The sequence below is a fragment of the Lampris incognitus genome, chromosome 1, assembly GCF_029633865.1.
Source record: "Lampris incognitus isolate fLamInc1 chromosome 1, fLamInc1.hap2, whole genome shotgun sequence".
In the NCBI taxonomy this organism is placed as follows: domain Eukaryota; kingdom Metazoa; phylum Chordata; class Actinopteri; order Lampriformes; family Lampridae; genus Lampris; species Lampris incognitus.
This window is the reverse complement of record NC_079211.1, coordinates 11,655,147-11,724,468: the sequence shown is the minus strand read 5'-3', so window position 1 is coordinate 11,724,468 and position 69,322 is coordinate 11,655,147. Positions and strand designations below refer to the sequence as shown.

Below are 69,322 nucleotides of genomic sequence, written 5' to 3'. Positions count from 1 at the left end.
TAACACGGGGATTCAAACCGGCGAGCCCCGTGTTGGTGGGCAACGGAATAGACCGCCACGCCACCTGGATGCCCGAATTCAAGCTATTTCTGTCCGCATTTCCTGTTGATCAAGCTGCCCGCGTTGCGCCCCCTGCTGGTTGAACTCCGCCATAGACGTGCAGTCCCCACGGGTAATATTGTGGTGAGCTGGCATGAAAGGAGGCAAGAGGCAGAGATCTCGTTTGAATGGCAGCTCCTGTGTCCCATTCACCACACGACCCCGGAAGTCAAAAAAGGTTGAATCAGTTCATCTGGATACAACGTTTATTGACAGATAGGTTTCATCACTCAACTAAGTGACATCTGAAGTAGATCAACCGCGCTACCTAGTGGTGGTTAAGCTAGGCTCTCATATACCCCGGATGTTGACTGCTGCGACAGTCGGAGAGCTACAATAAAGAGGACAAGACGTTGGGAATTGGTCTTCGGCTCAAATCACTGTTATGGATATATTAGCAGTGTAAGATACATCCAGATAATATAGCGAATATATTACAGTGGCGACGACGGATGGGATACCTTTAATGTGAGAAGGTAATCCCGGTAGTTAATAAAAGCGGACGAAGCAACGTGACGCTACAAGCTAGCTTCCAGCCAGCTAGCAAGAAAAGACTAGCTAGCCAAGCCAAGCACAAGCATGGCGCATTTCATCGGCAATATTGCTGAATACAAGGAAGGTAAAGAGGACTTCGAGTCGTACCTTGAAAGATTGGAGCAATGGATGATCGTTAATGAAGTGGAGGACGGTAAGAAGGCCAATGTTTTCCTGTATGTGATAGGCGCAGAAGCCTATGGCCTACTAAAGAACCTCTGCATACCAGAAAAACCGAGTAGCCTCACGTATGCAGTACTGAGCGGGAAACTAGCATCCCATTATAAACCCAAGCAACTAATCATAGCTGAACGTTTTAGATTTCAGAAAAGAAACCAACTAGAAAATGAATCAGTGTGTGATTATGTGGTTACTTTAAAGCACTTGTCCACACATTGTGAATTCGGTCAGCATTTAAATGAAGCACTGAGAGACCGATTTGTTAGTGGTTTAAAGGTGGAGGCTATTCAGAGAAAGTTGCTCGCAGAACACAATCTGACTTTTGCAAAAGCATGTGAGCTGGCCTTATCTATGGAAATGGCGTCAAAGAATACGCTGGAGTTTGCCAGCAAACCAAGCGGAGCTGCAACTGTGAATAAGATAGACAAGAAGAGAACAAGCAAGGGTGTGTGGAGAAGCAAGTCGTCCACCAGCGAGTGGAAAAGCAAGCAACCTACCAGTGACAACTCTAGACCACAGAGAACAGAAACGCACCAACCCCGTTACCGATGTGGAGGTAACAACCATGCAGCTCAAGTATGTAGGTATAAAACCGAGACATGCCACAAGTGTTCCAAGGTAGGGCACATAGCAAGAATGTGTAAAACAAAACATAGACAGGGACATACACAGTATGTGGCTGAAGACCACAGTCCAAGTGAGAGAGGAGATGGAAATGAGGATGAACTGTTTGGTGCGTATCCGATGAATACAGTGTACTCCACGAATACAGTTGGTAATGGAAAAAAGGACATTAAGGTCAATATTAAGTTAGAAGGAAACCCTGTAGACATGCAGCTTGACACGGGAGCTGCCGTAACCCTGGTATCTGAGATAGTGTACAAGGAACATCTCTCACACCTGCCACTGAAAGAAAGTAAAGTGCGTCTGTCAACCTTTTCCGGTGAGAACATTCCCTTGATGGGCCAAGTGACTGTCAATGCGAAATATGACAACCAGAGTGGAGATTTACCTCTTGTGATTGTGAAAGGTGACAGACCAGCCCTCTGGCCGTAACTGGCTGGCCAATTTTAAACTAGACTGGGCAAGCATATTCTCAGTTACACCAGCAGGGGGGCAGTGATAACACAGATGTAGAGGCAGTGTTACAGAGACACAAAGCAGTATTTGCTGAGGAGCCTGGCACTATTCGTGAATTTAAGGCAAATATCAAAGTGAAGCCAGATACAAAACCTGTCTTCAGAAAGGCAAGACCAGTGTTGACTACTAAACTTGTTCTGAATAAACACGACGTTTATCTTCAGTGAAACCGACTTTATTCACTCCATTTCTTCACGATACCAAGCGACCAGCAACTTAATCTCGGCATCCGCACCACCACAACTGCGCATGACAAGAGACTCCCACCTAGAAGGGGCAATACCCTGCACATGCATAACCTGACCAGAAGGGGAGCTGTCCTCCATTCCATTAACTAAATAGGGACGCATAGAGATAACATGTTAACAATCTCATTCTCTTTTTTTTAAAGAAATAAACAGAAAACAAAAAATGAAATTCACAGCGTGAATTATGGAACATGCATTTCCAGAGAAATCAACATGTCATGGAAACATTTGAGAACAAAATCAATTGTCCATCCAACACCCTTTTAACCCAGGTCCCATTGTCCTTCACAGAGTGCCTTTAAGAGCACAAGAGCCGATGCTCCTTTCTTTGTGAGACAGTCAGCGAGTTGAGTTTTCGTGTCTGACCAACGCACCTCCTTGATCTTCTTGCTTTGTATGAGTTCTTTAATGCTACTGATTTCCAGCCTAAGTCTTTTCTCTGTGACTTGCTTTGTAGACTTGAGAGCATCATACAGAGAGTGGTTATCAGTCACACAGCACGGAGGGAGCATTCAGTTCAGCATTGCCAGTAGTTAGTTCAGAAAATAGTGTGGCCAGAAACATTGCATTGTCTACTCCATCTGACGTAGCAAGAGTTTCCCCTGCGAGTGTACTGCGAACCACACGTCTGATTTTCTTAGAGTGCCAGCTGAGTGGGGAAAACTTCCCTCTTTCTCCCATAAGTGTTATCAAAGTACCTCCCTGTGTACCTCCATCAGGGAGGTTCCCAAACGAAGCATCACTGAATACTATCAAGTTCAAAGCATCAGTGTTTCCCAGATGTTGGAATCTGAGTGTTACCTTTTCAGATTTAAGCTTACGGATAACCTTATTAGCCTCATGAATAGATTGTACTGTTGCCCCTTTTATATTAGAAGCCAAACAACACGAGTCAAACATAACATCAGGTCTTGTTTGTTTAGCAACCCATAGGATTTGTCCTATTTTTGACCGTAGCTGCTCTCTTTCAGTGTCATTAAGGGGCTCACTTCTCTGTGTGGCCCGACCTGCTTGAATGGGTATAGGCTGCAGATTGTCAATGTAACTTTGTTGGTGTACCTGTACCTCACCGTTTACCGTTACAAAATCCATTCCTACATAAGAAAACTTTTCATGCTCCTCACGACCAACCTTAAACACAGATTTTAGTTGCGGGATTACGTTTGATGAAAAGTTTGATGTGCCTGCCCAGAGAAAATCATCTACATGACATGCAAGCACCCCAGTGACCTTACATTGCTCATCCAACCAATAAAATATTGCTGGATCCACCTGAGACACTCTACCACCAGTAGTCTGCATGATTTCCTTCACTTTGTTGTACCAATATAGTGATGCGTCTGCAAGTCCATAAACACATTTCTTAAGTTTCCATACAACATGTTCACAGCCTGCTTCTGTAGGGGGGCGGATATAAATATCCCTGGATAGCTCCATACCCTGTAAAAATGCCGATTTGATGTCCATAGAATGCACTTCCCACTGGTTTTGACATATCACTGATAACATAAGTCTAAGTGAATCAGTAGCACATGTAGGGGAATCCTTTTGTAGCTCTTGAATATTTATCTCTTCAAAACCTCTGGCAACCAGTCGTGCTTTAGGCACAATACCCTTAGGTGTTTCTTTAAGACTACAAACCCATCTAGTAGAGATACATTTCTGACCTGCATCTTTAACTACCTCGAAGACATTATTATTGTGCCAGTTCTTTATTTCTTCCTGTTTAGCTGCATCAAATGAGATGTCTTTCGTTATAAGTACATCAGCTTCTCTGTCTGTTTCTATGTGAAGATTATCAACTTCTGAGATATCAACTGATACCTTTTGCCCATCACTTCCATTATTCTCTAGATGTTGCATGTTATACCATGTTTTATATTTCCCTGTAGCTTTGCCTGCTCTCCCCAAGACTCTTGCTCTAAGTAGAGTATTGTCACCTCTGTTCATATATGTTACAGTCTGTCCTGTTTTTAAACTCATACCTGCAGAGGGGACAGGATTATCATGTGCATTAGGCTTATGGGCCATTTCAGTTTGTGCAACATTACTTTCAGGTAACTCATTCTCTCTATTTTGTTCACTGGCTAAATCATCAGCTACATTGTTTATACCTTGTTCATCATTTCCTGTTTCTGTGTCTTGTTCATCATTTACCGTTTCAGCATCATTTTCATTTTGTACCATTTGTTCTTCGTTAACCCTTGTGTTCACCTTGGAAAGTCTAGAGTGATGTACTCGCACTAAGATTCCACCATGCCTTACAAAAACAACAGCTCCATCCTGACCAATAACAATTCCTGGTCCTTTCCACTCATTACATTCAGCTCGTTTGTAATACACTTTGTCACCCATGTCATATTTTTCATCTGTAGCTCTGAGCTGTTTACGTAGTGCTCGTCTTATCCTTTCTGAGCACTCTGCTTCAGTGAATGCTTTTCTAGCAGCATGTAGGGCCGAAATGTGCTCTCCTACTCTAGCACTCATAGTAGTACCCTCTAGTGCGGGTGGTTTATCAACCAGTACAGAAGGAAGGTTAGGATTCAAACCATACACAAGTTGACGTGGACTGTAGCCGTGCACATTATGCATACTGTTCTTAGCCATAAGAGCCCAGTCCAGGGCCGTTTCCCAGTCACAGCCACTTTCTCGCCTGACCTTCAGAATGATGTCGGTGAGGGTCTGATTATGCCTCTCCAGTAGTCCGTTGCTCCAGGGACTGTATCCCGCTGTTGTTTTCGTCTCAATGTTAAAGTTCTCAGCCATATCACGGAACTCTGCATTATTGAATTCTCCTCCGTTATCGCTGTAGAGCCTCTGGGGGGCGCTGTGGATTCCTATCCATGTATGAAGAAATGACTTGACGATCTCTGAGGACTTCTTGGTTTTTACAATGCTTCCTGCGCTGAACCTTGTGAATTGATCAATGATGTGGAGGTACCATACCCCTGGTTCCAACTCATGCAAATCTACTGCCACCGTTTCATTAAATGTTGAAGCAAGAGGCAAGCCCACAGCAGGCTTTGGCTTCGTCTTGCTGTATCTCTGGCAAATGTCACAGTCCTGTACTATGTGCTGCAAAATCGTGTCACACTCTGTGTCTTTATTTCCAGAGCTATGGATGAGCCGCTGTAGCCTCTCGGCGGAGGCGTGACCGAACTGTTTATGCAATTTCAGAAGAACTTTGTGTTTCTCATTTGCGGTCATATTTTCTGTGACTGTGAGGACCTCATCTTCATTCAGGCTGTTCTCTGGAGCCGTCAGTGCTTCAGTTTCTATTGGCTTTGTTTCTGTGCTCTTGTCTCTGATATCTATACAATAGTGTCCCGAGCTGGTTAATTCAAGAGGGATATTTTGATTAAACATCACAGCACTATCATTCTCCATATCCAAAATGGTCCCTGCCCTTTTCAGTGAAGTCTTACTCAGAAGCAGTGGGATATCAGTTTTAACTACTTCAGTTTCCACTTGACATTTTGTATGTCCTATTTTTGCAGGCAGTTTCAGTATTTTGGAGGAATGTACTATATTCCCATCTCCAAAGCGAAATGGTCTGCTGCTTGGAATTTCACTCTGCGCTATCTGGTTCACTTGGCTTTGACTGAGGTCTGCGACAAAATTTTCCAACCACTTTTCTCCGCATACTGTGCGGGTACATGCAGTATCAATGATAGCTGTCCCTAACGACTCAGTCAGAAAGATCTCTGATGCTGATTCAGACAGCGAGGCTTTGGTAAGCAATGTGTCCTCTACTTTTGCTGGCTCTTCAGTTAGCTTTACTTGCTCGCTATTCTTGTGGGGACAGTCCTTGGCCCAATGGAACGTGCTCTGACATACAGCACATTTTGATCGCCTACCGAACCTATCCAGTGGGTTAGTACCTTGTAACGGTGGCTTTTGTTGTCCAACCTGTGTTGTCTGTGACTCTTGTCCAGCTTGCTGCACAACGTTACTTGTTCGTTTAAATCTTCCTCGCGAGCGCTGCTCTGTGTAGAACACTTCATCTTTTACTTGTATGCCATTAGTCGCGTCGACTTGTATTTTCCCTCCAAAAATCCTCCTGAGCGCGGACTTCATTGCCGCAAACGTTAGATCCGTACACGCTGTCAGCGCCATTTGCCTACTCCTCTCGTCTAGACAAGCCGTATCCAAAAGTTTAAAAGCCAATACGGCATCGGGAAGAGTCATATCATACTTTTTCATTCTATTGTATCGCTGCTCAAAGTCAATCACATAGTCCGCCATGGACACAGAACTGTCCTTCTTGATACAGTCAAAATACGAATAAGCATCGTAAGCGCGGTCCCTCTCTTCTTTGAGAAACATTCCATCTAGTTTTGCAATTAAAACGTCCATACCCCCATCTGTATTCAAGTCTGCAGCGGGTATTTCCATGGCGATATCCCTTGCCCTTCCTTCAAGCCCCAGGACGACAGCAAGGGCCTGTTTCTTCTTATCCAGCTCAGTAACGAGCTTCCACACAGCAACTTCATTTTTCCAACTCTCGTACGGTCGGGACTCATCGAACTTCGGTGGAACTTTGTAGCTAGCAGAAGCCATTTTCTGCTAACCATCCTCTGCTACCAATGTTGACTACTAAACTTGTTCTGAATAAACACGACGTTTATCTTCAGTGAAACCGACTTTATTCACTCCATTTCTTCACGATACCAAGCGACCAGCAACTTGCTCTCGGCATCCGCACCACCACAACTGCGCATGACAAGAGACTCCCACCTAGAAGGGGCAATACCCTGCACATGCATAACCTGACCAGAAGGGGAGCTGTCCTCCATTCCATTAACTAAATAGGGATGCATAGAGATAACATGTTAACAACCAGTGCCATACGCACTAAAAGACACAGTTGAAAAAGAGCTAGATAGGCTGGAAAAAGCTGGTATTATCTCAAAGATAGACCATAGTCAGTGGGCTGCCCCGATAGTAGTTGTACCCAAATCAGACAAGTCAATTCGTATCTGTGGAGACTATAAAGTCACGGTTAATCAGAGTGTGGAAGAGGAGACCTATCCACTACCGAACGCCGAGGATCTCTTCGCCACACTGGCCGGGGGCACTCTCTTTAGCAAATTAGATCTCTCACATGCCTACCAACAGCTTGAGTTAGAGAAGGACTCAGAGAAGTATTTAACAATAAATACCCACAAAGGACTGTATGTTTATCACAGACTTTCATATGGAGTGTCGAGTGCACCTTCTATGTTCCAGAATGTGATGGACCAGATACTACAAGGCTTAGAGCATGTGACCTGCTTCCTCGATGACATACTAGTCACAGGCAGAACAAGAGAGGAGCACCTGAGGAACCTAGATGAGGTTTTGAGCCGACTGGAGAGCTACGGGGTAAGAGTGAAAAGAGCAAAATGTGACTTCATGCAGGAGAAAGTAGAGTACCTGGGGCATCTGATAGATAAAGAGGGACTTCACCCCACTGAGACAAAGGTTGCCGCCATCGTAAATGCACCCCAGTCCACTATCGTCACAGAGCTACGGTCATTCCTAGGACTGTTAAACTATTATGGCCGTTTCATGAAAGATCTGTCGACCGTATTGCAGCCACTACACCAACTCCTGAAGAAGGAAGTCGAATGGAAATGGACACCAGAGTGTGCAGCAGCATTCAAGGCTGCCAAAGAACAGTTAGTGAAAAGCTCAGTAGTAGTACACTACGACACGCAGAAACCACTGAGATTAGCTTGTGACGCATCCCCTTATGGGATAGGTGCGGTAATGTCACACATAATGGAAAATGGGGACGAGAAACCAATCGCCTTTGCGTCACGTACGTTGACAGAGGCAGAGAGTAAATATAGTCAGATAGAGAAGGAGGCGTTGGCCATAATATTTGGCGTGACCAAATTTCATAAATATCTCTATGGCCGCAAATTCAGTTTAATAACTGACCACAAACCCCTCCTTGCCATCTTAGGACCCAAGTCAGAAATCCCTACACTAGCCGCTTTGCGTATGCAGAGATGGGCACTGAGGCTTATGGCTTATGACTACAGTATAGAGTACAGAACGTCAGCGGACAATGCAAATGCGGATGCGTTATCTAGACTGCCGGGGAAAGAAAAGGACAACACAGCAGAGGAGAACAGCATTTTTTATTTCTCATTAGTAGATGAGCTACCTGTGCAGGCTACAGAGATTGCACAGAGCACTCTCAAGGACCCAGTCCTATGCAAGGTACTGGAACTGACCTGGTCTGGATGGCCGAGTTACATCAACGATGACACACTGAAACCGTACTTCAACCGAAGGAATGAACTGTCTGTGGAACAAGGATGCATTCTGTGGGGAATTCGAATTATCATCCCACCAGCACACAGAGAACGACTACTGTACGACCTACACCAAGGGCACCCCGGAGGGTGCAGGATGAAAAGTTTGGCGAGGGGCTATTTATGGTGGCCTCAGTTGGACAGTGATATCGAACGTGCAGTGCAGCAATGTGATGCTTGTCAGAGTGTGAGGAAACTACCAGCAGTAGCACCACTACACTGCTGGCAGTGGCCTACGAGAGTGTGGCAGAGGCTATATATTGACTTTGCAGAGAAGGATCAGCAACATTTCCTAGTGTTAGTAGACAGTCATTCAAAATGGCTTGAGGTGATCCCCATGGCAACAACTACCGTCGCCAAAACGATCGAAGTGCTGCGGAGCATCTTTTCGTCCTATGGTCTTCCTGAGGAGATCGTCTCGGACAATGGTCCACAATTCACCTCGCTGGAGTACAAAACATTCTTGAAAAGCAACGGCATTAAGCAGACCTTGGTGCCAGCTTACCATCCTGCTTCTAATGGTGCCGCAGAGAGAGCAGTCCAGACGGTGAAAGCTTCACTTCTGAAACAGCTGCTCGATGAGAAGAAACAAAACGTCACTATTACAGTGAAACACAGGCTCGCCAACTTCCTGTTGTCATACAGGACCACACCACACAGCGTTACAGGTTGCACACCAGCAGAACTGTTCCTCAAAACGTCAGCCTAGGACCAGGTTCAGCCTGCTGAAGCCAGACCTCGCTCGAGTGGTGGGGGCCAAACAACAAAAGCAGAAGGACTGTCATGACCGACCCGCCTCGAAGCTGAGACATCTGTCAGAGGGGGACTCAGTACTGATCCGAAACTTCCGTGGAGGAAAGGAGAGGTGGACGAAAGGGACAGTGGAAAAGAGACTCGGACCAGTCACCTACCTGGTGTGGAATGGAGTGAACCGACGTTCAGTCCACATTGACCATCTGCTGTTCGACCGACCCTCCAGTCCTCTTGAGGCATTCCAGTTTCAGGATGACCAGATGGGTATCAGCAACACCTACCCTGCAGTTGCGGATTTGGGGGGGAAAGGCACACCTGGAGCCATAGGTGCTAGCCCGTACTCACCTGAAGATACACCCGTTCCAAGGATGCAGGCTCCGGAGAAGCTTGCAACACCCTTACGAGGTTCGGTGGGCAAGGCCGTGTCGCCTCCTCACCGAGCATCCACTTCCCCTGAGGTGGTTGAGCGCCGATATCCTCAGAGAGAGAGGGCACCTCCAAAACGACTGTCTCTGTAAGATCAGCGAGTTCGTGAATAAAAGAGTTCCTGAGAGACTAAATTGTTCAACTCCTGTTCAGAAACAAATGTGAAAAGGAGTTCCTGATACTGATATGTAAATGGGCAAATGTGGGTCGAAGTGGGTTGTGTAACCAGTAATGACCAAGTAAAAGATGTTGAAAGTAATTTGCCATATCAGCATGTTTTAGAGTGATAATAATTTATAAGGGGAACATCATCGTTTAAGGGGGAGGAGTGTACTAGATCAACCGCGCTACCTAGTGGTGGTTAAGCTAGGCTCTCATATACCCCGGATGTTGACTGCTGCGACAGTCGGAGAGCTACAATAAAGAGGACAAGACGTTGGGAATTGGTCTTCGGCTCAAATCACTGTTATGGATATATTAGCAGTATAAGATACATCCAGATAATACAGAGAATATCTTACAACATCTTCAGTCTAAACTAGTTGGCAACTAACTAAATTAGTTGCATATTAGTTGAGTGCTTCACAACTTGTACTGCATGGCGGGTCGGTTTCTGTCTCAATGAATTTACCAACCACTGTTCTGCCGACGAGATTATGGCGTAAAGATTATGACTAATTGATGACTTAATTGATTATGACTAATGACTATTGCAAACTGTTCTCTTCTCTCACACGTCTTTTCTCTCTCTCTGAATGATGTCTTCTCCTTTCTCTCTTCTGTGTGTAAATGGTGTCATGTGAGTCTCCCTGGTGTGCACGTTTAGTCGGTCCTCCTCCTCCCAGGTCTCCATGGTGACGACGTGGACGCTGCTTGGCATTCCCCTCGTCACATTTTCTTTTTATACATCTTATAAATCCATATAATTTTGGTTATCCTGTTTTTTGTTTTGTTTTTTAACATGGTGATGCTGGTCGCGTGGCTTGGGGTCCTGGGCTGTTCCGGTGGCGTCTGGACACTGCTTGGCATCCTGCGCATCATATTCTTCATACGTTTTCTAATTCCATTATAATTCTGTAATCTTCTTTCAATGTTGTGTTCTGTAAATTGTGTAAACGCAACATCCATTGCACGTTGTCCATCCTGGGAGAGAGCTCCCTCCTCTGTCGCTGTCCCCGAGGTTTCTTCCTGAAAAGTTCCTAAAAAGAAAAAGTTTAGCTGTTGGCATTTGAATAAAATGTCAGGCTAGCAGTATTGATCGCCTTGAATAAAAGTTATTAATATTGTGAACGGTTATTTTCTTGCCCGGTACGGGATTCGATACGGGGTGTACTGCACCACAAGGCGACGTCACTAACCGCTCAGCTAAAGGGTTAAACCCGTTAGCTAGGGACTAACGTGTCTTATTAGTAGTTTACAGTATTATTTTATTTCCTCCCCCTTTTTCTCCCCAATTCTATTCGGCCAATTGCCCCACTCTTCCGAGCCGTCCCGGTTGCTGCTCCACCCTTTCTGCCGATCCGGGGAGGGTTGCAGACTACCACACGCCTCCTACAATACATGTGGAGTCGCCAGCCGCTTTTCACCTGACAGTGACGAGTTTCGCCAGGGGAACGTAGCGCGTGGGAGGATCACGCTATTCCCCCAGTTCCCCCTGCTCCCTGAACAGGCGCCCCGACCGACCAGAGGAGGCGCTAGTGTAGCGACCAGGACAGCGCCGGCTTCCCACCCGCAGAAACGTAATGTACGACGTCGCGAGGGGGTATTCCAGAAAGCGGGTTATGTACATACTGTCGCGGTTTTTCTATAGCCCGGATAACTATGGATGGAGGCGGGGACTTTTAGGTGCGACAAACCGGGCTTCACCACCGTTAGCTAGATAGCTGCGCCAATGCTAGGGCTAGCCTGCTAGTTAGCTAGTTAGCCGTGTGCTAATGGGTTAGCAAGCTCACCTCGGGACCAGGGCTGGTGATGGAACAGGGCGGCTGAGCTCTAGGCGGGGCGGGAGATGGATGGCTGCTCTCCGGGGTGCGTGTCTCTCTCTCTCTCTGTACTCTGGCTCCGGTGTGACCGGGTGAATGTCTCTCTCAGTCTCTCTGGGGAAGCTCTCGGGGGTAGTCAGCTAGCTACAGGTACCGAGGCAGTCTGCTGCTAACACTACCACTGCTAGCCACCGTATCTACTGTCTAGCCCAGGATACGCTAGGTTTCCCTGCTCTATCCCACGCTAAGGTGACAGTCTACGATATGGTTACTAAACAGTTCTGGCGCTTTGTCTCTCCCGCGGTGTCTAATATAGTTGCGTCTGTGACAGCGCGAGCTAACCTGCGATTGGTCCTCTAGCTGCACGAGCCCAGTGCAACATTCCAAATACATCCCCAGGCATTTCCCACTACACTGCCCCCCTCCAGCACTGTTGAGTCCCTTCAACATAAATGAACAACAGACTACAAAGATCAGTCTGATTAATCTAACACGATAAACGGGACAGAACACCCGCGAAATGAACTAGGCCCGGAACAAAGGGCGTCAAACAAATGTGGGTGGTCGCTATCCATACTGGACTCTTGTGACTAGCCTAGTAACCCCCAAGTCAACTAGTCACGTCCGTCAAAGTTAGTCTAGGAGCCAGGCGGGCCTCCGGACTGGCCGGCCCCGTCTGGTGGTGTACGGGAGATGGGACTCAGCGGCGTCGGCTTCGTCTCCTTCTGGGTCAGGGGCGTTGGACTGCCCGCCCGGAGCACAGGCTGCTGTCCCACGACGTTGGGTGATTGTCGACTCGCCTGAAGAGTAGCTGGCAGCAGTGTGTTGGAGCGGCTGGAACCGAGCCGGGGAGCCTGGTGTGCTGGGTCCTCCATCGTCGTTTGCGTGGAACAGGTCCTCCAGCCGGAGATCAAGGTCTTCATCGATCTCCTCCTGCTCTGTCACTCCTTCGTACTCCTCTGTTCTCTGCGCCCCCGGCTCCTCCATGTCAGCAGCGGGAGGACCTCCTTCAGGTGTTTCCTGCGGCCCTATGGCTGGTGCTGGAGCAGACAACAGAGCATGGCGCCTGTCATCTGTGCCCCAGATCTTCACCAGGCAGTCATCTGAGCCCGTGAAAATGCGTCGCCCGGTGCGGTCGAAGGTGACACAGTAGACAGAGGAGAGATGTCCCAGAATCCTCTTGTGCATCTTCATGTGCTGGTAGACAGCTGTAGGCAGTAGCTGGCGTAGACGGTAGGAGCCATTGAGCCGACGCCCATTGCTCGTCTCCACGATATTGGGTGGACTCCCATAGATAATAGGAGGCTCTGGGGGTCGTCCACAGTGCAGAGCAGCCAGCGCTGAGCCCTTCCACACAACATGCTTGCAGCTCTTGTTGGTACGCAGGAGGTTCTGCCTGCCGGCTCCCAGGATGCTGTGGAGACCAGGCACGCTGGCAGGAACCTCTTTCTCCAGCAGTGGACATACTCTAGAACACACTTGGAGTAGGTGGTCTGGGCTGATGTGCCTGTGCAACTTCACCTTGTTAATGTTGTCGATGCCACTGGCCAGGGTCTTGAGCTCGGGGGTGCTCATGCTGTCTCCTACCGGCGGAGGACTTGGAGAGCTATCGCGACGCCGCTCGTCTTCCCATGCTACTCGCCGGATTCTCCCTTTTCCTTCAACCTCTCGCCCCAGCGTCGCTTTAAAGTCATACTCGCGTGCCTCAACCTTCCTGATTGCTTCAGCTAGTGTTTTGGGTTCTGCCCCCAGGACTTCATACGCGATGTTTTGGTTCTTCAGCCCGCGCAGAAAGGCTTCTGCAGCGTAGGCCTCCTGCAGTGTAACACCAACCTGCGGGTATGCCAGTGTGACAAGTCTCCTCACTTCCTCGCCAAACTCATAGAGGGTCATCTCTCTGGCCTGCTTAACCTCGCTGAGTTTACGGCGCGCAGTTCCCTCAGGCAGCTCTTTACCGTAGCAGCGGCGTGACTGGGTGATGAGCGCGTGGTAGTCATCTTTTATCGGAGCCGGCTGCGCGATGACAAAAGACATGGCGTTGTCCCTCAGTCGGAGATACAAGGCGTCCAAACAGGTCTCGTCGGTCCAGCCCCTCTTTCTCGCCATCCGTTCGAATGGTCCAACGAAACTATCCCGGTCGCCCTTACCATCAAAAGTGGCGAGGAGCTTGATGTCATTTTCGTGTCCTCGGTCGGGACCTTGTGAGCTTCGGTTGCCGCTCCGACTTTGAAGGTCTCCTGTCTGGCTCTGTTGACCTCTAGAGGAACCTGCCTGCCCTCCAACGCTGTCATCCAGCAGGTTTCGGCCGCCGTTGCTGTCCAGGGACATTTGGCCACCCTGCATCCCGTCGGGGGGTGGTACTGCAGTCGCTCCATTTTTTCCACCATGACCGATCGGAGTGCTGGTAAGTGGTGCGGGCTCACTGGGTCCATTTCCTGTATAGCGCAGGGCTGCTGGGGCCGCTTTGCTGCTCGGCCTGGCTGGCGTCTCCTCGTTGCGCCGCTCGCTCAAGTTAGCCACTGCGGCCATAGCTGCTGGCAACAGGTGATCAGCGCCGTCTCGCTGTCTGGCCCCTGGGTTCTCCCGGGCCGGGGTGAACTGCGAGAGTAGGCTCATGTCTTGCACCGTTCTGCTAGTTCGTTCTCCGAGCACAGCCCCTGCCGACCCTACACCACTATCGCTTTGAGGGCTACTAGGAGAAACCCCTTGCTTCACTACTTGAGCGATGGGCGACAAACCGGGAGGCTCACCTTGGATATCTGAACGATGACGGGCCCAATCGGTGCGCTGAATGGGAGGTGTGATACGCGCTGTGAGGGCCTCCATCTGCATCTCTATCTGGCGTTGCATCTTAACCTGGGTCTGGCGTTCCATGTTTTCCATCTGGCGTTGCATCTGAACCTGGGTCTGGTTCATGGTTTCCATCTGCGCCAGGAGGAGCTTCATCCAGGCGTGCTCTCCGGGGTCTTCTGTCCCCACACCAGCACCATCCAGACTCAACTCAGACTGTTCTTTTACGTTTTCTTTGTCCTGTGACATTTTTATTTTTCCACTGATTTACGTGACTACTGAAGAAATTACAGTGCTTCACAAAATGGCTGACTCACTCAGTTGCTAGCTGGGTTAGCTCACAGTGTGCAGGCTGAATTATGCCGCCATGTGACCGGGGCAGGATCCTCCGGTGTTGAGATTATGGCGAATCCCAACCTTTTATCCCACTTCTGACACCACTCGTCGCGGTTTTTCTATAGCCCGGATAACTATGGATGGAGGCGGGGACTTTTAGGTGCGACAAACCGGGCTTCACCACCGTTAGCTAGATAGCTGCGCCAATGCTAGGGCTAGCCTGCTAGTTAGCTAGTTAGCCGTGTGCTAATGGGTTAGCAAGCTCACCTCGGGACCAGGGCTGGTGATGGAACAGGGCGGCTGAGCTCTAGGCGGGGCGGGAGATGGATGGCTGCTCTCCGGGGTGCGTGTCTCTCTCTCTCTCTGTACTCTGGCTCCGGTGTGACCGGGTGAATGTCTCTCTCAGTCTCTCTGGGGAAGCTCTCGGGGGTAGTCAGCTAGCTACAGGTACCGAGGCAGTCTGCTGCTAACACTACCACTGCTAGCCACCGTATCTACTGTCTAGCCCAGGATACGCTAGGTTTCCCTGCTCTATCCCACGCTAAGGTGACAGTCTACGATATGGTTACTAAACAGTTCTGGCGCTTTGTCTCTCCCGCGGTGTCTAATATAGTTGCGTCTGTGACAGCGCGAGCTAACCTGTGATTGGTCCTCTAGCTGCACGAGCCCAGTGCAACATTCCAAGTACATCCCCAGGCATTTCCCACTACAATACTCTGAGTTTATGTACATGCTCTAGGTTGAGTACATACTCTGAGTTTATGTACATGCTCTAGGTTGAGTACATACTCTGAGTTTATGTACATGTTCTAGGTTGAGTACATACTCTGAGTTTTCACATAACCCGCTTTCTGGAACCGCCTCGGAGGTAACGCGGGGATTCGAACCGCCGATCCCTGTGTTGGTAGGCAACGGACTAAACCGCTAAACTACCCGAACGCCCAGAAAACTGAATTTCTGTTGAATACGTTGTTTCAGGTGAACTTTTATCCATAAATGTAAATGTATTAAGACACAGGCTTTATTTGTGGGTTTTATGAGAAAATAGCACTGTTCTGCAAATCCCTGAAGCATATGAAAAAGAAAAAAGTTTTAAAAAATCCACTGGACATTACTGATGCCTTATTAGAAGAGACCCCCCTCTATGCTATTTTATATTTTGTCTTTTATTAGGTTATAGTTTTGTTTACATCGTGTGCTCCGTTTTCTAAAGAGCGTATCACTTGCCATGTATTGCTATATCATTTGTTATACAATTATACAATTAAAAAAAATCTATCTGTATGTTTTCATTAGGAAATTGACGCTTACGGGTGTCCTGACCGTAGATCAGCCAGTTGCTCACGACACAACGTTCTCGGGGTTTGGACCGGAAAGCAAGACTGATTCAAAATCAGACGTAGAAGGACGATTGCATGACGTCATCCAAGCGCGACTGTCGCGCTTGGTTGGCGTAATTCAATCATTTTCAACCATGGCGGCGGAGGGCTCTGAGGATATGAGCAGCAGCAGCGGGGAGCTTGAAGAAGAGTCTTCAGGTTGTTATAAATTATATGAATTGCATTTAAGGAATTATTTTATTTAAATTTTAAAAATATGATTTTTCCTATATGCTAGCTTTGGAATTAACACAGTCAAATGCAGATTATTATCGGCAAGCTAGGCTAGGCTATGTCAAATACACAGCATCGTATCGTAATTTGAAGTTACGCACTTAACAGAACTTTAAATCTTGAAATACGCCACCGTCCCAGATGGCTAACGTAAGATACTCACCCGAAGCCTTTCTCCAGCTTGAACAGCTTCGAGATGAAGATGATCAATTGGGTGCCGATAGATACATGCATACATAACTACATACATATATAGACAGACACATAGAAACGTTATTGACCCCAGGGTGAAACGGTTTTGCACCGAACAGTACACAGTAACAGAACAAGAGCACGAAACATAGTAATAATGGCTTGAGATTTAACATTCCCATGGTTAATTACATAGCTATGCTCTAGTAAGTATGGTTTCAGGAGGTTCCATTGCACTTTCATAAACAAGCCACTGTGGGTTGCCTGTGACATTTGGGGGTCTTCTCAGCTGGACTAGCCAACACAAATGCTGTATATTAATCCATAGTGAAAAAAAATAGGCGGAAATATCAGCAAAAACATCACTTGTATGCATGTGCTGCGGCACAATTTCCTTGAGGATGTAGGTGACATTGTTGACAGTTCGCCATAAAAGATCATTATGAAGTAATTAGAAAAACACTTGGTGGTATTTGCAGCTTTCATTTGCTTTATTTTAGGTTTGGTTACTGGGCAGTAACTGTTGAAAAGAGCTACTACAAAAGATGGTGGAGTACAAGTACATATTGATAAAATGTACTTAAAGACATTGCAGTCAATTCCAGTTATTCAGTATAAGCACTTTGGTTGTGGTTTTGTCACACACCCAATATATCCATTAGCGGTCAGAGAAATCACACAGATTACCTTGGTCACAGCAGTCACATCGCCATGTCTGACTCTAACGTTCAGAAGAACCCATGTTAACTATGCTCATCTGGCCTATTTCCCTTCCCACCTGCTTCTAACTCAATAGCCATGGAGGCCATTGCGTTAGAAGCAGTACCTCCTCCGACAGCAATACCTCCTCCGACAGAACCGACTGAGTTGTTGGAAGAGAACGGTGGTGGCGCCGTGATTTTTGAAGCCCCTGAAGTCCCAGCAGAGGCTAATGCTGCCTCGTTCTCGATGCCCACAAGGGCAGAGGACGAGGAGGGGGATCTACCAGCAGACTTTGAACGTTTGTGGAAAGCCGCCAATGACAATCCCCAGGACTTTACAAGCTGGACCGATCTGCTGCAGTACTGTGAACAAGAGGTGTGTGCATGTGTGAGAGAGGGTTCAATCAGTCAAGTTACATTTTATATCACGCTTTTCTAGCTGCAACAGCCACTCAAAGCACTTTGTGTGAATATGTGTGTGTTTTCACTTGGTGGTTGTATCTATTTTCATGTACATCTGTTTGGCAGAGAGTTAATTGAGAAACAGTCAAGAGCAGGGAGACACAGTAGTGCCAAAGCTGTGTGGATTGTTGTTGGCCCAGGTTGCTTGAAGTAGCCACAGTTGACAGCAGACTGAGCCTTGGAGTTATTTTTTCCTTAATCTCTCCGCAGAGTCATATCATAGCTTCCCGCAGAGCACTGGAGGCCTTCCTGGCTCGCTATCCTCTGTGTTACGGTTACTGGAAGAAGTTTGCTGACTTGGAGAGGCGAGCCGGGAACAACGACAAGGCAGAGGAGGTAAAGGCCACGGGGAAGTGGTGCTCAGTTCATTTTACAAATGTTCTGTTGTCTCTTGGAAAACATACAGCATGAATTCATGTGCTTTTAACACCAGAACGACCGGGATTTCACCCCTACCTAAAACGACCATGGGCCGTCAAAATGACAGCCGGTTTTTGAATTCTATATTCTGTCAAGATAAATACCCAATTGAGATATTACTGCATTGCAAATGTTAATATGTCTGTTAGGAAACAACTGACACCAAAATTAACATTTTAACAACTGTAATACTATTTTTAAAAAATTTAAACTTCAGAGAGACATGGTCAAACTTGAATAGCAAAATAGAAAAAGTGAAAATATTACCTGAAAAACAAAACGGAAAACACCTATTGCTAATCTGACAAACGTAACAAGGCTTATAATGTAAAATGTTAAAAAAGAACTGAAAATAAATATTGAAACAGTCCCAAACAACGACCAGAGCTTAAAAACTACTAGAATGACCACAGCCCACGATTTTTAAACTCTATATTCTGTCAAGATAAATACCCAATTGAGATATTAATGCATTGCATATGTTAGTATAGTATGTCTGTTAAGAAACGACTGACACCAAAATTAACATTTTAACAACGTTAATACTATTTTTCAAACAATTTAAAATGGCTGCTGTCCAATGCCTGTAAATACTGCAACGCTTCGGTGGTAGTCATGGTGTGTCTTAAACTGCTTCTGTAACCAGACATGTTGGCAATAATCAAAAATCAAGTTTAGGCTATTACTCTGTACTGGAGAACGCTAGTGTGTTGAGCAATGAACTTCACAAAGGAAATGATGTGACCAACACACATCATAAATAGTGATGTGACGTGCATGATCATGCACAAATTACGAGCCGTCTTCTTGATGGCTCATGGTTGTTTTAGGTAGATCTTATCGCAGCTTTTTTTATGCATATACACTACCGTTCAAAAGTTTGGGATCACCCAAACAATTTTGTGTTTTCCATGAAAAGTCACACTTATTCACCACCATATGTTGTGAAATGAATAGAAAATAGAGTCAAGACATTGACAAGGTTAGAAATAATGATTTGTATTTGAAATAAGATTTTTTTTACATCAAACTTTGCTTTCGTCAAAGAATCCTCCATTTGCAGCAATTACAGCATTGCAGACCTTTGGCATTCTAGCTGTTAATTTGTTGAGGTAATCTGGAGAAATTGCACCCCACGCTTCCAGAAGCAGCTCCCACAAGTTGGATTGGTTGGATGGGTACTTCTTGCGTACCATACGGTCAAGCTGCTCCCACAACAGCTCAATGGGGTTCAGATCTGGTGACTGCGCTGGCCACTCCATTACCGATAGAATACCAGCTGCCTGCTTCTGCTCTAAATAGTTCTTGCACAATTTGGAGGTGTGTTTAGGGTCATTGTCCTGTTGTAGGATGAAATTGGCTCCAATCAAGCGCTGTCCACTGGGTATGGCATGGCGTTGCAAAATGGAGTGATAGCCTTCCTTATTCAGAATCCCTTTTACCCTGTACAAATCTCCCACCTTACCAGCACCAAAGCAACCCCAGACCATCACATTACCTCCACCATGCTTAACAGATGGCGTCAGGCATTCTTCCAGCATCTTTTCATTTGTTCTGCGTCTCACAAACGTTCTTCTTTGTGATCCAAACACCTCAAACTTGGATTCATCCGTCCACAACACTTTTTTCCAGTCTTCCTCTGTCCAATGTCTGTGTTCTTTTGCCCATCTTAATCTTTTTCTTTTATTGGTCAGTCTCAGATATGGCTTTTTCTTTGCCACTCTGCCCTGAAGCCCAGAATCCCGCAGCCGCCTCTTCACTGTAGATGTTGACACTGGTGTTTTGCGGGTACTATTTAATGAAGATGCCAGTTGGGGACCTGTGAGGCGTCTGTTTCTCAAACTAGAGACTCTAAAGTACTTATCTTCTTGCTCAGTTGTGCAACGCGACCTCCCACTTCTTTTTCTACTCTGGTTAGAGCCTGTTTGTGCTGTCCTCTGAAGGGAGTAGTACACACCGGTGTAGGAAATCTTCAATTTCTTAGCAATTTCTCGCATGGAATAGCCTTCATTTCTAAGAACAACAATAGACTGTCGAGTTTCAGATGAAAGTTCTCTTTTTCTGGCCATTTTGAGCGTTTAATTGACCCCACAAATGTGATGCTCCAGAAACTCAATCTGCTCAAAGGAAGGTCAGTTTTGTAGCTTCTGTAACGAGCTAAACTGTTTTCAGATGTGTGAACATGATTGCATAAGGGTTTTCTAATCATCAATTAGCCTTCTGAGCCAATGAGCAAACACATTGTACCATTAGAACACTGGAGTGATAGTTGCTTGAAATGGGCCTCTATACACCTATGTAGATATTGCACCAAAAACCAGACATTTGCAGCTAGAATAGTCATTTACCACATTAGCAATGTATAGAGTGTATTTCTTTAAAGTTAAGACTAGTTTAAAGTTATCTTCATTGAAAAGTACAGTGCTTTTCCTTCAAAAATATGGACATTTCAATGTGATCCCAAACTTTTGAACGGTAGTGTATATGCGATTTTAGGAGCACTCATGGAGTGGCAGGGCTGTACCTTTTTTTTTCCCCACAAAGTTATTAAACTTTGAAAATCCAAAACTGTCAAAATGATGGCCTTGGTTGTTCTAATGTTAAAGGTCTGACCCATTGCTAATACTGTTTTTCTTTATACATTAAGATCAATTAAGCAAATGGCCATTAAGTGTAGAATCATTAAAACAAATGATATAATCAACAAGCCATATATGTATTTTCTGGAAACATGGGCTCTAATTGTTTTTTGTTTGTTTTTACAAGCCCAGCATTCAGGGATGTGGTGTTTTTGTGCTGTTGCAGGTGTGTGTGCAGGGCCTTCAGGTTATCCCTCTGAGTGTAGATCTATGGATCCACTACATCAACCTGTTACTGGGAACACTGGACATGAACCTGCCGGAATCACCCAAGCGCATCCGCAGGTATACAAACACTCACTGATATATACACATGTGCACATGCACACAGACAGATGTTCAGCAACACAAGGTTTGAACTTTTTCGGTGCCACATTGACCAATATGTCATTACAGAAGTCAGTAGCAGTAATTTTAGAGACACAGTGACTCCAGAATCAGTCTTCAACTTAAACAGTATGCCCCACTTCTTGTTTATTTATTTATTTAACTTAAGTTAATTTGTCTTTTTTATGCATACTTTATAATCCAGGTAAGGAAATCACAGAAATTTGAATCAGTTCATCTGGACACAACGTTTATTGAGAGAAACGTTTCATCACTCATCTAAGTGACCACTTCAGTCTCAACTGACTGCAGGTACCCCCACCCTTATAAACAATACAGTGGCATAACAACCAAAAACAACCATCAGTTTCATATGCAAATTGCCATGACCATTAACTAAAGTTAAAATGGCAATGTGTACAATTCAGAGAATTGGGGAATAGTTGCGTTCACAGAATCGCTATGATCGATAAGGGTGGGGATACCTGCCGTCAGTTGAGACTGGAGGTCACTTAGATGAGTGATGAAATGTTTCTCTCAATAAACGTTGTGTTCAGGTGAACCAATTAAACTTTCTATGATTTAGTTTATGTAGTTAACTCCTTCAGAGATCTAGGTCCTCTCTTCCACTCTCTTCCATTGCAGTTCTAAGACAAAAGCAGCATAAGAGGTTGAGGAAAAACAAAATCTGTCAACCTCTAATGTGTTTGTCCACTGGTTACAAGTTAGGCCTTTCTGCAGATTACTCCATATCTGTTATCTATTAATTATGTGGTAACCTCTGTGATTGTTAAGCTGTTCATCCCTTAAACTCTAGTAAGTCATTCGATTAGAAACTCTTCATGCAAGTTATCCCCTGACAATCTGTCTTGATAGGCTATTATTTGATTAACCAGTGAGCTTTATGAAAACACATGACATGAACAACGAAGTTATCTGGTAATTGTGTTTATTCTCCAGTGTGTTTGAGGATGCGATGGCTGCAGCTGGACTGGACTTCCACTCAGACCGGTTGTGGGACCTTTACGTAGAGTGGGAGAAGGAGCAGGGGGACATGGGGGCCGCCACAGCCGTCCTGGACAGAGTCCTCCAGATCCCCACCCAGCTCTACAGTAGCCACTATGACAAGTAAGGCTGTTCTCTCTCTCTTACACACACACACACACACACACACACACACAGACACACACACACAGACACACACACACACACACACACACACAAGGGGGTGGTTCTCAACTCGTATATTGTAAAGAAGCTTTCCTATATATTTACAAAACTCTCCTCTCACCCATGTGGATGGTATTTGTGCCTTCCTCATTCTTGGGTCCTCTACCTTAGGCCTGGGAGTTTGAGGGTTCAGTATCTTACCTGTTCCTAGAATTGTACTGTTCTGGACAGAGATCTCAGATGTTACTCCTGGAATATGTAGGAGCCACTCTTGAGTGCTCCCGTCACCACTGGGACAACTTTTGCCTTCACATTCCACACACTGTCTAGTTCCTCTCAGCCCTTGGTATATCTCCAGCTTCTCATATTCCTTCTTCTTGATTGCTACATCTACCACCATCTTCTGTTCTTTGTCCATCACCACTATGTCCAGGTAGTTGGCCAGTACTAGCTTATCTGTCGGGATCCAGAAGTCTCACAGGAGCTTAGCCCGTTTGTTCTCAGCTACCCCTTGCAGTGTCTCCCATCTGGACTTAGGCACCTCCAGCCTGTATTCGGCGCAGATTTTTCATGATGAACTGGCTAAGGGGATTCAGGCCCATGCAGAAAAGGAAGGTCACTTGTGTGATTGCTTTGAAGTTGGCTTCTAGGCCTTGTTCAGACTGCAGGCAAATTGGATTTGTTACTCAAATCAGATCTTTAAGACAGACGGTCTGCACTGTTATTTGCAAGTGATGAGATTGGATTTGTGTGTCCAGACATCACCAACATATCAGCATGGGTTGCTGTGGTAACAGTGTAGGCGTGAGTAACTACATATGCCAGAAATGTGCCAGAAATTGGTCCACCCTAAGGATCGGGTCCCCCGACACAAACAGCGCAATATAGTTGTTAAGTGCTAGGAGGATTGCCGTGACTTGTACATCAGGGAAACCAAAAAAGAGATGCTGGCCAAGCACAACACAGAAGCGCTAATACGTCAGGCCAGGACTCTGCAGTCTATATCCATCTACAGGCCAGTGGCCAATTTTTCAAGTATAAGGATGTGCACATCCTTGATAGGGAGGAACACTGGTTTGAATGAGGGGTCAAAGAGGCCATCTATTGTGAGGAGGGAACGACCATCTCTGAACCGGGCGGGGGGGGGGGGGGGGGGAGGGGCTAAGAGTATATCTGTTCCTCAATCTGTGAATAGTACACATTGCCATTGAAACTCTAGTTAATGGTCACAGCAATTTAGATATGAAACTGATCGTTGTTTTCGGTCGTTATGCCACTGTATTGTTTATAAGAATGGGATACCTGCAGTCAGTTGAGGCTGAGGAGGTCACTTAGAAGAGTGATGAAACGTTTCTCTCTCAATAAACATTGTGTCCATATGAACTGATTCAACTTTCTTTGACTCTGCAGTGATGGTTACATTTTTTTATTTTTTATTTTGTAAATGCTAAAAATGCCTTGAGATGGTGTAGTCGTTCAAATTCTTGCCCCTGGAACCACACATAGGCCCACACAAGGGCCATTAATCATACTGAGAAAATCTAAATGGAAAAAAAAAACTTTTATGAACAGGTCAGCTTTAGAGTGTTCTAGACTCCTCTTCCTCTCTCTCGCCATCTAACCTGACTTTATTTTCCCCACTCCCCACCCCCAAAATGCATCATTCACCCACGGCCGGCAGGTTTAAGACCCACCTGAACAGCTACGAGCCAAAGGAGGTCCTGTCGCCGGGGGAGTACGAGGAGCTGAGGGCAGTGTGCCGTCAGAGCCAGAAGGCAGAACGTGCTGAGCAGGCCCAGGAGGAAGAGGAGGAAAGACCACCAGGGGAGGAAGAACCCGCCACCCCCGAGGGAAAAGACTCTGTTAGTGCACCCTACCAACATACACACACAGACACCATTAGTAGTAGTAGTATTGTTATTATTGTTGTTGTATACAGACACCATTAGGAGTAGTAGTATTGTTATTATTGTTTTATGTTATATTAGGAGCTATTTTATATCCTTTTTTAAATGTAGATGGTTATAGGGGATTAAAAAAGAATATCACAGTTCCTCGAAATATTAATTGTTATGATGATTGTAATTATTGTAGAAATATAGATCCAAAAAGGAACTGAGGATTTAAAAGGTAAAATTTTTATAAACAGTAAAAATACATGCAATAAGTAACTAATACATTTGTTGTGTAATATATTTAAAATTCTTTGTTTTTGGTGTTTGGCTCTGTGTTCAGGAGGAACTGATACAGAAAATCAGGGAGCAGGTGTTGGTTTGCAGGGACAAGGTCTACCAGCAGAATGAGGGCGAAGTCCGCAAGAGGTGGCACTTTGAAGACGCCGTGAGTCCGGATTTCTCTTCCTCTTTCAACTGAGTCATCCCTGCATGTGTCTGCGCCCCCTCTTTTCTTTTTATCCATAATCTTACCGAGGCCATAATGAGGCCACTGCATGCCGCTCCATGCTGCTAAGGAGTCATGAGCATGGTAATCGTTTGTGTTTCCGTTGACATTTGAGTAGAAATCAGGGCTAGGACATCCCGCAGAAAAACTGCGATGACTACAGCAAATGACACCATGTAACAGCATCTGTCTATGTAATACACATTTGACATGTGTCTTCCACTGACCGCGACATGGATTCAGACATTTTTGTATCGTTTTGTTTTCTAATCAAAAAAGACAAACGCCTGCTTGCTGCAATTTCAGTACACGCTGTAGGATCAGTTCAGGATGTAGTGATGGCGATTTAAGATATCAACACTGTCAGATCACGAGATGTGACATAAATTTAAAACTGATCATTGAATACAGAGGTCATTAAGTTCTCCCACCAGCATGATCTGGCTGTGTTGAGCAGTTATTAAATAACGCCCGAAACGAGCACGGTTTTTAACCATTCCACGCCAAACCATGCGCTGATGGAAATGCCATCTTTGTCTCATCTTTACTTTCTCTCCTATGAGCTTTACTCTTATACAAAAAGAATGGTGAAAAGTTCTTATCAAGGCCTTCACCTGCGGGTCCTAATTGGCATCAAGAATTTTGGTGAATTTGTTGTTTTAGGTGTTTACATTTTTCTGCACTGAAGAAAACGGCATTCATATTCCACGACAAATCATTTTTATGTTCATTTTGGTTGTTATAATCTTACCTTTTATTTCTTCGAACAGATGAAAAGCTCTAATCAAAAGAATCTCATCCACCCTCTCTTCTACCTGCTCACCATTGAATCTCAGTTGTGCTTTATGTGTCCCCCCTCCTATTTCCTCTCTCATACTCGCTCTGTCTCTGTCTACTCACCATCTTGCAGATCAAGCGGCCCTACTTTCATGTTAAGCCCCTTGACCGTGTTCAGCTGAGGGCCTGGCACTCTTACCTGGACTGGGAGATAGCCCAGCTAAACAAGGACACCAAAGACTCAAGTGAAGGTAATTCAGTGACAGACATTTGTCAAATTTTGGCACTGTCCCACAGTTCTTTGTGTTTAATGTTAAGGGCATTAACATTACATCCTATCATGCGTGGGCATCAGTATATCAATTTACAAAGTGTCTAATTTCTTTCTTTCATAAAACACTTATGGAGGGTCCCGATTTTAAAAAGGCTTTAGGCCTAATTTTAATCCACCGTATCCAACAGCCTTTATAGTTCTGTGAATTTGACTTCATCTGAAAGCACATACTATTATGACATTGTTTTCTGTACCTAGATCCCACCCAAGAAGCCCAGCAAGGATCAGAGGCCGCGCCCCAGCCCGAGGAGGGGTCAGAGGGTAGCAGTGGGGTTGCTGTCGACGACCGCAGGGTCCACATCCTGTTTGAACGCTGTCTTATCGCCTGCGCTCTCTACGAGGAGTTCTGGTCCAGGGTGAGGTTTAAAAAGTGTGTGCGTGTGTGTGTGTGTGTGTGTGTGTGTGTGTCTGTCTGTCTGTCTGTCTGACTGTCTGTCTGTCCCCAGATGTACACGATGTATATGTTCAGAGGCAGGTTTATGTCTTGAGTCTTGCATTTATTTTTATCCAGCCTCTGTTTCTCTCTGAAAGCTTCTTGCTTGGTGCAAAAGAGGAAGTGTGTGGGTGTATTTCTGATTTACCATACTTGTTTTCAGAGTGGTGTGTGCCACATCTGAGTAATGTGTGCTTGTGTGCGCTCTTCAGTATGTGCAGTACCTGGAACCAAAGAGTGTGGAAGAGGCTCGTGCTTTGTACAGGCGAGCCTGCCAAATCCATCTGACTCACAAACACACCATCCACATGCAGTGGGCCACTTTTGAGGAGAGGCATGGTAAGAGAAAATAAGTGCTCTCCACACAGTACAAAAAAGCTCACACACACACACACAAGAACATACTACATAATGTAAGCAAAACAAAGATTTACAAAGGGGGGGAGGGGATTTGATTAATTAAACATGAACAGCATCAACAAATCGATTCTCAAAAACAGGAGTTGAACTCATCTCTAATTGCAGGGACCTCTGGATAAAAGCAGCCTTCAAATAGAAAATAATGTGTATTTTTTAAGATATTTTTTTAAGATAGATTTTTCTTTCCAAGAATCTTCAATTTCTGAAAAAAAATCAGTTTGCTGTGAGAGATCAATCTTTTAGTAGCTGCCACGTACTTGGAAATCTGTTCTTTCCCTCCGTCAGGTGACCTGGATGAGGCGCGGCGTGTGCTGGTGGATCTGGAGAAAACCCTGCCGGGGTTGGCTGTGGTCCGTCTCCGCAGGGCCGGCTTGGAGAGAAGGGCAGGTCGGCTGGACGAGTCAGAGGCCCTGCTGCGGGAAGCGGTGGCCCAGTCCATAGAGAAGCCCTCGCTCCACGCCTTCTATTCCATCAAGCTGGCACGGCTGCTGCTGAAGCTGGGCCGGAGCCCTGGGAAGGCCCGCATAGTTCTCCAGGAGGCCCTGCAAATAAGTCCGGTGAGCGACCAACAGAAGATAGTCTGGACCCAGGCTGTGGCCACGTTTATCTCGTACAACTCATTCAAGCTGTTTTTAGCAAACTGATAGTTTTTCAGAAATAGATCAGTTCTTTAATTCAAGTCCTCGTTATCTGCTATCAAGTTAGTAGATATTCTTCCTGGGGTCTTTATGGAAGAGACATTACAAACAATCCCCCCCTCCCAATCTAGCAAAAAAATTAAAAACAACTTAGGACATAGTAGCACACGTCAGACTGGAGTATTCAGAGGAAGGAGCAACAATTTAAGACTTTTTAAAGATATCAAAACATTTTTTTGTATCCTCAGTCAGTAGCTGGTTTGTGATTGTACTTGTCCACTTAATTGTCCTCTCCAGTCATTAAGGCGTTCCTCTTTTGTGCTGTTTGGACAACGTGTAAAATGTTTGCTTTGGTAAACGTGCTACTCCCCACCTCTTTGTGAAAAGAGTGAAGCGTTTTCTAAAGATGAGAAATGGATCAGTTTTTCAAAACGATGTGGACAGAGCTTATTTCATGTGAGCTGACAAGCAACAACAAGAAAGGCAGGCTTTAAAGGATACATGGTGTGGTTTGACTTCCTTTTTGACTCCTTCCTCTGCCTCCATAGACATTAGTTTTTGGTTGAACAATGTACGCCTAACCCAAAGTAGTAAACAAAACTCTACATTTCCTTGCTGAATTAGATATTTGATGTTGGCATGAAAACATATTGCTGACTTGTGCGGCTCATGTTTTGGTCTTCCGTTCAAAATGACATTAACATAGAAAAGTGGAGCCGTCTGAACATGCTTCTGATCAGTCATTTTAAATGTTACTCACTGCCTTGCTTAACTGAACTAAGCCTGCCAAAGATCGTCTTCTCTTTGTTAGGGTGCATAGCTCACAGTTTGCTGAGGCCGATGTCTCTCTTCTCTCAGGCGGTACTATTTCCTTCTTGTCTACCATTGTCAAGGCTCAGCGTTTTGGGGTTTTACCGATTTTCACCAAAAAATACCCAGATTTTTTAAAAGGAGCAGATCGGTTTAAACTGATTTTCACCTGGATTTTATGTTTCCACGGATTCAAAAGTTGTTCCTGTTTGTGTGAGGTTATGTAACCGTGTCTTCTTGTGGCGAAATTCAGCATACTGGATGGCTTTGAAAAATAAAAACCGAAAACGCTGAGCCTTGACCATGTCTATCTCTTTCTCGCCCTCCTTCCATCTGTCCCTCCTGCAGGATAATGGTAAGCTGCACCTAAACCTATTGGAGCTGGAGGTGTCAGGGGACCCGCGCGGCTCAGCAGAGGGGGTGCAGGAGTGTGTGACGCGAGCCCTGGCTGCACCTCTCTCCCCACGCGTCAAGATCCTCTTCTCCCAGAGGGGCCTGCAGTACGCTGAGGACTATGGGAACTCCATCCAGAGGTCAGACTTCACAGCAGCAGTTTGGACTGTTTTGTGCCATGTGTTGTACCCCCATTTGCGACTTGGTTTGTGATTTAAACTTACAATCCTGAACGCTTGTACATAAACTTGTGTCATTAGCTAATCCATGACAATAGCTAATCCATGAATACCAAATCATGACCCTTTTGTAGTTTTTCGTTTTAATGATTACTGTTGGGTTGGACTTTCCTTGTGTATGGTGTTTAACATCTTCACCATAACAGACAAATGCAAATGAAAGTGGGGGGTAGCAGTGAGTTTTAAAAAGGAACCAACCTTTTAAATAACTAGCTAATACTTTGGTTCAGCCATTCTTTTCCATTCAGTGGTGGAGAAGGTACTGACACAACAGCACTGGCGATCCTGTTTCATTTTGAATGGATCTCTTGGATTAAGTGTTTAAACACTACTGCAGTTACCACATATCACCATACGTGTCAGTATGTCCAACAAAAACAACATTCCTCAGGATTGTAACTTTCTGTTTGTATCCACCTAGTCAAGTAAAATATTAAGTGGCATAGAAGACTATTCACCGCCTTATAGAATTTGAGCTTGAAGAGGAGCTGAATATATCCTGTGTGTATGTCGTCTTCAGTGTGCTGTCCATCTACGAGGAACATCAGAAACTACTGAAGGAGCTAGGAGGCAAAAAGAGAGGAGCAGAAAATGGGTAAGAGACAAATGGATGGACTGACTCCAACTTAATCATGTTAATCCTTAGATGCACAGATCATTTGAAACTACTGTCCTCCATGACTGGGTCAAAAATGACCTGAATTACAATCGGTAGTATTTGCTGATTAAAAAAAGGCATGCAATCTTAATAATTTTGCAAAGGTAATCATATGAATTCCACACCAGAGTGGTCTCATGTTTGATATGTTTTTGGTCATTGTTATTATGATTATTAGTATAAACTGTATTTATATAGCAAGTTTCAGCACGGTGGCTCAGTGGTTAGCACTGTTGCCTCACAGCAAGAAGGTTCTGGGTTCAAACCCCAGGCCGTCCCAGGTCCTTTCTGTGTGGAGTTTGCATGTTCTCCCCGTGTCTGCGTGGGTTTTCTCCGGGTGCTCCGGTTTCCCCCACCATCAAAAGAAACATGCACGTTAGGGTTGATCCTCCTGTCTGTGCCCCTGACCAAGGCAATGGAAAGAAGAACTGGAGTTGGTCCGTGGGCGCTGCAGTTGCCCACTGCTCCTATACAATAGGATAGGTTAAATGCAGAGAACACATTCATTGTAAAAATACAATTCGTTGTAAGAATACAATGTTGAATAAAGTGGCTTTCACCTTTCATATGTAAATACAGCTCTAAGTGTTTTACATTAGAAAGTGGTACACAAGCCTAAAAAATACAATGAAAAGTCACTTTAAAAGTCTATTACAAGATAGAATGAATGTTAAAAGCAATTTAAGTGCATATAAGATGGAAAAACTAATAAGAGATTATAAGAGATTAAGCCTAAAGGAAATTAAAAGATAAAACCATAAAGGAATGAAAAAGCCAGAACTTGTTAACTGGAGCTATTTAAACCAGGGAAAACTCTTTGAAACACTACTTGTAGAATAAAATTAAGTAAGCCTTAATTTCTCACAGATTTTGGGTCTACGTGACAGTTGGTTGCTACTCAAATGACAAACAACAAATTACAAAATTTTAACACAATTTCATAGCATAGAGTTGAGCTATTATGAAAAAACTGAACTACAACAGAAAAATTTCGACATTTTATTTATCTATTTATTTTTCCTCCAATCTTCCAACATCAAATATTTGTTTCTCTAAGCCATATATTTCTTTAATCGGTGGATTGTTGATTGACTGCTGGTTGATTGACAGTGACATTGAGGACCCAGAAAAGCTGAGCAAAGCAGACGACGGCACGGCAGTGGCCATGACTCCTCAAGTCCCGCCCACCATGCCACATGTTCCCATAACCACGCCGCCTCCTCCTGTGATGGGCAGTGACATGAGCGCCCAGGGAGCCTACGCAGGCTACAGTAACTGGTACCAGGTGCGTGAGAGAGCAGGAAACACATTGGCTGTGTCCAAATTTGCACACTACACATTACGTACATATGTGTTTACATATCTTCCAGTGTACTATTGGTATATGAGTAAAAAGTACTATGGCTTTTTGGACATACTCTGTGTCAAAGAGCCATGCTACTTCTTTTCATACATTTGCGGGTTGATGATGACACTATAATTTTCTACCGGTGTAGTTGACTGACATCATTTTTTTAAATGTAAAAATAACCATTCATTTTAAAGAGGTCATATCATGCTTTTTTAGGGTTTTCCCTTTCCTTTAGTGTGTTATAATAATAACAATAACTATTTATATAGCACTTTTCTAAAACAATGTTACAAAATGCTTTACAAAAAAATAAAACCAGACAAGGCAAAAATAAGAGTAAGACCAAATGCGCAAGAGTAAAAATAAAAATAGTATAAATAAATAAAAACAAATATCAAACATTTGTAAAAGATTTCATAAAAAGAAAAGTTTTAAGGCCAGATTTAAAAGAAGCTAGAGATGATTTGACATGACGAGTTCCATAGTGTGGGGGCTCTAACAGCAAAGGCCCAATCACCCTTTGTAACAAACTGAGACCTGGGAATAACCAGCAGGGCTCCCTCTGCCGATCTTAATGGTCAAGAGGGCTTATACCAGGTCAATAAATCAGAAATGTATGTAGGAGCAAGACCATTTAAAGCCTTAAAAAAATGAGGAATAACATTTTAAAATCAATTCGAAATATAACGGAGCCAGTGTAGGGAGGCAAGCACAGGAGTTATATGGTCATGCCCCGTTGTCCCAGTAATGAGCCAAGCGTTTTGTACCTACTGCGTTTTGTACCTACTGCAGACGGTGGAGGAGCCTTTGCTAATACCAAAATAAAGTGCATTACAATAGTCAAGCTGAGAATAGATAAAAGCATGTACAACTTTTTACAGATCGGCAGTTGATAAAAATGACCTAATTTTGGAGATTAGCTTGAGCTGGAGAAAGCATGTGGGAAATAACCACGTGTGGGAAGATGGCGGCGTGAATACACATTTGCGGGGGCCTCACCCAGTACTGTCCATGCAGTGTCTTTGTCCACATCTGCATCTAAGTTGTGTCTTCATTTGTTGGCTGGGAGAGCTGGCGCTGGATCGGCTGGGAGAGCTTGGTCTGTTGCGTCCTGTGGGCCCAGGGACCATGGCCCTGCCCGAAGCTGCGACCAAAGAGGTAACACCAAGGGTGGTCTGACAAGACGCGGAAGTGGGGCAAGCTAAGTTAACTGCTAGCCCATGCAAACTGGCAGTTCCGATAACATCAAGGGCAGTCGGCAGCGGCCTCGCCTAGCGTTGACTGTGTTTTTAGTGTTGTCGTGTGGAGTGCGGGGAGGTGTGTTGAGGGTGTCTGGCTGGGAGAGCTGGCTCAGCTGGGGGAGCCTGGTTTGCTGCATCCGATGGGCCTGCGGACCACGGTCCTGCCCGGAGCTGTGCCTGAAGAGGAAACACCGAGGGCAGTCTGACAGAACATGGAAGACTAAGCTAACTGCTAGCCCAGCGTTTCTCAAACCTCTCCTGGAGGACCACTTGTCCTGCATGTTTTAGATCTCTCCCAGCTCCAAACACAGCTGATTTAAATGATCAGTTTTGTTATTAGGCAGCTTCGGGAGCTCATAACAAGTTGATCATTTGATACAGCTGTGTTGGAGCAGGGAGAGATCTAAAACATGCAGGACAAGTGGTCCTCCAGGAGAGGTTTGAGAAACGCTGTGCTAGCCCATGCAGACCGGCAGTTCCGACAGTCATCCTGACTGGCATTCGTTTTCTGGGACAGGGATTTTTTAGTTTGGATATGTGTTAGTTCAGATATATGTGTTAGTTTGGATATATGTGTTATTGTAGTTTTTGGATATGTGTTTTTGTCTTTGTGTTGCACTGCTGTGGGTTGGGGGAAATGATATTTTGTTTCATTTCATGTACGCAAGTACATGAAATAAAATGAGGCACAAGAGCCGAGTTTGTGAATATACATTGATACATTTGGCCCTGGAGCAGTGTAGTCAGAGACAGAAAAAAATAGAGGGAAAATAGAGCTGTGTTGTCCTCAGTCTGTGTGGAAAAGTGATTGTTTTGTGTTCTGTTTGTGAATAAATGTTTATATGTAAAAAAGACAGAAAAAAATGAAATAAAATGAGGACTAAAGTGCTCTCAATTCCTGATTCCATGACTGAACAACATATTTGATTTAATTATCAAAACCGAGGTTGGCATCTAATATTACCCTGAGATTCTTTTCAGCTTGCTTAAGACTACCTGACACCAAGATTAGTAACGAAAGGGCTGATGGAATTTTCGGGACCGAACAGAATGACCTCAGACTTATCATCATTAAATTTGAGAAAATTTTTTGGACATTCAAGATTTAATGTTAGGGAGGCAAGTTGTGAGATTTGCTAGGGCGCTAGGATCTGTGGGTTTTAGTGACCTGTATAACTTGGTGTCGTCAGCATAAAAATGGTAAAGCACATCGTGATTTACAATGACTTGGCCAAGGGGCAGCGTGTATATAGAAAAGAGAAGGGGGCCAAGAACTGAGCCTTGAGGGGGGGACACCACAACTCAACTGAGCCATCGAGGAAGTAGAGTTACCCAGAACAACAGAAATAGCTGGGAGGTACATGTAAAATGTCTACAGAGTTACAAAGCCCAATGTCCACGCCAAAGGGAGTTATTGACTCCCACAGAAAACACTGCCAGAAACTAGGGCATTCACGACTGCTGCATTTTAGCTGTCATCAACTACTCCCAAAAAGTAGTCGAGTAGTCAGTTAATCATGGGAGATATATTTTTTCACCCATAACAATGATCAATCCTCACCAAAAAGGTCTCAAAAACAACCAGTAAAGGGTTAACTAATGTAGATGGGACCAACCTGGGATTAGATGAAATAGCAGAGTCCTCCATTGTTGCTGAGAGGCTGTTTACAAATGAGCTGTAATCTGATTGGACTAAACCCCCAGCAAGCCCATCTGAGTTTAAGCGTTTGACTGCAGTAACAATGTGACTGCTTTTCTTGCAGCTGTTTCAGTTTAACTAGTTACCCTGTTAAAGGTACATTATGTAAAATTTTTACCTTAAAACAACAGCTTCAAAGTCATTCTAGTGGTACATTGACTTGTAACAGGGAGAATGGTGCCGCTTTCATTCCCATTCCATGCCCCGAGCGCCTGTTCTTGCTCTACGGAACTGTGATTGAGTGGGTACAGTCTCCCGCAAATGATATTTTTCGCTAGGATGGCTAAGTCAGTGAACCATCAAAAAAAAAAATCTTTTTATTACTTTTTTGGCATTTTCACCTTCATTTGATATTCATTGACTTGGTATATGCTCCCTCTACCATTAAGATCTGCAGATGGAGCCCTGCTGGTTATTCCCAGGTCTCGGTTTGTTACAAAGGGTGATTGGGCTTTTGCTGTCAGAGCCCCCACACTATGGAACTCTCGTCCTGTTGAACTAAGACAAACCAAGTCTCTACCTTCTTTTAAATCTTGTCTTAAAAACAATTTTTTATGAAAGCTTTTAAAAATGTTGGATATTTGTTTTTATTTATACTGTTTTTATTTTTACTCTTACTTATTTGGTCTTACTCTTATTTTTGCCTTGTCTGGTTTTATTTTTTTGTAAAGCATTTTGTAACATTGCTTCAGAAAAGTGCTATATAAATAAAGTTATTATTATATACAAATCAGGGAGCTATATACAGCCGTTTAGTGACAGCAGAATTACATTTTACTTGCTACATAACTTTTGTTATTTCCTGACAGCAGACATTTTCTACTTCAGTCACCATTTTAGCGCATTTCCCACATGCACATCTATTAACAGGGACATATATAGAAACTATATACAGCTTGTGATTGAAATCCACCAAGATGTCACACAATAAGCAGGTTAATGAGTGTAATATTTACCAGAGACGTCCTGCTGTAATCTTTGTTGCTGCAGATGTTCGTGTTGTCCACGCTCATATTCCAGATCGTATTCAGGCTCAAACATGTATTAAACATGGATTTTAGAAATTGCCATTTCCAATCAAGAACGAGAAATTGTTACTTGGTAGGTTTATAGTTTGCTTACGAAACCTCCTACACTGTTGTTGTATCAAGCTCTGTTTCCCATCTTCCCCTTGGCGGGCTTCCGAAAATTTGCTAATCAGAAGAAAGTAGTGGGCTTTTTAGGGAGGGGGGGGGGGCTTAAAGGGATAGCTAAAACAAGCTAAAATAGCTTGTTTCAGACAGGATGAACCGAAGGGCTGCATAAAGGAGCAGTGTAAGATAAATAAGGATTTTTTTTTTAAACTGTGAACCATGCAAACTACTCTAGTGGAGTTCCAGAATAAAAAAATAGAGCTGGAATGAGCTAGAAAATATAGAGCTGGAATGAGCATGATATGGCCCCTTTAACTAAGCTGTGTTTTGCATAGCGAAAGGTAATACTAAGGGTGTAGTAAACCTTACTAACCATACCCGAGCACGTTTGATCCCCAAAGTCCAGCACGTTTGACTAGTGTGATCGCTCTGTAATGTGCTCGAGCACAGTTCAGTGTACCGTGCCCTGGGCCTCTTTGAAGGGGTGCACTCGGGCACGATACACATCTAGTGTGATCGCTAACCGTTTCTGAGCACAGAACACTTTGACGTCAATTATGCGAATGTCTCATTTAAAAAAAAATATTCTTATGAGTTCAGCACGATTTACTGAAAATCACTGCGTTGCATAATCGATAAATCTATAAGTCATGTGAGAGTCGTGTGGCACGCTTCTCTTCAACACAAAAAGTCACATCGTGATGACGTAGTAAGTGTGCTCGGGCCTGGAACGTTAAGTGCAATGTGACACAATTCCACACACAATTCCCCTACAGACACGATTGGCCGTGTCTGCGGGTGGGAAGCCAGATGTGGGTATGTGTCCTGGTCGCTGCACTAGCGCCTCCTCTGGTCGGTTGGGGGCGACTGTTCGGGGGGGGCAAATAATGTGATACTCCCACGCACTACGTCCCCCTGGTGAAACTCCTCACTATCAGGTGAAAAGAAGCGGCTGGCGACTCCACATGTATCGGAGGAGGCATGTGGTAGTCTGCAGCCCTCCCCGGATCGGCAGAGGAGGTGGAGCAAGAGGCTCAGAGGTTTTCAAATATTGCAGTGCATTGTGGGATACTTGTGCCAGCATATTTTCCGGTGTTTACGTACTACAATATTTTCCTGGATTAAGTATGACATCGGGGTAATCTTGGTATACTATTTTGATGCATACTATGGTTTTGGACATACTAAAATCTTTCATATAGTATTTTGACGTACTGAGTAATATGCTACTATGGCATGTATGATACAGCCACTAACATAATGGAAGAGCTCCCTAAATAACTACCAAAAAAGCAAAGATCCCACCCACAAAAACAAAACAAAACACAGACTTGAATAGCCTCTGAGGAAAAGTGCTACTTTGGAAATACTGAAGTTGACTTTAGTGAATCTGTCATAGTAAAGTCATTATGACGGACGTCAGGGCAGGCCTGGGACTTCCAGTTGTTTACTTTAGACTGGTGTTGGTCATTATAGTTCAGCCTGCCCTGTAGTTAGTGTAGATTTTATTTCACTGTATTTTTGTGCATAATCCTTGTTTTTCAATTTTCACAAACGGTTATCTTAAATGCTTAATGTAAAATTGAGTTCTTACCTTGCTTGGTACACTCTGACAAACTTCCCCACTCCGTGGTGTACTACTTCCAGTCTGTCAAGTCATCTGTTTGGTACTTTTCATACAGCAACCCCAGTACGGCAACTATGGCTACCAGAACACCTGGAACTACAACCAGGGCTATTACCCGCCCAGCTAAAGGTGAGGAGGGTGAATGTGAAAGCGAGGATGACTCCTGATCTGACAGCCAACTGAACCTCCCAGTGCCCCCGGGTCTGCCTGCTAACACTGCTAAATTGGATCCATACATCCTTTCTGTGCCCTTCCTCTGTCCGACCTTCCCTGGGATTGCCTCACCAGCCTCCATTCATGGAAATAAGGGACTTGGGTCGTTCTGTCGTTACCTTTTCAATCAGGTTCCAGTTAATTTGAAAGGGTTTGAAAGAAAGTAAGGGTGCAAGTTTTCAGTGTCCATGTTAATCCCGGTGCATCAAGAGCCTGTTTTACAGTGACTGCTATCTTTTGGCCAAACGCAGCACAGTAGTTCGGCAGAGAAGTCCACCGGTTGGGATTTGTGTGTTGGGGGGTCGGGTCCCGAAAGCATCTTAGAAATGGGCTCATCTTTTCGTATGAATCAAGATAATCTCGGACCTTAGGTGCTTTTTGGAAAATCAAGCCAGTTCTTTTGAAAAGCAGCTCTCTGTCACGTCTGGGGTCAAATCCTATTTTCCTCCATTCTCAGATGGCACACTAGTGCACGTTTTAAATCTATTCACTTATACAGCCATACAGGTGAACTTGTATGGTTGACATCCTGCCTCATTCCACAAAGTAGGATAGTTTTTCTAATGTACATAACTGCGTTTCATAGCGTGTTACGGCAGAGTTGTAGCTTCCCGAAGTTTGTGTGCGATGCCATGCGACTCAAGTGGTCATGGTTGGCAACTTTTCACATTTGCGCCCCTTAAATGCCAGGCTGCAGCAATGGGCCTGATAAAGAAAATCACCAGACCCCTACCCAGCTTTAATAAAAATGGATTTTTTTTTTCCTGATTAGGTTAAGAAAAAAAAAAGTTTAGATCTACCAGCTTTAATACAAGTGGGTTTTTCCCGAATAGGTGGAAAAAAAAAGTTTAGATCTCCTCTGGATCATGGCTTTGTCTCAAGCCGGTGGAAACACCAAGATTCTCAGTCAGCAGCATTTGTTTAGTCAGAATGGTGTCACGAGGAAGACCTCAGCTTCTAGAAACAGCTGGATGAGCACAGTAATTGTCAATGTCACCATCTTTTTTAATGTCACGCCATTCCAAATGGCTGTTTTTAGAATGAATGCAGCGAGGCTGAAGACAAGGCGTGGAGAAGTACAATGTATAAATGTCTGGTCATAATACACGTTTTTTAATCAATGACTTTGCTTGCTTCATTTTACACTGTTCAATAAAATTGTATGTGAAACTCACGTGGCTGTGCGATGTCATATTTAGGAAGAGGTTTGACTCGGATTCAAAAATCAATTTTTCTATTTACATGCATGAGGAAGACGCGTTGAACATCCAGTCCACTGTCAAATTCTCCAAGTCAGTTTTATTTCCGATAGGCTCATAATGATTATGCAAACATAACTGTCATTTCTTTTTAATTTATAAAAAAAAAACAGGCAAAGTAGTGAATGTCGTAGAATCGTAAAGATCAGAGGCAAGACCAAACCGTAAGGCCCCTTCAGAGCCAATGAAGTTTTATGTGATATGGTGTAAGATGGGTTGAAGTTAAGATCAGAAGGGTCTATTTGTGGTGTAAATGTTCTGAGGTTGATGTCATGAGGGGTCCTCCTCACAGCAGCATCAATCAATAGCCAGCTATCTTCACAATATCCTCAAAGAACTACTAGAAAAAAGTAAAGTTCACTAACCAGCGCAACTGCTTTCCAGTCAAATCAATGACTCAGCCCAGGATGGGCTTTGTACAATTTTTCAACAAGTCGCAAGTTTTTTTTTGTCCTTCTCTTTTATCTGTGACTTTTGTTATATTTAATGACAAGCAGCAAGAGGACTTCCAAATCACCTGAATGCAGCCTAAAGCTACACCTAACTGTTAAAGTTAAGCTCACTGGCAAATTGAATGATTCTGCAAGGTCAGGGTTAGACCCCCTTCCCCTCCTGGGTTGTATTATCTCTGCTGTCCACTGCTGGGCTCTCTTGTTTTGATGTAGTATAGGTGGCGGCGAGGTAGGCTCACAGAGCAGCTCCTCCTCTTCTCACTTTTTGGTGACAACTAATACAGCTGAAGGCACCAAACCTGAACAGGCAAAAAAACAAGTCAGCTGGACAGCACAAGCACTTTGAAGCACAGCACATCTCAAGTGTGCTGTTGAAGGGTGGACTGAATAAATCAAGTATGTGTGAATTCCACTTAGGGGTGGGCGATATATCAAATGTACTTGATGTATTGCGGCTTGTTCTACACAGGATATAGTAAAGGACTATATTGCCAACATCGACTACAAATTGTCATGTAATTTTTTTTAGTTCGCCGGCATGGGACTTACTTTGGCATTTCGGTTCTCTCACCTTCTGCTATGGCTCTCTCTGTCCCTCAGAGACACAAAGAAAAAACTTGCAGACATACGTCGCACACACTCGCCCGCCCATCCAGACCACTCTCCTGGGCGAGTGTGTGTGATGTATATATAGGTGAGGCGTTTGTTTTGTATCTGGAGGGAACAGGGAAAGAACCTGGAGAGAGTGAAAGAAGTGACGCGCCAAGCCAAGTTTCTATGTGTTGAATTCGGAAATGATAATGGAAGATGGAGGTGGACGAATTGGCCCCGAAAAATTACACTTAACTTGGTTGTGATTTCCCCAAATTATTCCAACAGAAACCACTAATGGATGTTTTAATGCAGACATGTTGCAGGGACGACTAGAATCATCACACTGGTGTGATTGTATGCATCAAAGGGTTAAATAAAGCATTTATGAAGTGCTTTAGAGATTTCAAAATAGAGATATATATCGTGTATTGCAATATAGCCTAAAAATATCACAGTATTTTTAGGCTATATTGGCCATATCGCCCAGCCGTGATACAACTTGCTCATACAAAAAAAATAAAATAAAATAAAACAAGATATCCACTCTAAAGTAGAATTCACAGTAAATTTACCATTTTCTTTAAGCATAATGTAATTTCATTCGAACATCACAACTGATCTGATGTCGGTTCATTTGAGCTGCCAGATCTGTATGTAGAATACTGCATACTTTCCAGAAAAGCAAATCCACTGAAAAGTCAGTGAGACCAAGGCATGAATAAAGAAACATAGCCAAACCCTAAGAAAACCATATTTAGTAGTGATAATGTCTACAAAGCCTATCACGTGACCAAAAGAATCCTGATAGGTCTCGTCTCACCCAGCTCTTTGAGGGGCTTCTCCATATCCAACTCGGTGTAGACGTGGCGAGGATAGGGTGACAGCAGCGTGAAGTCCTGGCCCTCGGGCGTGTTGCCGTTCATCTGTACATAGACGCGCACTGCTGCCAGCGGCTCCTGGGCTTTGAAGACCGCCGTGATGGCCGAGCCATCCAGCAGACGCACCTGTAGGGAGGAGGGGGAAATGGGGAAGCGGGGAGAAGTGGAACGGAGTGGTAATGGAATGGGGGATTGAATAGAAAGAACAGAAGGTAAAATGGAGAGAGAGTAGAAAAGGGAAGATCAGATGACAAAGTGGGAGGGGTGGACTTGGCGTCCTCGTCATCATATTCTTCATCCTCTTTCAATGTTGTATTCTGTAAATTGTGTGCACACAACATCCATTGCACGTCTATCCATCTTGGGAGAGAGAGATCCCTCCTCTGTTGCTCTCCCTGTTTTTTTTGTTGTTTTTTTTTAGGGAGTTGTTCCTTATATGATGCGAGGGTCTAAGGACAGGATGTTGTGTTGCTATAAAGCCCACTGAGGAAAATTTGTAATTTGTTATAATGGGCTATACAAATAGAATTGACTTGACTTGACAAAGATGTTTTGTGCCTTTTACTGACACCTCTGGTGACATCTGGTAACTGCAGTGGTGAGTTTACCACTCAAAAGCCTAAAGGGCCATTCGAAATCAGATGGACACCCGTGCTGTTGTGTCAGCACCTTCCCCACTGCTAAACAAAAAGACATGGCTGAACCTGAGTTCTAGTTATCAATGTTGTACTATCTGTTTGTAAGTGCATTTACGAGCTTGGTCTGCCATATGTGCTTATTAGCCACCACAACCTTGTTTCTTCAAACTCACCACTACCTGCGTTATTCTTTTATATCTAGCTGCTATGGTGAAGATATAAAATACTATGCACATATTGTTTTTCCTGTTAAACTCCCACCTGAAATTAAACATTAAAATGAGCAACTACAAAAGCATTGATAATTTGACTATTCATGCATAGCTAATACATCTGCAATGGAAAGTATCAAAAAGGACAGCGGTTGATGTAAACCATCAGGATTTTAACTTTAAACCTGTTACCTGTATTCCTATACGCTGAAACATTCATGGGGCTGTCAATTAATGAAAAGTTCATTTTGCATTGGAAAATACACAATTGGATGGGTTCTAGCACCTTGTTCAGTTCTGTAATACAGATGGAAGGGATTCTAATTAAGTCAGTTCTATTGACAGAGCCCTTTTAACAGAGGGTTTGTCAAATGAATCTTCCCAGAATCAAAAGATCCAAGATCTCTATGCTGTGTTTGCTCTAAGGACAGTATGGAGGTGAATGGCAGGGCCTCGTACCTGTATCCTGCACTCATCATACTCCTTCTTGGTTGGTGGCGGGCCCTGACTGGTGGGCGATGAGGGGCTGGGCTGGGTGAGGGAAGAGGTCACCGCCGTGCTGGTGGACCCCCCACCTCCAAACTAGTAGAAACAAAGGAACAGATAGGTAGAAGGTATCTTTAAGAGAAGACCCACAAAAGAACAAATCAAGGAGGGAACTATATAAAAACTTTGGTATATATATACTTTTGTGTTTGTCAACATACACCAAGATAGGTACCTTTTGTGCTCTCTCCTCTCTGTCACGTGCTATCTTCTCTTTAACCCTTTGCCTGACAAAAAAACAAGAATGACGGACAGGATGAAGAACACAGGTCACAGGATTACCACAAAATGTGACAAGCATTACACGTCGTCTCTGAAACTTGTTATAAAGTTTGATGGCTGTGAGACTAGCTGCCCCACACATTACCTACATCTTCATCATGTTGACATGATGAAGATGTACATAGAATATGTTAAAAATGTGTAAATATATCTGAACATATTAAAATGCAGGTCATTTCATAGTCTTGTCTGAGGAGACTTCTTTGCTAAATTCCTTCTCTATCATGTTTAGCAGATTGTCCCCACCCCCCCTTTGTCGCCCTAATTGTGTACTTGGCCAATTACCCTATTTTCCAAGCTGTCCCAGTCTTGCGCCCCCCCCCCCTGATCCGGGGAGGGCTTCAGACTACCACGTGTCTCCTCCGATACATGTGGAGTCGCCAGCCGCTTCTTTTCACCTGACAGTGAGGAGTTTTGCCAGGGGGATGTAGCACGTGGGAGGATCACGCTATTCCCCCCAGTCCCCCCCCCCCGAACAGGCACCCCGACCAACCAGAGGATGCGCTAGTGCAGCGACCAGGACACTTACCCACATCCAGCTTCCCACCCGCAGGCACAGCTAATTGTGTCTGCAGGGACGCCTGACCAAGACGGAGGTAACACAGGGATTCGAACAGACGATCCCTGTGTTGGTAGGCAACAGAATAGACCGCCACGCTACCCAGACACCCTTTAGCACATTGTTATTTAATTTCATAGATTATTTAACCAAATAGTTGAATTTATTTTCGGGGGGGGGGGGCTAAAATTAAAACCTGGTGTATTTGTTTGTGCTTTTTCTTTAACTCTCTTGGCCTCATTACAATACATTAGGGAAGGACCTCAATGAAAATGTTGAGGAAAAGAGTTTTCTTTTTTTTCCCATTTCACCCAGAAATAAATATCATTGTCTCAAATAGGCAGAATTACTTCCTGATAAGCTAGTTCCACAGGGCAGAATGAAATAATTCCTTGATCAGCTTTTCCATGTTTGCATATGTGCTGAAAGAACAATTTTGAGGCTAGATGTTCATGAAATGACTGCGAGAGTCGATGCCCCCCCCCCCAGGCTTACTTTGGATTTAGGATGCTTGATGAACTTTGACAATGTTATGTGTAGAATGAGAAATAATAAGCAAGAAACAAAACAAAAAAGATAAATTAAAAAAACAAAGGCTATCATTTTAAACCTTCCAGCTCTCAGGCACGGTGACATACTTGGCCATTTTGTCCTCCATCTTCTCTCTCCTGCGCTCATCGGCCAGTTTCTTCATCTCATCATCCTGCAGCTTCTGTCGGATCTGCAGCAGCTCTTGGCCCTGCTTCCTCCGCTGCTTCTCTCTCTCCACCTCCTCCTGCCGCTCCCTCTCTCTCCGCTCCGCCTGCTTCACCCGCATCAGCTCTTCTAGCCTACAGGATTTGTGTGCACACAGACAAATACAGGCACTAGCTTATTTTGCATGAAGTACAGGGTTTTGCAGATATTAAGGAGGTACCCAAAGAAGTTTTGGATAATAGGTGGCCTGTACACTTGGTTTAGTACACAGAGAGCAGTGAAGCTGCTGCTAGTGGTGCATCTCTCTGAGTCTTTTGAGTACTTTCCTCATGTGGGGATCAGAGGAGCATATTGGTGATAAAGCTGCCAATAATGTCTACACTCTGACCTTTTGACTTGCTCACGTTTTTCATCCTCCGTCATCGGCCGCCTGCCATTCCCCTCCTCGTCCTCTAGGGTCATGTCTACACCCTCTGTCACTGATAGAGAAGGAGACATTAATAAATCTTTGATTGAAGCATCTCAAAGGCAAAGGGAAATAAAACCTGAGTAGGCCATCTTATCTCAAAGCCTCCAAACACACCTTTCAAAAACAATAAAACCGCCAATATGCTCTTTGGCATGAACGTAAAAATGTGACCGATATAGAGAGAAAAACTGATAAGCAACCCACCCATGTTTCATATTTGAAAAAATATTTGCTTAAGGCTTCTCTGGCTAATACTTAATATCAACAAGGGCTATACTTTTTTTTCCTATCTAGTGGCTACTTCATCTTTTTCTGAAGGAAAATGCATATGCTATAGCATGGGGAACATTTGTCTATTACAGTGATTAAAAAAAACATCTCCTTTCACCACTTTAAGAGAATCCTTTCTGTCAAAAAGACCACAACAGATACTTGCCTTCAGCGTTGTCTGCTACTGTGGGTTGTGCTGGGATTGGCTGGCTCTCTGATGCATCTCCAAGGACGCTGCCCACAGGGGGCACATAGGGCTCATCAATGTCAGGGTCATTTTCATGCTCCACTAACCTTATGAAGACAAACCACAGAAAGGAGGTAAGTGTTGAATTAATATTTTATGCGTGACCATTAAGACTGATGGATCATGGGCGTCCGGTTAGCGTAGCGGTCTATTCCATTGCCTACCAACACAGGGATCTCCAGTTCGAATCTCTGTGTTACCTCCGGCTTGGTCGGGCATCCCTACAGACACAATTGGCCGTGTCTGCAAATGGGAAGCCAGATGTGGGCATGTGTACTGGTCGCTGTACTAGTGCCTCCTCTGGTCGGTCGGGCCTCTGTTCGGTGGGGGGGGGAATAGCGTGATCCTCCCACGTGCTATGTCCCCCCTGGCAAAACTTCACTGTCGGGTGAAAAGAAGCAGCTGGCAACTCCACATGTATCGGAGGAGGCAAGTGGTAGTCTCCAGCCCTCCCTGGGTAGGAGGAGGGGGTGGAGCAGCGACCAGGATAGCTTGGAAGAGGAAGAGTGGGGTAATTGGCCGGATACAATTGGGGAGAAAAAGGGAGGGAAAATCCCCCCTAAAAAACAAAAAGGCAGATGGCTCACACTCACCCAGGTTTTGAAAGAGTTAAACTAAGGTTGAATAAATTGCAGGGGTGGCCTTCAATGTTGACTTAGGGCCGTGAAGATAACATGTTCAGTTAAAACTGCAATGTTCATTCCTGAGTATTAGGACTATGACAGCAGCAAATTTACCAGTCCATGGCTCGTTCTATCCCCTGGTTCCCTGTGTTTGCCACCGCCTTCTCCCTGTAAATATGTCAACAGAAGGATAGGTAGATTAACACATGTTAAACTGCTTGGTAGTTTTACTAGTCGAGTTTGGTCTCTGCATAACTCTAAATTATGCGTTTGATGGAACATTCTGTCCACATAGAGGGGATCGTTTTCAAACAATTGTTACTCACGCTCTGTTTCTGCCAAAGCCCATTTCCAGCAGGCTCTCCAGCGTTGTTAGTTCTGCCATCTTCTGCTGAAAGGCAGGTTCAATAGGGTGATTAAGTCCAATGACTGACTAATTATCGCATGTACAACCGCTGCAATATGCCATTTGAGGGAAACAATTGACCTGGTTATACAAAGGGAAATGGGCTGCATTTATATAGCACTTTTCTAGACTACCGACCACTCAAAGCGCTTTACAGTGCGTGCCTCACCCATTCACACGCACATTCATACACTGATGGTGGAGGCTGCCACGCGAGACGCCAGCCTGCTCATCAAGAGCAGTTAGGGGGGTTCAGTGTCTTGCTCAAGGACACTTCGACAAGCTCTCTGAAGGAGTCGGAGATCGAACCAGCGACCTTCCGATTCTATACAAATAAAACTGTCTTGACTAGACGACCCACCCTACCTACTGAGCCAGGCCACCCAAGGCGAAAACAATTCGTCCAGAAGGCGTTTTAGTTAATCAAACATGAGACAAGGTGGCGGAAGATGTGGACAACTCCGCAGTCCGGGACATTTCAGCCTACTTATAACTTTTACGCGTTTGCTCAAAACATAGTTTAACCCTGCTTTCACCTTAAGTATCCCCTTCCACTTTCAGCCATGTATCGACTGTTTGAATTCAATTAATGTCTCATATATACTTCATTTTATTTTTCCTCACTGTCACTATCACTTACATTTAGCTGTGCACTTTCGCTTCATGAAAACCGCACTACATTCACATGTACCGTGTTCGAAATGTGCTATATAAATAAAGTTTGATTGACTGGTATATTGATAGTAGTTACTCCTTAATAAACGAGCGACGCTCACAAGGTAAATAAAAATTAAGTTTGCAAATAGACGACTTAAGAGAACCGACCAGAATATTTGCTAACCTATCCTGGCTAGCTGGCTGGGTACAACAGTAATGGCTATCTATAATTAGCTACATGCTAGCTAGCACCAGCCTTCTGAGTGGTCTTGTGTAAAATCATGGGGATCGTAATATGCTGTTATTTTCGCTACAGATGTGAGATAGTAGGCCTATGCTACGCATACCAGAAACACTTACATATTATTTTTCTAATGGTCAACAGGCTACTAAGATCTCTGAGGAGGTAACGTTAACTACTCACATCAGTTAGCCAACACCGCTTCCGCAATACGGCAACGCGACTAGGTCAAACAGAACAGCGCTCGCTTATTATTTGAACGCTTATTCACGTTAATGACAGGTTGCACGGGGACCAAATGGAGGACAGTTCAAAGTAAGCTTCACTTCTTAAACAGTGTATTTTTTAACACAACCAGAATATAGCTGTCTCTGTCTTCCACATCCCCAAGTCTCTTTTATACACAATTTTTGTCAATTCATAACATGGCATTTGAAAGTAGAAAGAAGGTCGTAAAAAACAAAACCAGTAATAGTCGTTTGATATTCTGTATTCTTCTTCTCCTTTTTCTTCTTCTTCTTCTTGGATATTCTGTATTGTTTCTCCGTCATTATGGTGGGGCACTACATGCACGAACTGGGGGGAAAAACAAACAAACAACAACAGAACAAATTTGCTGGGACACAGCCTCAAATACAACCCGGAGTAGTGAGATCAAGGTCCAGATGTCATAAACCATATGAAACAAAGATACATTTGATTAATATCTGTACACCACTGGTCTTTCAGCTGCTTTTGAGGGGGACCATCTGCTCTTCAAATCCCACAGAATCTCCCTTTTAACTTGGATTTTAAAACTATGCTCACAGTCTTCCAACTAAGATAATCTGGTTCAAAAGATAAGGAAAAGACTTTACCGTAAAGTGAATTAATGCTAGATTTAGGTATTTACAATTAACTACGTGTACTGTAACTATGTATCTACATATAGATATTTGTAACTATCCAAAACTGAGCCAACCGCGATGCATTACAGAGACCCACTGGAGTTCCTTTCACTTTCCTTGTATGGGTCCTTTTTTAAACATGTTTTTGCCTATATAATAAAGATAGGGCCAACGAGTGGCCATGAAAAGGAAGCCAGAAAGCCATGCAATACAGTTTTTATATGCCTTGTAATTCTCAAGTTTTACATAAAATAAATTGGACAGAAATTATTCTATATTACATCTATAGTAGCACTTGTAGTAAAAGCTAATCAGTGCCTATGTTGCCCCCTCCCATCTACTTATTAAATGGCCTGCAGAGATAAATGATACAGCTATTTAGATTTATACTTGATTGAAATCCCATGTACAAGATGCAAATCTAGATTGTTCCCAGATATGTACTCAAATCCTCCTTTAGCTGTTCTCTTCTCAAATGTCTCTCATCGTTTGCTTGTTTTTTAGTGTCAGGTGTAAATGGGATCTGGAACGATCTCCTTGCCAACCCAAATCACATTTGAATGTGCACAATAAATCTTACAAACAGATTTCAGAAGTTGTTTCTTCTTGGGCTTCAACCAATATGTGACTATTGGTCTTGGGGGGTATTCAGATCTGCTGAAAGGTTTGGAGTAGTTTTTTTTCTTCAGTTTTCCTTTATCTGTTTAAAACAACAAATAAACAACTAATAAATATTTTTCATCAAGTGAACTTTACATTTTTGCAGTTGTTCTGCAATTTATGATACCATTGTTGATTATACCAGCATGTTTATTATCTCGCTTGCTTTTTATGCCTCTTTCAGACTCTCATCTGTGTTCCCTCCATCCAAAATACCTTTCTGTTCAGTCATGAGACCCAAATACTGGCAGACGTAAGAAATGATCAAACCCTCTGTGAGAGGAGGTGGCCTCACTTTGAATCTGGTAATTTGAAGTGTCCAAAGGCTGAATAGCTTCCCCTATTGGCTGTGGTCCATATAATATTTGCTCATCCTCCTTTGGTTGTAGGTGTTCAAACAAAATACATAGCCGGGTGAATTTTATGGGCTGGCTTGGTCTGTTACATATTTACTGTAAGTGTAATGATTAATTTCTCTCTCCCCTGCACAGTCTTAAGCAGCATTCTCATTCTCCATTGTACCATAGCTAAGGGAGAAACCTCTCTCTCTCTCTCTCTCTCTCTCTCTCTCCCTCTCTCTCGCTCTCCCTTTTCCCTCACCTTTCTCTAACGACAACTTCTCAGTTATTTGTTTGTCCTTTGCGTTGGCTCTTTGTTTCGACATTTCCCCGTCTTTTCCCCCCTCTCTTTTGGTCATTTTCTTTGTTTTGTTTTTTGCCATTACTTATGCGCTAATGACCGAATTCAGCTTCTTTCAGTTTGTGCTTGGTGAGTATAAACTTTGTCATATATACACACACACACACACACATGTATGTATATATATACATATGCATTCAAAATGGCTCTTGAAATGAAATAATGAAGCTGAATTAATTAATAGGATATTGTACGCTGAAATCGATGGGTTTTGAACTGACAGGTTTTTTTTACAGGACACATAATTTTCACCGACTTGTATGCCATTGTGTGTCTCGTATCACATAGTTTCTTATTGCTGGATTTTAACGTTAGCCATTAGCCACATTCAGAGCAACTTTAGCAACTGGTCACCAAAGGAGGAAGTTCATTTTCTATGGCACATAAAAAGTTATTTATTGAGACCAAAGTTGGCCATTTAAAATGACCACACCGTCACAATATCTGTTATGTAGAAAACTTTTATCAGTAGAATCAGTGACAACTAATGGGTGTATTCAAACCTGTCTTTGTGCCATTTTGCATCCCAAATTGAAATGCAATGGACGCCAAATAAAACGGCAGCAGGGAAAGGTTGTGAAACAGATGAGTTACTCTGAATATTTTCAAGTACAATGTTTTGTTTTTTGAAGATAACGTTGCCTGGCAATAAAGCAATCTCATTAGGTAAGTAGAGTTTGGATGTTGCTGCTTGGTAACTTTCTTTTTTTTTAGGGATAAACTACAAGGGGACTTTTTCTGTAATGGGGCTAAGACATAAACGGGTCTTGAAAACCAGCCCTTGAAATTTACACAAACCGGTCCTTTCAGCCCAAAATGTGCTACAGACTCAAACATTTTGGGGTGAGGAGATAGCCTCCCTACTAAAAAAGCACAGGAGATTTAACTGTATGTAGTGAATTCATGGCTAATCATGAATTTGCACTGAACTGTAATGTGGTGTCACAGGGTCAACACTTGACTTTCTGAATGGCTACCCAGGACCCAGCTTGACTTAACCGGCTGAGTCAAAGGGTCCAGACTTACAGGTTTTGACTCTCCATCAAAATAAAGTAAAAACAAATCCGCCGGGCACCAAAACCAAATCCTCCAAAGCCACAGATTCTAAAAAAAGCTTCGGTTTCAAACAGGTCAGGGAGATCTCATATAACGGTTCTGTTCATGGCGGCTGTGCAGTGACAGACTAAACCCACACTGGATTCTTTTGGGATTTTGACATCGGAATTTCCAATCTGCTTTGATCCAAAAGATGTCAGGGGAGTTCTTGTTGTAGCTCAAATGACTGTGTCTTTGAATATTACAAGTCCCTGACATCGGAATCAGGGTATATAAACGGAAATAGCAGGGAAAAAAATACCAACAGGTAACAATTGACAGGAGCTGAAGGACGTAAAAAGCCAACGAGGTCACACATTTTCCCCATAAATCGTTTTATGGCTCTGTTTTTCTCCAGAGGTAAGGCTCCAGGGGGTCAAAGTTTAGCCAGGATAAGTCTTAAGAGATTTTGAGGAAACTAAGGAGATGAGATGCAAACAAGGTTATTATGGCCCCCTGTCTGAAGTCCTAGCTATGCATACAAGTAAATTATTAATTAAAATTGATTACACAGCTAAATCTCATATGATGGGAGGTCACAGCCTATGAACCTCTCCAAACGCTCCTCTTTTCATTCTTTCATCCAGGCCGTGGTTTTATTGGAGTCATTAGCACAAACTTTAATCTTTTAAGCAGTAAAGTCAAAGATCAGGGGGCATAGGGGCACTCTTTATGAAGTTTTGTTGGCTTTTTATAGAGTTTTGTCAGCATTATCACATGATTGCTGCGATATAAAGTCTTCAGTAAAATGATTTGATTTTGTCCAGTCAGCATGTTTATTTCCCCCTCTTTTTCAAAGGGTGGCACTGTCATCTAATAGCTGACATACTCCCGTTTCACCTCTTAAAAATGCAAGTAAAGTGCCTGACGATATGCCATGTGTTGTACAGTTGCCAGAATGTCAGTTTAAAGTGATCACAATGTATTCTAACAAACATCATTTAAATCCCTTTTGGCCACCACTAATTAACAATATTTATCACACAAGGCCAAGCAAACAGGGAAGGTCAGGAGTGCCAGCAAGCTTTGATGACATAGTGTTATTTGACGTCACACCCCATAAACCTAATTTGCAGAAACTCGAATTTATCTCCTTGTGCCTCTTTGTGTTTTCTCTCTGGATGGTGGATATCTGCAGAAAACAGCACAACCGTTCCTCCCGTGATGAAGTGAAAGTCACCGCAATCTCAAGATCAACAGCCGAAACCTCTGGTCTGTGTGGGTCCCACCATCTGTAACAGCATCTCCATATGGAAAGGGTTTGACTTCCAGTGGAGCTGCTGTTAAACGTGGGGGGGCGCCTCTGGTCAATGAATCACTGCTTGGAGCCTCTGACCCCCCTGTTCTACACTCATGACTTTAACATATTTGTGTACATGTGTGGAGTCACACCAAACGTTTCTTTTTCTGTAGTCTATCGTTATTTCTTTGCCATTTCCCCTTCACAATAAAGTGAATTCTTTCCTTGTATTTATCTCTGTTGTTTATCCTCATGCAGCGTTTTGTGTACAGATAAGTAGATGAAACTGGCGTCATGGGTGCGTGTGTGTGTGTGTGTGTGTGTGTGTGTGTGTGTGTGTGTGAATGCGGGTTTACATGTGTGTTGTAGAGGTTTGTTTGCAGTTTGCTACACACAAGTGAAACTAAAACAAAGATTATAATCACAAACCAACATAAAAATGTAGAAAATCTAAGTAAGGAGGTGAAAAAAAGAAACGGTCATAATTGACTGCCATAACTGCCATGGTGTTGCACAAACCTAATTAAAGCAATAAGCATTTTTCCTCCAAGTTTTAGCATTTGGTTAAATAGTAAGTCATTCACATAAGCACTTAAAACATCAGTAGGCCTAAATTAGCCTATAAAAATGTACTACACTTTCGCTTTGTAAAAACTGTCAAGATGATCAATGAAAACGAGATATTGAGTGTTTAAGTGGGAGCGTCCTCGGATGAACTAAAAATGTACATAAGAGTGGTATTTATCCCCTTAAGGTGAGGTAAGGTAAAAAAAACACTAAGAAAATCATTGGGTCACGACAGCCATACATTCTTTTGTCGGGCCAATGATATCGATCTCCGGAAGCGCTGGGCTTTTAATGTGAAACCCCACTAACAATTAAAAAGGTGCGTCAGAGAATACAAAATGTAAAAAAAAATTTTTTTTTAAATCGAACACTGAGTAATAACAGAGACACACACAAAAAAAGCATAAATAAAACCATAAAAATCAAGCAGTCCCATAAGGAATTAAAGTACACGGATATTTATACAGGTGTAAGGCTTTTTGACTTTACAGTATTACACATGTTTGTGCATACTGTTTCGTTAACAAAGGCAGTAATGGGAATATAATTGCCCCTTAGAAACAGACATTTGCGCATGACATATTTTACCATCGTTCCCAAACTCTATCCTCCCGTCCTCCATTCGGAAAGCACACTACATTTTTTTCCCCATGCGAGAATCACCATATTTAGATCGTTCTCAATTATGTGCTATTGGAACGCGTCCAAGGGCTGTTGAAAATAAAGAAGTGGTTCTGCGGTTTGACTTTATTGTGAAATACTTAAAAAGCTTCCGGTGTTGCGTGTCAGCCTTTCGGTGACGTTGTCGCATAATTGAAAGGCAGGAGACACGGCAGTTGTGGCAGCGTTAAATTTTAGGGTTTAATAGTCTTACATTCAGCGGGTAACAAGTGCAGTTTGCCATTTATTAACCAAAGTTACGACACAAAATTACGGTTACAAGCGACTTGTAACCGAAAGCCGTGTAGCGTCCTAGCTAGCTAAAAAGGGTGTCCTCTCCGGATGATTGACGTGTCTTGTGTTGAAGAAGAGGGCGGGGACTAAAACTTCTAAAACCTCGCCCAGCGTCCGCTTCACTCCAGCGGGTGGCTTCGGAACCGCGCCAGAATCGTACCGAAACACTGTCGAGGGGGGTCACCGACACATTTTGTGTCAGACAAAGGATAAAATCAAGTACCATGTTCAGGAAAAACGGAAAGAAAGACCCCGAGCTGTTCCAGAATGTGTCTGAGGGGCTGCGGCGGCTGTACCGCACCAAGCTGTTCCCCCTGGAGGACACGTACCGCTTCCACGACTTCCACTCGCCCGCGCTGGAAGATGCCGATTTCGACAACAAGCCCATGGTCCTCCTGGTGGGCCAGTACTCCACCGGGAAGACCACTTTCATCCGACATCTGATGGAGCAAGATTTCCCCGGCATGCGGATCGGCCCGGAGCCGACGACGGACTCTTTCATCGCGGTGATGCACGGTGAACAGGAGGGGGTCGTACCGGGCAACGCGCTGGTGGTCGACCCCAAAAAGCCCTTCCGCAAACTCAACGCCTTCGGCAACGCCTTCCTGAACAGGTAAAGCCGCCAGACCGTCTAGAGGTTGTGTTATCGAGCTCAATAGACTAAAGCCTCCTGGAAATGTAATGGAGCCCGGATTGGCCGAAACGAACCAGAACAAGCTCTTAGTTCTTGTATTCTGATTTGAATCGATGAAATGCGATTCTAATGGGTGTCGTTTTTCCGTAGATTAGATGTGTCAAGCCAAGGGTCATAACAAGGCGTGCCCTTTGGTTTAAATGGCATCCTGACAGGTTCCCACATGCAATACAATGCGAGTCCAAATACCGAGTGTATCGTTGCGCAATTCTCTCAGCTGTCATTCAGCGAAACGTATTCCCCCCCCCCCGTTTGGTTTTATCATCTGAGGGGAATTTTTGTATTTACTGCCAAGAGCTAGGTAGGGGAGCTAGTCGGTGTCTAGTAAAGTGAAGGAGAGGAAGGTACTTTCCAACAGTACCTAACAAAAGCAGGTAGAATCGGCCTATCAGGTGGGGGCAGGTCTTTAGTTTCAGTTTGGGCCAAATGTTGTGTGTGTACAGTCTTATACTTTACACTGTACAGCCACTTCTTCCCTAAGCTCCTGGCAGAGGCACACTCAAAGCAGATTGCTTTGTGCTGATGGGCACAGCAGGGCCACTTGAACACAGAAAAATATTATGAGGGATGTTGCTAGGTAAGGCATCAGTGACCTTGTCGTGTCCTCAGATTGTGTTGCTGTAGGAATCTTGCCACATCACTAGCTGCTGAAAAGCCAACTCCCATGTCCGCTGCCAGCAGGCAAACTATAAGAAATCTTATCTTCAAAGTTTAAAGGTTTGCTGCCTATCTTGTGGTATTGTGACATTGCCTCTCTTTCAGCAAGTCTCTAGTTCTTGAGTCATCAGTCATCCCCATGTAAGTGATCATTTGGTCAAGACACTCAGCTAATCAGAGTGCCATCTGCACACACCATGACCCAGAGACTCCCTGAGGTCACAACCTCTTAAGAATCTTCCAGTTATGAGTCACTCAGTGACACTCAGGAATGGCATCTACAATGATGTTATCCTTTCAAACACTCAGGATCTTATGCAAAAATTTCCGTTATGCTAAAAAATTAGGTTACTCAAAAGTGTTATACAGAATATGCACATTAATGCAAGTGGAGAATCGCAAAGAGATGGGAAACACCTTCCATTATATACCCAGTGATAGACTGCAAGGTGAAACGGCACAAACAAGGTGCTGTGACATCTATACAGCGTTTGCATGGCGATGCTTGATGTAGTATTAACACCTCAGTTACTCACAGTCAACTTAATTTGGGGGGGGTGTTACGATGATGAGATCAGGTGGCTAACAACTGTTTATATTTATGTACTAATTTCCTGTGCTGTCGTTTGGAGGATGTAGGCATATCCCCTCTCTCCTCCCAGCAGCCTGCTCCACTGTCGCCCTGCGCAGGAGAACCCAGCCACCAAACAGATGGCTAGAAACACACACACACACACGCACACATATAGTTACTTACTTTATTTGGCAGTTTTGTTCTTAATCTGCCCCATTATCTTCAGATTATCAACAGGGCCCTACAGACATATGCAAGATTAAGGCAACCAACCATAGGCTGTATGACTTAGACTGGCACTTCCAAATTAGGCCTATTCTCATTATTCGCTGAAAATCTATCAGTTAATCAGTATTCACTTTAATTTACTTTAATAGTGTTTTTTGCTTTATGTACATAGGGCGGGAGTCACTTCTGGGATGGTTGCCTCTGTTGATTCATGTTATTTCACTCAGTCCTAGAAATGTAAATGAATCCATATCAGACAAACCAGTTTTCAAACCAGGTTTACTGTTTTCCTCTTAACCCAATTAGGGGGTCTACAACCACACACCCCAGAATTCAATCCTCAGTAGTCTATTATAGACCCCAAAAGGAAGCAGGTAACCACTTGTGTAAATATAGACTATTGTCCATTGTAGTGTCCCGTGTCAAACAATTGGATGGGATTGTATAGGCTCTTGAGACTTGTGGCTTCCCTTGAATCAAGCCTATGTCTCAAGTCAGGAAAGTGGGGACCCGATAGACTTATAATGGCTCCATAAATGTCTTTTAACTCAGTCATCTTACATAACAGGATGTGAGCAATACTCTTAATAGTTGGTGTACAGCCTCTGTACACGAACCTGTGTCTGTCCACCTCATACATGACTGGCGCAAAGGCATATAGGTCCTAAAGACCATTTTTATTCAGGTCCACTTTGCAGAGAAGTGCTCTTGAAATTGTCTGTTTTGAAGGCTGTTTGTTGCTCAGACTAGACCAATTTTCCATTTTTCTTTCATAAAGCTGCAACGGTATTTAGGTTGGCCTCCGAGTATGGGTTGGCTGAGTGACTTTTTACACATAAATGTGGATAGGAAATAACAAGGGTCAATTTGATAATTATTTGGTTTGAGTAGGGGGTAAAAAAATCCAGAAGAATGCAAGGTCTAGGGCCCACTCAAATAATGATGATGGTTCCATTGCGTAGCTCTCTAACCGTAATTATTCACCTGCAGATTACCTTTTAACTACCAGGCTTAGAGAGGTCTGGAATGTAATAATCAGTAATGTATGAAAGGAGGAAAAAGAGTTGAAGTGATTTCCCTGCATTTATAATGCGCTTCCAGAACTGAGAAAGCCAATTCCCCTAATTGCTAATTTCCACAATTTTTCCTTATTCAAACACTTGTTTTCAGAGTCCTCCTCTTATTACTCTTGTTCAATCTCAAAAGCCCTGTTTTTTATCTACTTTGTCAAACCGATAGCAGGCTGAGGCTAACTTGATTCCCCTTTTTCCAGCCCAGCATAGACCGAAGGATTCTACATCCTGTTGTAGCCAGCACTCTTCTCCGTCAGTCAAAGCGACAGAGGTATTCAATGGGCCCCAGTGCGTTTGTGTGTCCTCTGTGAGCCAGTAGTCCGTAAGGCCCCGAGTCAGCAGAGTCTAAGTTCCACTCCGACCCTCTCTAGTCTGGGCTGTCCTGTTCCATCCTGTGCTGCTCATGAGCTGTTATTCCAGGACACTGACTCTGCACTTTACTTGGGTAGGGGCTTACTCACATGCAGGGCGTGTGCACCCTCAACTCCGTACACACACACACTCTGTCTACATAGTACACACTCGGCAAACACACTTCCAGCATCAAGCTTACACACACATGCACACACACACACGCACACAGCAAAATCTTAGAGGAAACAAAAATAGGGAAAAGCGTTGCAGTTGCAACCCCCCCCCCCCGTCAACCTCTGTTTCCTCTTCTCTCTGGGAAGTTGGGGTTATGGTATGCATGTGTGTGTGTGGGTGGGTGGGGGTCACACTCGTGCATGGCCTCCAATCACATGTGTGGGTCATAACGTGAAACATCCACCCATGCCGGCATACCAGCCCTGGAAGTCTCACCAAAGGAGGTGATTGGTTTCACACATTCTCGGCACATTATTCCAACAGAAAAGGATTTCAGATTGTTCTTTGGACCCCGTGCCTGGTAGGGGCCCCTGGTTCTCTGTTTTGCTGTCGAGAGATCATCTGAGCATTATTTTTCCTTGCCTAGAAGCTGCGTGTGGAAAATGTTGGGTTAGATATTTGGGTTAGATAAATGGAAAACCTCAGCCAAGATTCCAGCTGGATAAGAGAGAGAGAGAGAAAGAAAGGGAGAGAGAGAGAGAGAGAGAGAGAGAGAGAGAGAGAGAGAGAGAGAGAGAGAGAGAGAGAGAGAGAGAGAGAGAGAGAGAGAGAGCGCAAACAAACCTGCATGTTTTTGTTATCTTTGGCAGTGGGATTTATGGCAATATAATACCATACATAAGATCTCCGTACCAGCACCTCCCTCTCAGATTTCGTTTTACTTCTTGTTTGTCCTTGGATTTTTCCCTTTTCCCGGCTGCATGTGGTATGGGACCTCTGTTAGGGGTTGGTGTGTGTGTGTGTGTGTGTGTGTGCGCGCGCGTGCGTGCACTCATCAGACCTGACTGTGGTTGTTGCAGGAATGTAAAGGCTCGGGTCTCTCCTGGTCTTGTGACCCGGTGCCTCTAAGCTTATGTTTTGAATATTATTTCACAGCGAGCGAGCGAGCAGCAGAGTGATGAGTACAACTCTGAGGTCGCAGGGACTTCTTAACAATTGGCCTCTTCATAAAATCTGGGAGTCTGTGGGCTTTCCCAGGCCCCGCTCATCCTCTCATGATTCATAACATGTGATTAACTAGCCCCCCTTTTTCTCCGTGTTTTGGCTCGCTTTGTGCCGGACAATGGCACCCCGCCTTCTATCGCAACCTCTCAGCCTTTCAAGTCTAGAGCCCCAGTTTCTCTCTGCCTAAACCGAACCGTTGTATATGGCCAATTGTTGCGTCAAGGGCTAATGAGTCATGAATTATAATGTATTCCCTCAATGATTTCCTAGCATTGTCTCAGTAGTCAAGGTTCCCCACCACGTCAAGTGTCTTGAAGCGAAGTGCTAACCCAGTGTGAATGGATATTTCCATTTTTTTTTTTTTACAACCTGGGTGTTATTTTCATAGTTTTTGCCATAGTGTATATTGTTCTAGTCTCTTTTTACTTACCGGCTTCATTTTAGAGATTATGGACACAGGACCACCGCTGGACTCGGCTTTACAATGGCGTCTTTTGGGGCCACGAAACGAACACAAGCGTCAGACATTTTTCAACAACCAATTATCTAAACAACATATATTTGTAAGTGAAAATGAAAGTGCAATTTAAACATTTTCTCCTGAAATGTCAATTATTATCAACGGTCGATCCCACTGTGGAGCCACTTCCTGGTTCAACAAGCTGGACTGACCCATTGTGGTTGTACCCGTCTAATGACTACCCGGCCAGTGCAGATGAGGAGTCATAGATAATGGGAAACCATGTACATAGTCTGAATGAAGGGATAGGGGTTTTTATTGTAGTTGAAAGGACACGTTTAAAGCTCGTATTTCACGGCACCGTAAAACGCCATTGTGAAGCTGTGTTTAACAATGCTGCCTTGTCCAAAATCCTCAATATGAAGCTGGTGAGTAAAATGCTATCAAAGCCGATATGCACAATGGCAAAGACTATAAAAATAAGACCCAGGTAAAAAAAATTAAAATAAAAAAAAAAACGAGTCGAAAAAAACAGGAACTGCCATTATAGCTAACCTGTGGCCATTATTGTATGGCTTGATAGGTTCATTTTTTTCACATTTTCCTTGGTATGATCATATTAACATTGAAATATGAATTTAGGACCTTCATGGTACTATGGGGGTTAAAATGATATGGCAGCTAGGCCCAGAGCTGCAATCTACAGCCAGAACTTTTTTGGGGTTCCGGGGGAAATGCAGTTTCCACAGTTGATGCAAGACTAGCTCCCACAGGAAGCTTCAGCCCTCCTGTCTTCCCGTTATGTAGTTTTTCCAGCAAGGGCATTCCTCTGGTGTTCATGCGAGTCCCAGAGAACAAGAAGGTTGTCAGTGAAAAGCAACCAGGGTCTGTTAAATTCCAAGTTTATATATCAACACTCTCACCAAACTTGTTCCTTGTGTGTGTGTGTGTGTGCGTGTGTGGCTCTTATTTGTATATGTAATATATTCTGTTCTCTCCCCTCTTTGTCTTTGTCACTGGGCAGGTTCATGTGTGCTCAAATGCCTAACCCGGTCCTGGAGAGCATCAGTATCATCGATACCCCAGGAATCCTGTCAGGGGAGAAGCAGAGAATCAGCAGAGGTCTGCCCCCCCCCCTTCCACACACACATACACACACTGCTTACTTTTTCTAACCCTTAGCCACTTTTTTTTTAATATATAGTCATATCCTGCTCTCAAAAACCAACACATCTTTAGAAGGTTTGCACACAGGAAGTCAGAAGTTTCACGCGGTAAACAGCCCGCAGTACACAGTCTTTTAACTCACTCTCTAACCTGCCAAGCTTCTCTCTAGTTTGTTTTCCACGAAGTCATTCATAATAGGTTAGTTCCTATCCTAAAGTTGTCAGACCCGTAACTGGCTCTCAGCCCCTCTGGCCAAAGCCTGAGGAAACAGGTCATGTAAATCTAACACAGACCTCCGTAGCGTGATGGAGGCTACGAAGAGGGACCCAAACACTCGCTGCCTGTGTCTTTTACTGTGCTTCTGAAGGTCGCCCTCGTCTCATGTTTGCCCCCTTCTTTCTGTCTAGATCCATCTTGACAACGTTCTTCGTCTCTGAAGCTTTTTGTTGTAATTTTCTCCCTCCCTTTTCGGTTTCACTCCATTTTATATTTTCTTTTTATTGTCAGTCTTGTTATTTCCAGGGCTCTGTCTTTCTGTTTGTCTCTTTTCTGCCTCTCTTCCACCCCAACCCACCCTCCATTTCTCCAGTGGAAAGAATAAACTCCTCACAGTGATTAATTCTTCCACTTGCTGAAACAGCACCGTGACCTGTAGGGTCACTTCAAAATTGCCACATACAGTTTTCCTCTCATTCTTCTCCTTCTCCTTCTCTTCCTTCTTCTCCTTCTTGTCCCCTTGTTGTCTTTTTGATGGCCTTTCACATCGCGGCCCAAAAATAACGGCGGAACTGCACATGACTTCTGCTTTTTGTACCTGTCCTGTGCTCCTTCTAGAGGAAGTGTAAATACTGCAGTGTGAAGTGATTTGATGTCTTGTGCACTTTGTGAACTTCGGCTGGAAGGAAGCTTAGTCAGAACTGTGAGTGCTGCGAGGAAATCTCCTCAAGACCCCCTCCTGTGTCACGCTGCTGGGTTGATATTACATGACCAGTCAATCTCCACCCTAAATTAACTCCCGATTTTGAGAGGAGGGAGGTGAAGGAGGGAGAGGGAGAGAAGGAGAAAGAGAGAAAAAATGTGAATGTGAAAAACAGAGTGCAGTAATGACAGACGGAGCATGAAGGACGTCTGGGGAAAGACGGGGTAAAGCCGAAGAAGCGACTGTAAATGTATAAATGTAAATAAGTACACCTGATAAAGAACAATAGAAAAGGCGCGTGCGTATGTGCGTGTGTGTATGTGTGTGGAGTCATGCATGTCGCGGTGACCCTGACCAGACTAAGGATGGGGGCAGGGGGGGTAGCATGACATCTGACGCCACATACCTCAGTGAGTTTTGGTTCTATAGAAACACACTCCGGTACAAACAAATACACACTCTGCACAGATGCACTCGTGCTCCACCTGTCCCAGGTACACACACACACACACACACACACACAGTCTTGATGTCTGTTTCTATGTAAACACAGATATAGTAGTGTGGTCGACAGACATACTGTAGTGTCAGCCTTCTGTAAACACAGCTGACTGGATTTTCCAGCTGAGCTGTGACAGGCCTGAATTTTTGCGTGTGCGTCCGTGTGCTCATGTACCAGGAATGCTTGTGGGTGTCGGACTGGTATGGCTCCGAATCCTTGTACCGAGGCGCACGTGTAACATGTCTGTCGTCACAGGAAGGCAAACTTAAACCCCTCTTGTCTCCAACACACTCTTCACACATTTAAGGGAGGAGATCGGCACTCGGTATCGGACACTACTTTAAGTTTAGGACCGAGCGGTATGAAAGTGATATGGACGCATCTCCAGGATGTACACGGTACATGCAGTTATCTATGCCGTAGCAGTTGTCAATGTGGGCTTATATAGTAAGTGGAGGCCAGAGCGGGGAGAGACCTTAGGGAGCGCACCAGCTGTCTTCGTCTCTTGTCTGCCTGTGTGGAGAGAAACATTTGTTGAAAGCAGCCATTTGACAGAAAGAGGGGGGAATATCTTGGTCTCTCTCCCGCAGGAATTTCGGGCTTTCACATTCCAGCTTTTGTCCGTCCAACTTTTAGTTTTCATCCACAGACGAGAGTGCACATACCCCATACACAGATCTGTGTTTCTGCTGCGCTGCCGTCCGTTCTTGCCTGGGTCCCGACCTTTGAGTCCGACCAGTCCTCCGAAATGACTGATTCTGAAAATGGAAGTGGACTGTAATGAGTTGATAAATCTGTCTGACACCAGGCAAATCCTGTTCCCCTAACCTTGACTGTTTCTCTGAAAACCACTCACTTGCTTTTATTTGAACTTTGACACACTCCATATATTGTAATTTTTTTTTATTCACTACATACAACCCATGGAAGAAACTGTTGGCTGTGTTGGGTCCGCGGTGGTGTAGCGGTCTAAGCATCGGCTTTGTGTCGATGCAGTTGCTCACTGGGGACTGGGGTTCGCGCCCCGGTCTCGTCAGATCCGACTATGGCCGGACTCGATGAAGCAGCAATCATTGGCAATGCTGTCTTCGGGAGGGGGGCGGAGTCGGCTTGTGTTCGTCACGTGAATGCGTCTCTGGGTGTGTCGGAAAAAACAGTGGTTCGGCCTGGCGTCGCCTTGTCATGAAAGTAGGGAGGCGGTCCCCTTCGAGACTGCCGGCCGGAGAGATGCAGTTGGTGAATGCATGCAGTACGAGGGTGGGTGTTTGAATTAAAATAGGGATCGATTGGCCACTAAATTGGGAGAAAAAAGGGAAAAATCAGAAATAATTTTTTTAGAAACTGTTGGCTGTGTTGTGTTTTGTATGGGCTATGCTACGGCTTAATTTAGGCAACGGATTGTTATTTTCCTTCTTGATCTTTGGTAATATATTGTATATATTATTTGCGATTGGCACAGGGTGCCAGGTAATTAGGCGTATTGCCTATATAAGAGGCATGGCGATGCTTTCTGTACGAGACGAAGGCTTCGGGCTGAAACGTTGGTCCATAAAACACCACTGCATCCAGAACTGGAGTGTGTAGTTCCTTTTCTTTTAAAATCATCTTTGTCCTGAGTGTCTGACCCACAACCCACATTTTCTTAATCTGTCATTTTTCTCCATGACCCCCCCCCCCAGCTTCATATATACATTTGCAGACACGGCCAAAGCTGGAGGCCTGTTGGAATGCATGTGCAGCAGATCTGGCACTGATTGTGTGGAAGCCCCGATGAGCTTTTAGACCAACTGCATTCTTCTCTGCTCAAATGACACAGACACTAATCAAAACCATAATTCTCTCTCTCTCTCTCTCTCTTTCTCGCCCCCCCCACGCTGGTTTCCCAAGCCAGAAACATAAGTCTTAGCATATGTAATGATTCTCAGTGTTTGCGGTACTTTTGTAAATTAGCCAAAAAGCAGAAGTGAATGGTACATTTCAGCGTTTTAGCAGCGATAACAATTTGTTTTCCCCACACCTCAACCACAGGTTTCTTATTTACTCAGCATTATATATAATTCAAGCATACTGTTATTGCTGCTATTCATGCTACTTGTCCTCTATATCTACACCCCCCCTGTTTTCTGCTGCCTCTTTTTCCTAGTAAGCTCATTCGATGTAAGTTGCACTGTAAGGCAAACAACTCAGCTGAACACTGCCCCCTGATATAGACCCAGAAAGACCTTGTGTATATGGTGTCAATGCTGTTACCCTGTCTTTTAATGGATTTTTCAGACAAATTTGTTTCAGACTTACAGCTGCGACCATATGCTCAATAATGACTCGGAGACACCTAGCTATCTGAAATTTCTGGCTACCTCGGTGGAATGAGTTGCTAAGAAAATAAAGAAAAAAACATAGCTTTTAAATGCTACAATCGAGAAATTATTTTGACCAATGCAGGTGGGACTTTTTTTTTTTTTTTGACGAGTAACTCAATCCATGGGTATTTAACACTGTAATATTAATGAACATAGCTAATGTAAGCTAGTTTCCAGTTGTATAACATTTGCAACTAGCGCTCAGATCCTGTTGGTCCTTGCATCCAAAAGCTCCTTAAAGCAATTTTATGAGCACAAAAAAGGAATGGAATCCATTATATTGATTTGTAGGTGAAAGCCAGAGTGAGTTTTTGTTGGTCAGGTACATTGTAAAAAAATCTCCCCCATCTCTCCCCCACAGGGTACGACTTCGCTGCTGTGCTGGAGTGGTTTGCTGAGCGAGTGGACCGTATTATCTTGCTTTTTGATGCCCACAAGCTGGACATCTCGGACGAGTTCTCCGAGGTGATCCGTGCGCTGAAGAACCATGAAGACAAGATGCGCGTGGTACTGAACAAGGCGGACCAAATCAGCACCCAGCAGCTGATGAGAGTCTATGGAGCGCTGATGTGGTCCCTGGGCAAAATCATCAACACCCCCGAGGTAGGCCCTTAATGTTTTCTGAAGCTACAGGAAGCTTAGAGAGGAAGGTTTAAAACAAAACATAATCTTACCTCCGACCCGGTGGACCCACCACCCGCAGGGATGAGCACTGGGGTAGGGTGCCATGCAGGCCGGGTGGCAGGCAAACGTGGGGGACCGGGGCGTTCCGACTTCTGGCATTGCAGACTGGTCCTGGAAGACCAACTGGGAGGAGACCCCGGGGTGTAGACCCTGAACTCGCTGGAGGGACTACATGTCCGTTCTGGCCGGGGAACGCCTTGGGATCCCCCAGGAGGAGTTGGAGGGCGATTGCTGGGGAGAGGGACATCTGGAGTGCCCACTTAGCTTGCTGCCACCATGACCTGACCCCCGAGAAGCAGCTGATGATGAGAGATGAGAGAGATAATCTTAGTTGCTTTTCTCCATTTTATGGTTTACATTTGCCCTGAAGATTCCCTAAAAGACTGCTTGTCAACATTCTTTCCCTATGGTTTGTTCGGTCGATGAAAAATTCAATGCCGTCAGTTTATTAAGTACAGGAGGAAAAATACGGCAGTCTTAAACCTGTTTAGTGCAGGGGTTAAGTGTCTTGGCCAAGAGCACAGTAACAGAACAGGGTCGTAGTGATGGAAGTTTTATAACCGGTTCTTTGATGGCCGTAGCAGAAGTGGGGAAACGTTTAATCATCACACTGAAAGTGAAATAGCTGATTGATCCAGAAAAGATAAACACATGAGTGAAAACCGTTTATTCCCATTTATCTAAATAACTGAAGTCATGTGACTTCCAATGTCTTGTGATTTGTGGCATGGGTTTTGTTAATATTTGGTCTATGGCTATAATCATAAACCAATCCCACGCTGACCTTTGGATCATGTAGATAATTATTCACTGGTTTAGATTGAGTTGTATTTCAAAGCTCCTTTCAGACAGTGTGAAATGCACAGTATGTAAAGTAATCATTCACTGTTGCTTTGTTGTCAACCTGTCAATTCTGTTTACCTATGGATTTTTTAAAATTCTGTTTGGTATTTGTATGTCCATGTGTGTAGTTTTGTGTCTTTTATTACACCCTAGCCAGACTGTCATGTAACATGTATATGACCCATATGGTGAATTTCCTCTCCCAAGGGTGTTTACGGTAAACTAAAACTCAGTGGACAATGGACTAACTCTGTCAAACCTTATTCCAGGTGGTGCGTGTGTACATTGGGTCATTCTGGGCCCAGCCCCTGCTGGTCCCTGACAATAGGAAGTTGTTTGAGGCAGAGGAGCAGGACCTGTTCTTGGACATCCAGTCCCTGCCACGTAACGCTGCGCTGCGAAAACTCAACGACCTCATCAAACGGGCACGCCTTGCCAAGGTTGGCACCACTGCTACTTGATTTAAAAGAGAAAAAAAACTATAATGAAAAATTATTTTACTTTAAGGCTACAGCCCAGCATTTTTCTCTTCTGTAGTCACATTTTTGGTTCCAGTGATAGGACCACCTTTAAACTGACCAAACTTTAAACTGTTGTTGTTCTGGCCTTACGCTCATTCACTCTGTCATGTACACTGCTTCATTTTATGTCTGTCTTCCAACTGTTCAACTCGGGGCATTATTTGAAAAAGTCCTGCTTTGCGTAATGTTTTCAGAACTTTGGTGCCTCTACTTCTCAACTAGCCAAAGGCAGAAGTGAATATTTGAATGTTTAAGCAATATGGTAATCTTGGAAAACACACAGACACTGGTGGCATTACTTCTGCTAAATTGGTGTATTATGAGCAATTCCACCACCTCAATTATGGTTGTGTTGAAAGGCTGTTGTTTTAGATGTTCATTTGTTACCGAAACCCTCAATTAAAACTAACACAAAGGAAATTCCTTGAAGCATGGCTGGCAATGAGCTGTTAAAGAAACAAGCGTCCTGTTTCTGTTCTTCTCAGAAAATAATTTGATTTTTGATTAGCAGGCAAATTTTAGACTGTTCTGTTTGTTTTTGAATATGGCGGCCAGGTGCAAGCCTACATCATCAGTTCCCTGAAGAAGGAGATGCCCAGTGTTTTTGGGAAGGACTCCAAAAAGAAGGAGCTGATCGCCAACCTGGGTGAGATCTACCAGAGGATTGAGAAGGAGCACCAGATCTCACCCGGAGACTTCCCGAACATCACGAAGATGCAGGTAAGATTAAGACACCTGGAAGCCTGGTAGCTAGAGGATGCGTAGTCATCAGCTATCCGAAACTGTACTGGTTTGATAAAACAATAGTATTGTCTCCCCAGCCCACATTATGATGACATTCCAAGACCTAAAGGTGCAGTGTTATCAAATGTACCAAAAAAGGTTTCGGAATAAAACGACCTTCCAACCTTTACTCTCTAACCTTTTTTACCCTCATTTCCGCCCTTGCCTCCCCTCCTGCCTAGGACGGGGATGAGATTTATTTTTCCTGGTTTGTCAGGAAATCCTGCTCCTTGTGTGCAACTCCCCTCAGTTGCCAGCGAAGACTGATCTATTTCCATCACCAATTCCTGTTTTCCCTCATGTCACCCCTCCCATCCCACCCTACCCTCCCGACCCCTTAGGAGCTGCTTAACGGCCAGGATTTCTCCAAGTTCGCCCCACTGAAGCCCAAACTGCTCGAGGCCGTGGAGGACATGCTAGCCAATGACATCGCCCGCCTCATGGCTTTGGTGCGCCAGGAAGAGGCCACCATGCCCAGTCAGTCTGTTAAGGGTGGCGCTTTCGAGGGGACCATGAGTGGACCCTTTGGTCACGGCTACGGCGAGGGCGCCAGTGAGGGCATCGACGAGCTGGAGTGGGTGGTCGGCCGTGACAAACCTACATACGATGAGATCTTCTACACCCTCTCTCCCATCAATGGGAAGGTGTCGGGCGCCGCGGCCAAGAAGGAGATGGTCAAGTCCAAGCTGCCCAACACAGTCTTGGGGAAGATCTGGAAGTTGGCGGATGTGGATAAAGATGGCTTCCTTGATGACGAAGAGTTTGCTTTGGCCAATCACCTAATCAAGGTGAAGCTGGAGGGCCATGAGCTACCTGCCAAGCTGCCTGACCACCTGGTGCCCCCGTCCAAGCGTGGGGTGCTACTGGAGGCTGATTGATCCAGAAAAGAGCAGGAGGAGCCTGGGAAGCCCCCCCCCCCCACATCTAGGCCTGGCTACCTGTTTAGGGCTATTCCTGACAGAAGTACTAGGTGCTACGCTAAGTGTGGGCAGAGCCAGAAGCATCTTGGGGCTTACATGCTTTCTCTAGGCTTTACTCGTACACCATGAGGAGTCGCTGTGTTCTTTTTCACCAGAGAGAGACTGGAGGGTTTCTGAGTGGGTGTGGGTGGGGTGGGGACTTTGTGCATTAGGGGGATGAGTGTGCAGGTAGCTGTGAGACATACGCAGTGGGGCAGGGGTTTGCTGAATCGCCAAGTAATGGAAGGACAATACTGGATTGTAAAGTGATTCACCTGGGGGGTCAGTGGGTGCATGATGGGGTTGGACATGGATTTGTACATCCTGTGTAAAAGATGTCTGAAAAATATACAGTCCATATATTATATGTTGATCCAAAGAAAAAAAAAGCTTTTTTTCCATTTGGAGAGAGAAAGGGGAGAAATCAAATCAGCTGTTAGACTTGTTTTATCTCTATTTTTGTATTTCCCGACTGCTAACTTTAAGACTCTTTCCAAATGCTTCCCTTTTTATTATTTTGCCAGATAAATAAAAAGGAAATATTTACCATCGGCCCTGTGGTTATCTGAATTTATCTTTTATTCAACTTTGCTTTATACAGTGTATATACATTTAATTGATGCATAGATTTGAGTTTATTGGTAAAATATATGTTTTGATTGGGGGGGAAAACAGCTTTGATCTTGCAGATGAAATAAGATATAGTGGCAGCCGACTAAGCTAACTGCCTGCATAGGTCATATTTGCGATGAAACAAAACACAACAGTTGCTGGCCTCAGTTTGGTTATATCTAAGTCAAATGACATGACCTGTGTTAATTACTTGTATTTTGGAAAGCTATGTTAAATTGAATTGAGTTTTTCCACATAGATCAAAAAGGAGCCAGAGATGTAAAGAAATGTGCCAAACCCTTATCAGTTTTAAAGATCAGATTATGTAATTCCCTCTTGATTTATAGTTTAATTCAGGTAGGGGAAGGTTTGCGTGGTTGCACAGGGGATTATATGAACCAGAAGCCAGGTCCATCCTTATCATGTATGGTTTTAAAGATTCAATACTTTATTGCCATAGAACTTAGTTATTAGGAATTTGCCTCAGTGTGCTCATGGCAGTCCAACACAGTCACAGCATGACACAGTTAAAAAAACAAAAACAAACACATAACATACACTCCATCCATGGATGTAAAATCTAGTGCAGAACAAGAATAAAAAAATACCAGCTGCTTTAAAACACAGTAGTCGTTAGCGACAGTAGACAACTTTTTTTTGGCTTTAATTTATCATTAAGTAAATATTGATTGCATAGTGTAATGTCTATAGCATAATAACACCATTGGCGTTTAGATTGGTTCCCCATACATCTCCCTTTCCGGTTTACAGGGAACAAAATTCTGTCCGCCACGAAAATGAAGAGAATTAAATGAAGAGAATTAAATACGTAAGTGAAAGGGAGGGGGGTCCTGCTGGGGTTCTCTGCAAGTTCAAGTTCTGCTATCAGTTCGGAGAGCTCCATAGCGTTCTTCTTCTCCACTATCCTCAGTGCTGAGAAATGATGACACACTCCCCTGGGAAATATGAATAAGTTTGGCTGCCGTTCCAGGAATCTGTTCTTATGTCAAAAGAACTTTCCAAGAATAACAATTGTGTTAATTGACAAGTCACGTGTTCCACCTTGCCCCACGAAGACTTGATTTACGGCACGAAGGAAGCGGCCCAACCGTCGCGCAACCGAAATAGGAAGAAGATGGCGCTTTTGTTTGCCCCGGTAGCTATCGGCCGCTATCCCCGGTACCGGAAATGGCCGACGGTGGAGCAACCGGAGCGACGGTGGAAACTCAGCCCGGCGAAAGAGAAAGAACCCCGTTGACCGAGGACGGAGGCAAAGAAGGCGAAGAGGGAGAGCGACAGAAACGGAGGTAAAACAAGAGTGTACCTTGGACGGGCAACTCGATGAGAGCCCCGGTGTTGTATCGAATTCTGTTTCCCCGTCGAGATCAGTTTCCCTATAGCCAGGCGAAGGCCAGACGAAAGCTCACACATGGAAACAGCTTAGCTATCGGTTACGATTAGATTAAAATCGACTTTGAATTAATCTTGGGGTTAGGTTGAAGTTAGGTTAAGGGTTGTGTCTTAATGCATGCTCGGTGATCTAGGTAAGGAAATCACGAAGTTGAATCAGTTAATCTGGACAGTGTTCATTGGGAGAAACGTTTCATCACTCATCTAAGTCAGTGGTTCTCAACCTTTTTGGGGTCCTGGACCCCCTGCGTATTTTTGATCTATCCTGAGGACCCCTCCACCTGATCTTGGGGGAGGGGGGTTGCAATTTGATAGAAACAGTAGAAACTGCATTTTAAATTGCATTATAGCATTTATTCACTCTTTGGGGCAAAAATAAGAGCTTTCAGTTGTAACTTAGATATAGTTAACAAAACAGAATTCTTATGCAGTAACTTTCAGATATATGTAACAAAACAATATGTATTCAGTAACTTTCAGATATATGTAACAACAGAATTTTTATGCAGTAACTTTTAACAATGCAAACGGGAGCGAGATCTCTTATTAAAATACAATAAATTACACTTGTGAAACAGATGTAATTACAGAAAAAAGTCCTGTTACCCTTTATAGATTAGGTAGATAAAGGTCTCAGTCACATTTGAGTAAAATAATCCTATTTCTATAAATGTCATAGGATCTTTTTTTTAAAGATATTTTATTTTCACGGACCCCTTGCAATTACACCACGGACCAATAGGGGTCCGCGGACCCCCGGTTGAGAAACACTGATCTAAGTGACCTCTGCGGTCTCAACTGCCTGCAGGTGTCCCCCGGCCTCACAAACAACACAGCTGCGTAACGACCGAACCGGCGAATTGCCGCGACCATTAACTGGCGTTGCAATGGCCGTGTGTACCGCTCACAGAGGAGTGGGGAACAGTCGCGATCACGGCGGTGTAAGATGGCGGACAGATGTACTCTTTTCACGTTTCTGGCGCTGCGTGCTTCGGGGTTTGAAAGCAACCGCGACGACCGCGTCTCAACTTTTTCCGACACTCTCGCCTTATGCAGAATCACCCTTAGTGTACACTTAGGCAGCTGTTGTCCTTATCCTCTCTTCGATGGGCGTCTCCCTGGCTTTAACAAGCGCCCAGTTAGGAGAACCACATGTCGGTAAATAAGGGTGTACCGCTTTAAGAGCAAGATCTGGGGTCGGACTCTGATTGGTTGGTAGGGAGAGGCGAATGAGGAAGTTGTTGTTGTGTGGCGCGAACGGCACAGGGAGCTCCGCGCAAGTGAAAGGAAATATTATTACTAAGAACTGTGATATATTGGACCTATGTCAACGTTTTGTGCAGCTGTGAAGAAGGATTAAACGTGTTTCCAAAGAGAGAAGACGGTGTCCTCGCCATTTTCAGACGAAGTGAACTATTGAACCGTGTTGGGTTGTGCTCCGGAGTTTAGCTAGCTAGCACCAGGCAGTGACGGACAGCGCCAGCGAACTTCGGCCCTGCATCCGAAATAGATTCGGTTCCCCCGTATCT

The 69,322-nt window shown here is 44.2% G+C and overlaps 3 protein-coding genes across 6 annotated transcripts; 2 read left to right on the top strand and 1 right to left on the bottom strand.

The window, feature by feature from the left end:
- Positions 1–16,267: 16,267 nt before the first annotated feature.
- On the top strand, positions 16,268–36,661 carry si:ch211-114c17.1 (pre-mRNA-processing factor 39). The gene is made up of 15 exons (XM_056299038.1): positions 16,268–16,331; positions 17,395–17,675; positions 17,972–18,097; positions 20,987–21,105; positions 22,108–22,275; positions 23,999–24,179; positions 24,553–24,657; positions 25,628–25,745; positions 26,027–26,184; positions 26,474–26,600; positions 26,967–27,238; positions 28,478–28,662; positions 29,282–29,356; positions 30,530–30,704; positions 36,526–36,661. Exons 1-15 carry the CDS (start codon positions 16,268–16,270, stop codon positions 36,595–36,597), a joined length of 2,226 nt encoding a protein of 741 aa, XP_056155013.1. The 3' UTR covers positions 36,598–36,661.
- On the bottom strand, positions 36,627–45,930 carry ubxn1 (UBX domain protein 1). Of its 4 annotated transcripts, none has more exons than XM_056299159.1 (10): positions 45,896–45,930; positions 44,735–44,799; positions 44,523–44,576; positions 43,705–43,832; positions 43,188–43,278; positions 42,742–42,933; positions 41,438–41,489; positions 41,176–41,298; positions 39,809–39,992; positions 36,627–38,693 (listed from the first exon to the last, which is right to left on the bottom strand). In XM_056299159.1, the coding sequence occupies exons 2-10, from the start codon at positions 44,791–44,793 to the stop codon at positions 38,653–38,655; spliced, it is 924 nt and encodes a 307-aa protein (XP_056155134.1). In that variant the 5' UTR covers positions 44,794–44,799; positions 45,896–45,930; the 3' UTR covers positions 36,627–38,652. The 4 variants fall into 4 exon arrangements, with proteins under 4 accessions (XP_056155134.1, XP_056155206.1, XP_056155273.1 ...); XM_056299231.1 differs by having other exon boundaries at positions 44,735–44,796; positions 45,896–45,913; XM_056299298.1 differs by having other exon boundaries at positions 45,832–45,906.
- A 5,758-nt stretch (positions 45,931–51,688) lies between these two features.
- On the top strand, positions 51,689–66,320 carry ehd1a (EH-domain containing 1a). Its single transcript, XM_056291859.1, has 6 exons — positions 51,689–52,427; positions 58,058–58,155; positions 62,343–62,584; positions 63,778–63,948; positions 64,585–64,749; positions 65,154–66,320. The coding sequence occupies exons 1-6, from the start codon at positions 52,039–52,041 to the stop codon at positions 65,688–65,690; spliced, it is 1,602 nt and encodes a 533-aa protein (XP_056147834.1). The 5' UTR covers positions 51,689–52,038; the 3' UTR covers positions 65,691–66,320.
- The last annotated feature ends 3,002 nt before the right edge of the window (positions 66,321–69,322 follow it).

Coding starts and splice junctions, on each gene's coding strand:
- si:ch211-114c17.1 (XM_056299038.1), top strand. CDS start 16,268: ATGGCGGCGGAGGGCTCTGAGGATATGAGCAGCAGCAGCGGGGAGCTT. Junction 17,676..17,971: donor TGCAGTACTGTGAACAAGAG/GTGTGTGCATGT, acceptor ATCTCTCCGCAG/AGTCATATCATAGCTTCCCG. Junction 24,180..24,552: donor CCCCCGAGGGAAAAGACTCT/GTTAGTGCACCC, acceptor CTCTGTGTTCAG/GAGGAACTGATACAGAAAAT.
- ubxn1 (XM_056299159.1), bottom strand. CDS start 44,793: ATGGCAGAACTAACAACGCTGGAGAGCCTGCTGGAAATGGGCTTTGGC. Junction 41,299..41,437: donor GAGAGGAGAGAGCACAAAAG/GTACCTATCTTG, acceptor TGTTTCTACTAG/TTTGGAGGTGGGGGGTCCAC. Junction 39,993..41,175: donor ATGATGAGTGCAGGATACAG/GTACGAGGCCCT, acceptor TCCTCCCTACAG/GTGCGTCTGCTGGATGGCTC.
- ehd1a (XM_056291859.1), top strand. CDS start 52,039: ATGTTCAGGAAAAACGGAAAGAAAGACCCCGAGCTGTTCCAGAATGTG. Junction 63,949..64,584: donor AACGGGCACGCCTTGCCAAG/GTTGGCACCACT, acceptor TATGGCGGCCAG/GTGCAAGCCTACATCATCAG. Junction 64,750..65,153: donor CGAACATCACGAAGATGCAG/GTAAGATTAAGA, acceptor CCGACCCCTTAG/GAGCTGCTTAACGGCCAGGA.